The 72089-nt window shown below is 44.7% G+C and overlaps 1 long non-coding RNA gene across 1 annotated transcript; it reads right to left on the reverse strand.

The window, feature by feature from the left end:
• Positions 1-16842: 16842 nt before the first annotated feature.
• LOC140453844 (uncharacterized) lies at positions 16843-36929 on the reverse strand. The gene is made up of 3 exons (XR_011952502.1): positions 36866-36929; positions 33247-33351; positions 16843-16867 (listed from the first exon to the last, which is right to left on the reverse strand). It is a non-coding gene; the product is annotated as an uncharacterized lncRNA (long non-coding RNA).
• Positions 36930-72089: the final 35160 nt, after the last annotated feature.

The raw sequence follows: 72089 nt of genomic DNA on the forward strand, positions 1-72089 counted from the left end.
TGGTAAAAGAGGAAGTGGGGTTGCATTACTAATTGTGGAGTTAGTTACTGCAGTAAGAATGATCTAATGAGGCTTGGTGGTTAGAGCTCAGGATCAAAACCATGAAGACACACTGCTGGGGATATATTATAGACTCCCAAACAAAAGAAAGTACAGGAGCTGATATAAAACCAATTTATTGAGGTGTGCTAACACAACAATAGGATCATTATATTCGGGCATTTCGATTCCAAACATTCATTCGGGCAGTGATAACATTTTTAAGATGGGACAGATGCCTTGAAATTTATTCCTGGGAGTTTGTTATGTCAAAGTGTAGCAGATACAACAATGGGCGGGGCTGTGCTGGGCCTCACCGTGGGGAACGAAGCCAGTCAGATGTTGCAGGCAGGGTTGGGTTGAGCATGAAAGGACCAGTGACCGTGACTCCTTTGTCTTGAGTTTGCGAAGGAGAAGACCCAAAAATGTTTGGAAAATAAAAGCTTTTTGCAATTGGAGACCGATTTTATGAAAACATATGACAGGATCTGGCCAAAGTGCAGATGATTCTAGGTGCAACTGTAGCAGAACAGCGTGGGGCGCGAGTTAGGGGGTCACTTGAGCAAAATATAATTGATGACAGTGTTGGACCACGTTACACCGAAGATGAATTTTAGGAATACAAGCCCAGAGAACCTTGGGTGTCGACACATTTCCGAACAGAATTAAAAAGGAAAAAGAAGCTTAAAGCAGTAACAAAGTGAACAGGTCAACGGAGGTCCGAAAAGAATATAGAAAGTGTAGGGCTAAACTTAAAAAGTCAGTAGAAGAGCAGAAGTAGTGGCGGGGAGTTAAAACATTCGAGGGTAGAGCTTAGCAAGAATTCAAAGACATTCTTTCGAGTTATTAAGGGGAAAAGGATAACGCGGGAGAGAATGGGGAGTATTTAGGGACCAAGGGGGCAGCCTGTGCACGAAGCCAGAGAATATGTTAAACACTGACTTCCTTCCGATCTTCAGTTTGAAGAAGGAATTCCTGGATTCAAGGAGAGTGTCCGTGTGATCCTTGAGTGAATTGATACAGAAGCTGACGATGAATTGGTAGGTTTTGCGGGATAGAGAGTCGGCAAATGCACAGACCAGGATGAGCTGTATCTTCAGCTGATGTGAGGATATTACAGTCTCTTAACTTTTCATTTTGTTTTGCCTCTGACCACAGAGAAGGTGTGATAGGACAGGATAACATCTAATATTGATACAACTTTCAAACAGAGTGCTAGAAGTACCGCATGGGGTTAAAAACCACCAAGTCTCACATCAGTGAGAGGGAAATCATTTTCGAAAATTCTTCGGGCTGTTGAGGCTGTCTCATTAAATATCTTTAGGATTGAGGCAGACTGATTTTCATACAAGGTTTATGGGGAAAATATAGACAAGTGGAATGGGGGATTATCAAAATCGATCTCACCTAATTGAGTGGAAAAGCACTCAGTGAGCGGATAGACATATTTTTGTCCCGATGTGGAATTGTATCATTTTTACAATGTTTCACTGGAACATCAACCTCTCTCGCTGTGGAGTGAGACACAGTTTGGAATGCAGTCGATGGATTCAAAGAATTAAGAAATTCAGTACTCTTAGACAGAAAGGACCAAGGGACTGTGACAACGCAGATTGGCTGTCGGGGTGAAGATTAGCAGCAGCGCAGTTAGCACTACCAGAAGGAAAATCTCAGTAAGACATCTTCCAAGGCCAATCAGTGATCTTGGATGGAGAGCAGGTCGTTAGTGATCAGGTGTCAAGGAGTGCTTAATGCCCAAGTGCGACATCACTGCAATGTCTCCCTCCTTCTCGAACCAAAACTAAATGTGAAGGGGTAGAGAGACATGCGGTTGGTAGCAGAGTCAGCAGTAATGTTTGGCTCAAGAGGTTTTGGATAGCAGCAGCTCAGCGAAAACTACAGGCAAGCTCAAATAAAGTCCTTTCAACTTTAGTCTTGCAGCAATGGAGATGTCAGTTAGGACTGTTGAACGTTCCTCCTACGGGATGTGGGAGCTCAGGGAAATTCCCACAGTCCCTGGTAACTACACGTGTGGAAAATGCACCCAGCTGCAACTCCTGGGAGACGGTGTTCGGGAGCTGGAGCTGGATGCCCTCAGGATCGTCTGAGATATTGAAAACTTCATAGATAAGAGCTTTCGTGTTGTGGTCACACCCAAGACTCGCCCCAATCATGTTTCTGTAATGACTATAATATCCCAGTCCCGCGTTAAGATCCATGCTATGAGTACATCAGGCTTACTTATCTGTCCTGTTGCATTTAAATAAAAGCAATTTAATCCAATAGGAGTCCTTGCTCCCTGTTGTGTTCAAGACAGAGAGGAAGTTGGCGACCACCTGGAATGGCGAACGGAGTAGGCAGAGAATGCAGGAATCCCCTGTGGCAATTCCCCGCGAAAACAAGTACACCGTTTTGGATACTGTTCAGGGGAAATACATTCCAGGGGAAAGCAGCAGTAGCCAGGTTGGTGGCACTACCATTGACTCTGGGGCACAATGGGAAAGGGTAACAGTTAACAGGGCCTTAGAGATAGGAGAGTCGATTGTTAGATGGACAGATCGGAGATTCTGTGGCCTCAAATAGGAATCCAGAATGTTAAGTTACCGCCCAGGCACCAGGGTCCAGGATGTCTCCGAGCGGCTGCAGAACATTCTCAAGGGGGAAGGGGAGCAGTCAGAAATCATTATGCACGTTGGCAGAAATGACACGGGTAGATATAGGAATGAGGTCGTACAGAGTGATTAGTGAGAGCTGGGAGAAAAGTTAAAAACCAGGACCTTGACGGTGGTAATCTCCTGATTACTTCCATTGTAATGAGCTAATAAAAGTTAGAACAGGAGGATATGTCAGATAAATAAGTAATTAAAGAATTGGTGTGGGGGTGGGGGGCAGAGAGATTCGGATTTTTACATTGTTGTCTTTTCTGTGACAGAGTTGACCTGATCAGGAGGGACAGGTGGTGCATGCACTGGGAAGGGGACCAGTATCTTGTTGGCGAAATTTGTTCATGCTACAAGGGAGGATTTAAACTATATTGGCGAGGAGCAATACCGTCATGATCAGGGAGGCAAGAACGAGGCTGGTAGGAGATACAGTAATCAGAAACAATAAAGTGATGAGACAGGTCAGGCTGGAACATGATAAGGAGTAAGGAATGCCTGTTAGATTAAACTACATTTATTTCTGTGCAAGAGGGTTGGCAGGTAAGACCAATAAACTAATGGCGTGGTTAGGAACATTGGATTGGGATAATATAGCCTTTATGGAAGCATGGCTAAGCGAGGGTCAGGACTGGCAGCTTCACGCATCAGGTACAGGTGCTTTAGGCGGGACAGGAATGGTGGAAGGAGGGGAGGAGCAGTTGAATTTCTGATTAAGGCGATTATCACTGCAGTAATCAGAGATAAAATAACTGACCAATCATCCAGTAAGGCTTCGGGGGTGGAGTTAAGAGGTAGGAAGTGGATGATGATGTCACCGGGATTGTACTATCGGCCTCCAAATAGTCAACGTGAATTTGAGTAACAAATATGCAGGGAGAAGGGAGACATGCAGGAGCAATGTGGTTGTCATAAGAGTGGATTTTAATTTTTGTAACAGACTGAGACTGCCATAGCGTGAAGGGATTTGATGGAGTGGAATCCGATAAGTGAATTCAGGAAAGTTTCCTCTAGCAGTATGTCGAGGGTCCTACTTGGGAAGGGGTAAAACTCGAACAACTCTTGGGAAACAGAGCAGGACAGGTGACTGAGGTGACAGTGGGGGAGCACTTCGGGACCAGTGACCATCGTCCTATTAATTTTTAAATAGCTTTGGAGAGGGACAAAACTGGGTCCACAGTTTCAAGTTCTAAATTAGGACAAGGGGAATGTTGATGGGATTGGACAGGATCTTGCAGGGGTCGACTGGAGTAATTTGTTTGCAGGTAAATGGCCCTCTGGCTAATGGGAAGCCATTAAATGTGAGATAGCTAGAGTTCAAGCTCTATATGTTCCTGTGACGGTGAAGGGCAAGGTTGGCAGGAATGGGGAACCCAGGATGACAAGAGATATTTAGGCATTGACTGGAAAAAAGAGGGATGCGTGGCTCCGGTACAGGCAACGGGGATCAAGGGAGTCCGTGGCGCACAATAAGGGATATAGGAGTTTACCTTTGATGGAAATCAGGAGGGCGACAAAGTGGATATGAAAGAATCTTGGCTGAGAAGATTAGGATGAATCCAAAGAGGCATTTTAAGAATATGTGAGAAGTCTGGTTGAATTTATAACACAGATGGCAAGCTGGAAGATTAAGTCCAATCCCAAGATCCTGTGCTTAAACAAAGTAGACTACAACAGGATGAGGCAGTAATTTTTCAAAGTGCACAGCAAAATTATATATATTAGTGAAAAGGAAGGACTGTAGGAAAAGGAGTAATCTGCCATTTGTGTCTAAGGAAATAAGGGAGTCTATCAAATTGAAATAGAAGGCATACAAATTGGCAACGACCAAGGAGAAACTAGGAGATCAGAAAAACTTCAAAGATCAACAAAAAGCTTGATGGGATTTTGACTGGGTATACAATTGAGTAGCTATCCCCAGGGCAAGAATAGCAGATTACACAGCTCGAGGAAACCTATTGCATGGGGAACATATGGCCTATTTAATTGCTGAAGGACTTATCTGAAGAAAACTGTCAGCATAGAGATGAACCTGATAAAGTTAAAAATTACATCGTGCTTGGAAAGCTCGTGCTTCCTAATAAACCTGTTGGACTATAAGCTAGTGTCGTGTGATGTTTAACTTTGTCCACCCCATTCCAACACCGGCTCCTCCACATGAGAATCCTGACAGACAACCCCACCGAAACTGAAGCACCTCTCAAGTACTTGACTGAGCCACGGAGGTGTTGGGGAGGGGTGTGTTGTTTAAACACAAAGTGCTGAATTGAACTAGACTTTTTAAATTGCCGTTGCCACGGAGATAATCCTTACAACCAGCCTCCATTCAAAGCCACAAAGCACGTTAACATGGACTTGGCTGTGTGTCAGTACTTTTCCAGTCACACTGAGATTTGAAATATTCACCCACGGACAGAATGCACAACTTTCCTTCAAGATGAAAAGGCCAATGATATTCAGATCGGCTCGGATCAAGTAACTATCAGATCTGAACATGAAGTTCAATTTGAATTTCTCATCTGCAAATCCACCCTTTCCGTACCCTATAACAGAAAAAAACAAGTCAGCATTGTTAATACAGGATGGAACTTTATAAGACAATGATAGTATTAAATTGTAGTTCCCTTGTTCCCCCAAAGCTTTAAATCTCAGTCGCACAATTTCTCTCTCTTGATAACTGAAATCCAAACCAATCTCGTCCCTCCTTTCCCCAACACCCAGTTCTCACAATCTCTCTCCTCGCCTTGAATTCAGTTTCCGAGCTGCTGTCTGCAGACTAAGAACCAAATCAATGAGTTTGACTTGGAGCCTCCAGGGTGTTGGTGAATCCTCCCCCCATCTCCAAGAACCCCCATTCTCTGATGAGAACCATTCTGCACACAATGGCCAATCATATCTGGTTGAACTAAAATTAACCAAATTAGAACTCTAATTGTAGGCCCATCCTTGTCATTTTCCATAACAATTCTGACTATTCATAAGAGTTCTGACAACTTGCTGCAAAATGATCCCCCATAGATTCTTTGACCATTCGTCAGGACACCAGGCAAAGGGCTATACCCCTGGGTCGGGTTCTCAGAGGAAAGAAGGAAGGGAGTTGAAAATGACAGATTATTCCCACAGCCTCCCTCCCTGGCACTGACCTGCCCTGCACATACGCCAACAACTGGCCAGCACTGCACCCGTGCACCGATCTCCCTTCCTACGGAACATGCTGTCGATCACAAAGGATCCTGGAGGATTGATATCAGCTGCTGCCCAATAGAGTGGAGGGGGTGGGGCTGGAGGACGGGAAATAATGGGATTGTAAACAATGAATGAATGTGGAGGACACTGGGGGATGGACTGGTCAGTGAGGGACGGGATCAGTGCAGCAGAAGGAGGGGATACTGGACAAACTGAGTAATGGGAGAGTCTGACAGGAGAGAAACCACAGGAAGGTTCTGTTTGGAGACTCAGGCAGGGACTGTTGGGAGACAGTATGGCCTGGTGGCTTGGGCAGGTTTTCTAATCATCCTCTTCAAAGCCGCTGTTACCAAACCCTGAACCCTATCCTCTTGGTCCAGAGGAAAGGACACTACCACCATTTCATGGTGGGCTAGTGGAAAGAAGGGAAGATTTGCTCAACCTCAAAAACATGGAAATTCCATGAGCTCCTCATACTTCCTGTCTACGGTGGGGATGGAGGAGACAGAGCAGGTGGGAGGGGGTAGGGATATAGGGACTGCCTTTCAAAAGGAACTCACCTGTGTTGGTGTTATTAACAAGACTCAATACACAGTCACCAACACAAAGCTGGTGTACGTGAACGTTATCCAGAATATTAACTCCTATAACTGGGCGACACAGACCCCAATGTACAGAGTTAAGTCCTGGATATCAATAACAGCCTTGTGTGTGGGAAATCATGTCTCATCAACAGGACTGAGTTTACTGAAGAAGTAACAAAGCGGATTGATGAGGGCAGAGCGGTGAACATGATCTTCATGGACTTCAGTAAGGTGTTCGACAAGGTTCCTCATGGGAGATTGGTTCGCAAGGTTAGGTCTCATGGAATACTGGGAGACCTAACCAATTGAATATAGAACTGGTTCAAAGGTCGAAGACATAGAGTGGTGGTGGAGTGATGCTTTTTAGGCTGGAGGCCTGTGACCAATGGAATGTCACAAAGATCGGTGCTGAATCCACTACTGTTTGCCATTTATATCAATGTGAACATAAGATGTATTGTTAGCATGTTTGCAGATGACACCAAAATTGACAGTGTAGTGGACAGTGAAAAAGATTACCTCAGAGTACAACGGGATCTGGATCAGATGGGCGAATGGGCTGAGGCGTTCAGTTTACAAAAATGTGAGATGCTGCATTTTAGGAAAGCAAACGTTAGCAGGACTTTTGCAGTTAATAGTAAGTTCTTGGGGAGTGTTGTGAAACAAAGAGACCTTGGAGTGCAGGTTCATAGTTCCTCGAAAGTAGAGTCACAGGTGGATAGGATAGTGAAGAAGGCAGTTGGTATGCTTTCCTTTATTGGTCAGAGAATGTAGTATAGGTGTTGGGATGTCATATTGTGGCTGTACAGGGCATTGATTAGGCAAGTTTTGAAATATTCCAGCAATTCTGGTCTCCTTCTTATCGGAAGGATGTTCTCAAACTTGAAAGGGGTCAGAAATGAATTACAAGGATGTTGCCAGCGTTGGATAGGGTGTTTTCCCTGCAGCGTCGGAGGCTGAGGGGTGACCTGATAGAGATTTATAAAATCAGCTGGTCATGTGTAGGGCAAATAGACAAGGTCCTTTCCCTGTGGTTGGAGTATACAAAACTAAGTGAGAGGGAGGGGAGAGTAGGCAGAGAGGGTGAGCTGAGGGTGGGGGGAAAGAGAGGATGTGGGGATTGACAGTGGTCACACAGGTGAGGACAGAGATGGAGGCAGGGGAGGACAGGCAGAGGCAGGGGAGAATCAGAGAACGGGGAGTGGAACAGAGGGGGAGGGAAACAGAGAGGGGGGAACAGAGAGTTATTTTATGGATCTACAACTCAACCCTGTTCCTGTTTTCTCCTCCTCACTTTCAATCCCTCTGAAGAGCTGAGAACTGCATAGTTCCTGGAAAGTCGAGTTTCAGGGAGACTGGGTGCTGTAGGCTGCATTTGGGACGCTGACCTTTATTGGTCTGTGCACTCATCAATAAAGGGACCTGGGTTCGATTCCACTCTGTGTCGTGTTTGCACATTCTCCCTCTGTGTGTTTGCACGGGCATCCTCTGGGCGCTCTGGAATCCAAAGACGTGCAGGTTAGGTGGATTAACTGTGGGTAATGCTGGGTCACATGGTTCAGGTGGGATGCTATTCCGATGGTTGGTAAGGTCTCATGGGCTGAATGGGCTGCTTCCACACCGTATGGATTCTGTCACTGAGTATAAGAGTTAGGAGGTCACGTTGTGGCTGTACAGGGCATTGGTGAGGCCAGTTTTAGAATACTACATTCAATTCTAGTCTCCCTGATTTCAGGAAGATAAGACTCAGCGCCATAATAACAAGTTCCTGGGAAGTATTGACGAACAAATACACTGTGCAGAGTGGTTTGATAGTTCATTGAAAGTGGCGCTGAAGGTAGACAGGTCCGTGAAGGTGGTGTTTGCTATGCTAGCTGTTATTGGGCAGTGCATTGAGTATAGGAGTTGGGAGATCATGGTTCGGTTGTACAGTTTATGGGCTCAGCCACTTTTGGAATGCCCAGACTGCTTTACATTCTAGTATCCCTGCTATAGGAAAGATGTTGGGAACCCTGAAAAAGTCCAGAAAAGATTTATAAGGGTGCTGCCAGTATTGAAACATGTGAACCATAAGGAGGGGCTGAGGATATTTTGCCTGGAGTCGTGAACGTTGTGGGATGGCATTATACAAGGTCTTCAAAACCGCAATGTTTCCTGCAACTGTCACCATTTCAGATGCTGCCAGACCTGCTGAGGATCTCCAGCAATTATTTTTTTGTTTTTATTGCAGATTTCCACGATTTTGCTGAGGCACGTAGAGTAATAGACATTTGAAAGACTTCATATTTTGTTGACTCTCACCCCTGGGATGGCAGGACTGATGGATGAAGAGGACTCAATCCTCGTTTAATTCTCCTTTCCTTTGTCTTTCTGAGCTGTTGCCTGCATCACGAATACTCTATCTCCCATTCCCTGACCTGAATCTGGCCCATCTAAGCCACTCTTTAGCTCCCAACCCCCTGCCAGACTAGTGACAATCTCACCAATGGAACTAGCAATCACCCCACCAAGAGATTTCTCCCAGACCTGCCCAGGGGTAACCAGTCAGGCTGGTACAAGTCTCACCTCGCCCAGAAACGGTCGCAGTGCCTGGGAAATCTAAACCCTTCTCTAGTACACCATTTCTCCAGCCACACATCCAGCGGATCTCTCCTCTTATTCCTGCTCTCACTAGCACATGGCACTGGGTGTAAGTCTGACATTATTACTTTTCACTTTAATATATCTCTGATTTTCCTTTATACATATTTCAGGCCCTCATCCCTTTGTTTCGCGATGTCGTTGGTATCTGTGTGTTCCATAACCATTGGTTATTTACCCTCCAGCTGCAGAACTCACTGTAGCCACTCCATGCTATTACAGATCCTAGCACCAGGGAGGTAACATGCCATCCTTGATTCATGTCTGTGGCCACAGAAGTACCTGCCCTAACTCTCACCATTGATCCCATGTCACGATAGCCCTGCAACTATCTTACCTCCTGTTCTGTGCAGCAGAGCTATCTGTGGTGTCATGACCCTGGTTGTTGCTGATTTCCCCGAGAGGCCACCCCACCCATTCACCCCGAACAGAATTCGAACCAGTATACAATATCTGTTTGAGAAGGGGATGATCACTGGGGATTCCTGCACTGCCTTCCTGAGCCTTTTATTTAGTTTGATGGTCACCCATTCCCTTTGCGCCTGTGTAACCCTCACCTGCAGTGTGACGAACTCACTAAACGTGCTGTCCATAATATTCTCAGTATCATAGATGGTCCACAGTGAGTCCACTCACAGCTCCAGGTCAGAAAAGCAATTTCCCAGTAGCGCAGATGGACACACTCCCTACACAAATAGCTGTCAGGGACACTGGAAACGTCCCTTATTTCCCACATTGTACAAGAGGAGCCCGCCACGGGTCTGAGGGTTCCTGTCTCAATGTCTCTCTAGATTCAGCTGTTTTCTGCCATGAAGAATATTTAAAAGAGCTTTCAACCTTTCTTCACTTCAAACATGTCCATTATAATCAATAGCCCCAATCTTTACTTAAGCTGATATATTATACTTTAAAAACTGTTAACAAATAGGCTGTTCTCATTGGGACCATGCGAAATTCTGAATGGCCTGAACGAAAACTGAGTTCCAGCTTCACCTTCTCCCCGTCTCACCTCACTATTTACACCCAACTCCAAAACACTCTCATTGAGCCAAGCAGCCCTCACAGTGCAGCCCTTTCATTTTCATTGCCTTCTCACACCTACACTGCCCTCAGCCTCCTGTCCTGTTCCAATGCATCTCAATGGGAGCTCAGGGACAGCATCTCATCTCTCAATTCAGCCATTTGTAACTCCAGCGTCAACATGGCCTTCAGCAATTTCTGGATGAACAGATAATTGTCAGAATTTGGAACATTTCACCTAAAAAGGTATTGGAATTTGAGTCCATAAGAAATTTTAATGGGAAATTTACAGGGTTTTGAAAATAAGGAGTTCACAGGTTAAAGTCATGCAGTGGTTGACTGGGTCTAAACATGACAGTTCCTGCAAAGAGTCGAGGTGTAGTTGGATAAATCAATGTTCCCTCTCAGACCAATATCTCCTTCCCGGGCTGCACGGCCCAGAACAGAGCACATACCCCAAGGGTGATCCAACCATGAATTTGTACATATTTCTGCTATTCGCTTGACAAAAATATGGGAGTCTGGAATAGGGTGGTTCTGGAAAAGCACAGCAGTTCAGGCAGCATCCGAGGAGCAGTAAAATCGACGTTTTGGGCAAAAGCCTTTCATCAGGAATACAGACAGGGTGCCTGCAGGGTGGAGAGATAAATGAGAGGAGGGTGGGGGTGGGGAGAACGTAGGAAAGAGTACAATAGGTGAGTGGGGTGATGATGAAGTTGATGGGTCAGAGAGGAGGGTGGAGTGGATCGGTGGAAAGGAAGACAGGCAGGTAGGACAAGTCATGGGGACAGTGCTGAGCTGAAAGTTTGGAACTGGGGTGAGGTGGGGGAAGGGGAAATGAGGAAACTGGTGAAGTCTACATTGATGCCCTGGGGTTGAAGTGTTCAAAGGCGGAAGATGAGGCGTTCTTCCTCCAGGCGTCGCGTGGTGAGGGAGCGGCGGTGAAGGAGGCCCAGGACCTCCATGTCCTCGACAGAGTGGGAGGGGAGTTGAAATGTTGGGCCACAGGATAATGTTTTTACCTAAAAATATGAGCTACTTTTCGACAGACAGAACAGACAAACCTTTCTCGTTCCACAGTTAAATGCCAATGATATTCAGATCCTGATGACTCCGCTGACTGTAGAAACATGCTTTTGAGATCCTGGTCTCAATTATTCTCAATTAATATCGGATAAAAAATTTCACAAGACAAAGCTCACAGTCAGTGCAAGATGAATATTAAAGACAAATATTTCCTTGGTATGTGTTTGATGTGTAAATGCTCCTCTTCAAATCTCCCCGCCCCCACCCAGGAAGAGGACATGTCCATGTGCCTCGCTGTACCTTGCCCCCAATAAAGATGGTGGCCATAACCCAGGACCTATCATTGCCTGAGGGCCACAGACATTTTCCCATTTGCTGCAAACGTGGGAGCAGGAGTTTCTAATTCAGGACTAGCGACCTGTACAAAGTGTAATTAAACCCCTCCTAGTCTAAACTGATACATTTAATTTGGTTTCCGCTGCCACTCCCCCTTTCCCGTTTCCACCTCCTTCACACACCAAGGGTCATTCCGGTACCTGTGACCCTTCCTTAGATCCGATTGTAGGAATTCTAAATTTTCCCAGCCACCGTGTGGAAACAGGGCCATCGGCCCAACAAGCTCACACCCACCCTCCGATGATTATCCCACCCAAACCCATTCTCCGACCCTATTACTCTATATTTCCCCTGACTAATGCACCAAACTATGCATCCCAGAACACTACGGGAAATGTAGCTTGGCCAATTTAACGAACCTGCATATCTTTGGACTGCAGGAGATAGGGGATAAAGAGTAAATAATAGGTTGAGATGGAGTGCAAAGAGAAACAGAAACATTTGGAAAGACAAAGGAGTGGAGAATGACCTTGCTGGGAGGGTGCATCGCTGTTAACGCAGGGGACAGGAACCTGTGTCTGGCAGCATCTCACTGGCGGTGGTGGAAATGGTGGCTGATGATCTACGTTCTGCTGCAAAAAAGACCCTGAGCTTCCAGTTGCCTGCTCTTTAACACACAAGACTGTTCCCTGGCCACCATCTCTGTTTCAAGCTTACTGCAGTGTTCCAGTGAAACTTGATGCAAGCTGTCAGAACCCTCCAGAACATACCAAATTGCCTCCTCTTTCAAGGACTCACAATTTCCCCTCCCATGTGGTCAACAATGCCCTCGTGTATCTCCTCCACTTCCTGCACCTCTACTCTTGAACCCCACACCTCCAACCGCAAAGAGGATAGAACCCCCCAGTCCTCACCTTCCACCCAGATACAACACATCATCCTCTGCCAGTTCCACCACCTTCGATCAGACCGCACCATCAAAGATATATTTCCCTTCCCACCCCTTTCAGCATTCCACAGACCATTTCCTCTGCGACTCCTTCATTAGATCCATGCTCCCCACCAACCCACCCTCCACTCCAGCACCTTTGCTTGCCAATTCAAGAGGTGTAAAACCTGTGCCCACACCTTCCCCTCACGTCAATCACGGCACCAAATGATCCTCCCACATCCAGCAGAGATTTCCCTGCACGTCCAGATACATCACCTGTTTTATCCTTTGCTCTTGATGTGGTCTCCTCTACACTGGGGAGTCAGGACGCCAACTTGATTAGAGAACATTTCTGGAACACATGCACCAAACAACTCCACCACCCTGTGGCCGACCACTTCAACGTCCTCTCCCACTCCACCCAGGATATGCAGGTTCTGGGCTGCCTCCATCGCCAAATCCTAGCCACCCGACGCCTGGAGGAATAACACCTTATCTTCCACCTTGGGACCCTTCAACCACACGGCATCAAGGTTTGCTCATCTCTCCTCCCCCACCTTAACTCAGATCCAACCCTCCAACTCGACACTGCCCTCTTGAACTGTCCCACCTGTCCATCTTCCTTCCCAATTATCCACTCCAACCTTTCATCATTACCTCCCATCTACATCTACCTATTGCCTTCCGAGTTCCCATCCCACCAACCACACACACCCCTCTTATTTACCTCTCAGCCGTCTTACCTTTGGAGAGCTGATGAGTTAAGCAGCCTCCTTTCAGCATTAACAATTCTGTGAACATTTTATTCTGAGCCCACTAAGGAAATATCAGGGCAGGGTTTGTAAAGAGGTCAGATTGAATGAGGGTCTCGGTGAACAAAAGTGAGACACAGATACAGAGAGGTTTTGGGATGGATTGAATCAAATGTTATCAATTTGCACAGCTGCCAAGATTACAGCAGTTACAAATGGGAGTGATCAAGAGAGTGGAATTAGAGCAGCAAATAAATCTTAAACATTTATGCAGCTAAAGGGGATGCTGGGTAAAGATACCACAGTTAGTGCTTATTTCATTCCAGACACACCAGCCAGGGCACACATCCTTGCTGTGTCCACCATATTGATCTCTTTAAGATTTTTGTTCATTTGAAGTGTTTCATGTTTAGATAGTCCAGAGAAGACAGCTTAATTCTCCTCAATCTCTTCTGCCAAGGCAATGTTGCTGTTAGAATTAGGTCACGATGGCGTGTTACTGGCTGCTTCAAGGACATGGAACTGGCAATAGAGACTGAAAGGCAACTGTATAAAATATCTGCAATTGTATCGCCAGATTGCCAGACACATGAGAGGTTTAAGAAACAGAACTTAAATGTTGAGCACTGAGTGTCAGAGTGCCTAATGTTGTGGGGACATTCTGTTCAGATCCAATCTATTGGTAATTGTTAGAATTGACTTATCCTGGCTCCAGAGAAGTGGGCAGAGCGTTATAAAGGTCATCGAAGATGGCAACAAATTTCCCAGAGGTTACAAATCGTAAATGACAGAGTAGGCATGAGTTCTGCTGGTAAAGTGTATAAATTTATTCAAAATGGCTCCAATTTACTTTCAGAAACAATTGAGAGAAAAGCACATCACTGAGGTCTTTGTATTAGTCCAAATTTAGAAATTCTGGAGAACTGAAGGGAGAGCTGGTGTTGGGAGTTGTAGTAATGATAGGGAAAAACTTGTTTCACAGAGAGAGAGAGTTTACAGATGGAAAACTCAGCTTTAACATCACATCAACTGCAGAGTCGTCCAATTCTGCAGGTCCTGATCCTTATCAGTAATATAAAAGGGGAAAGCAGCATTCCTAGCTCAGAGAAATCATTCCCATGTTAGGCAGCTGGTCGAATATTTAACCAGTCATGTGATCTGGGAAGACACCAATGTAACGGGACTAGGGCGAAGCTGTGTAAATGTAAAGATATTTACTTACCCCTCCGAGTGGGACACTCACTGACACAGTCACAATGGGGAGAGGCTGTTCACCTGCCTCACGTATGGGAAGGGATTTACTCGATCTTACAATCTGCCGAGGCACCAGAGGGGGAACAATGGATTTAGATCCTTCACCTGCTCCATGTCTGGGAAAGGATTCACTCAATCCTCTGATCTGCTGAAACACCAGCGAGCTCACTCTGGAGAATGACCATTCACTCGCTCCCAATGTTGGGAGAGATTCACTCAAATGCACCACCTGCTGAGACCCCAGTGAGCCCACACAGGGGGAGAGCTCATTCAGATGGTTAGTGTGTGAGAGGGGATTCAATGATTCATCCTGACCCCCTGAGACCCCAGTGAGCCCACACAGGGGGAGAGGCCATTCAGATGGTCAGGGTGTGAGAGGGGATTCAGTGATTCATCCTGACCCACAAGACCCCAGCGTGTTCACACTGGGTAGGAGCTGTTTCCCTCTCTGTGGGACAAGGGATTTGCTGAGACTTCAACACGACTGAGAGCCCAGTGAGTGCACACAGGGAAGTGGTCATCCCCCTGCTCAGTGTGGTGTAGAGTTCACACATCACTGCAGGACTCTGATTCTGCAGTTACTGTCCATCAGAGTCAGGAGTGGACCGTGTTCATGATGACACTGCTGGAGTATTGATGTTGTTGTTGTTAACCACATTAACTGGGCTGGAGTTGGCTGAATTTATATTGCCACTTTCTGAACCTTAGGATGCCTCTCTGGGCAGTAGGTCACCACAAACAGCAATGTGACAAGGAGCAGGGTTCACCTGTATTGATTTAAATTGTGATCATAGCACTGCTTTCTCACAGCACCAGGTAAAATGTTAGAGTCCAGCCTTGGTCAACGGCCTATGTGGGGTATCCACATTCTCCCCATAATAGTGTGGTACCCTCCATGTGCGCTGGTTTTCTCCCACAAATCAAAGATATGCAGGTTAGGTGGATCGGTCGTCATAAATTGTCCACAGTGTTCAGAATTTGCAGACTAAGTGGATCAGCCATGGGAAATGCAGTGTTACAGGGATGGAGTGCTCTGGGCGGGATGTTCTTCAGATGGTTGGTGGGATTTGATGGACCAACGCTCTCCTTCCACACTGTAGGGATTATATTCTATGATTGAGGATAAAGAATATTCTCAGGGTCTCCTTGGAGGAGGAGCATGTGGTGTGTATCAATGCTCTCTATGGCATTAGATAGAGGTGGGCACCGCAGAGGATACAGTGCATTATCTCCACCGCCACCGCCACCCCCTCATCCCCAACTCTACTTTGATTTAGTCCCTTCCCACTCTTTCACTTGTAATGGTTTGCTTTGCCCATAATGGGCTTTGTTTGTAAATATTCAACTGATGACACTGGTGTGCTACTGCTGGCGATTATACGTTAGCAAAAAGCAAAATAATGGAATAATGATGTTGTTGCTGGGAAGGTTGCTCAGCTGTGAGAGATAACACTTCTGGGTAAGAGGAATTGGAGAAAAATGCTTCACAGCTCACAGAACGAGAACTGAAAGTAGTTAAATCAAACCAAAGGTTCAGAGAGGGAAGGAATATTTCCCTGGAGTTTGAGTAACTGAAAAGTGATGGGGTCCGGGAGTAGACAGGATTTTGTTTAAGGGGCATTGGAAATTTTAAAAACTGTTATATGCAGATAGTTTCGATTATTTAAGTTTTATTTATTGTGGAATAAACTTGTACTTTATATAAAAAAAATTCACAAACCTTGCATTAAAGACAAATGTTAAATAAAATCCATCAAACCATCCCTCACTGAAAACTGAGGTGGAAGTCCACTCTCCTGCAGAATCCCTGCCCTGACTACTTCTTCCTGCCCGGGCTCCATGGATATATATAATATTTATATATACCTGGGAGATAGCAGCAGGAGAAGGCTATTCGGCCTTTGAATCTAGCTCCACCATTCAATGAGAAACAGCTGACCATCCAGCTCAGTCTCCTGTTCCTGCTCTGTTCCAATCCGCTTTGATGACTTTACCTTGAAGAACTATATTTCAGTCCTCCTTGGGCTTCACTGCCTTTTGTACCAGTGATGTTGCTGTGTTATTGCGTGGGTGTAGGCAGGGGTAATGTGATGGTGCTCTTCCTGGATGGCACACTCAGCGTCCCTCATCATCCTGCAGGAACATCAACGGGGTTTCAGTAAATAAAGAAAGAAACCGTTTCCAGGATATAGGCATCACTGGTTCAGCCAGCATTTATACCCCATCACTAGGTACCATTGAGAAAATGGTCGTGAGCTGCTGTATTGAACCATTCACAGTCCATTTGGTGCAGATAGACCGACAATGCTGGGAGGGAGAGTGTTACAGGATTTTGGCCCAGTGATTCTCCATCTTTGGTTCTTCAAACGCTGGTTAATTTAATCACAATCTGCACATGATTTTGAGATTTCAGACTGCAAATCTTCACCATCTAGCACCCTGTATAAAGGAATATGCACAGATTAGAAATTCAGAACAGACTATTCTAGTTTCTCTGGAATATCTTTTTCCCCTTTCTTCCCCCAAAGCTGTAACCCTCCAGCCCACTTACTCTCTCCTACCATTCTGACTCTGCTGCCCCTAATGTACACCCTCCTCATTCTCATGGAGTTACTGATAAACAGATCCAAGCCACCACTTCCCATCCCTGGTTTGACTCTGCACCCTTTCTGGGTTTACTTCCTTTCCCTTCAGTTGCTGTAAGTCAATCCTGTAACAGCAGAATGAAACAAAAGGAAGCAGAATGGGAGGTGGCAGATCCTGGACAGAAGAGAAACCTTTAATCTGGGAGAATGGATCAAATTCTTCCTTGTTTCCCATTAGTTTATTCCCAGCATTACAATGAACTGGGGATGTAGAGTGGTCCCACGAGGGTGTAGTGACACTTTGACCCCCCAACTGATCAATACTACAAGCAGACACGTTCCTCCTCTAGCCAATCACAGTGTGAAATACTTTCCCCTAATTACCCCAAAACATGTGCTCCAAAACCCACCCACATTCTGCACATATGCAGCGCCGGGTTTCCCAATACACCTGTGGTCCCTGCCTTAGGAATTATGGAAGTTACAGTCCCCATGAAGTCACTGGAGCCCTGTCTCTGGAAAGAGAATGAAACGTGTGGGATGGCAGGGTGTTGTGTATAGGATCCCCATTCAGACAGACAGGACATTTGGCTTGTCACTGGGTTTTACTGAGACATCTGGTTAGACAACCCAATTTCTGAAGTAAGGAATATAGATTCAGTCAATTGCGGGGTGGAGGGGTCAATAAGTGGAAGCAGTTTTAGGCAGAGGTGGCTCAGTGGCTAGCACCTCTGCCTCACAGCTTCAGAGACCATGGTTTGATTCAAGCCTTCGGTGACCATGTGGAGTTTACACGTTCTCCCAGTGGCTGTACGGTTTTGATCGGTGTTCCAGTTTCTTCCCAAAGTCCAACGATGTTCAGGTTAGGTGGATTCGCCATGCTAAACCAAAGTGTCCATGCATGTGCAGGTTAAGCCACTAACCATGGGAAATACTGGGAATGGGTGAGTCTGAATTATAGGATTGGTGTGGACTCGATGGATGAATACCCTGCTTCTGCACTCTAGGGATTCTATTCTATTCTCATGAAGAAGAATGCACCTATCTCGATATGTTATGAATCTGTGGAATTCCCTATTCAAAACGCAGTGGATGCCAAGACAATGAGCAAATTTAATGAACAGATACAGATTTTCAATTTGCAATGAGCTGAAGGGTGAGAGAGAGAGAGAGAGAGCAGGCAGGAAAATCCAGCTGAGACCGAGGCGAGCTCAATCATCATAGTATTAAATGGTGGAGCTGGTTCGAAGGGCTGCATTGCCTCTCCTGTGCCCATTGCTTATCTTCTTACGGTAATAACTGGAAAGCTGAATCCAAAACTCACCACCTTCACCAAAGGAGATTTTCGGAAAATGTAGGATAGTCAAGTGGAATAGTATTCAAAACTGAGATAGTGAGGAAGTGTGTCGAAGATAATGATTTTGCAATTTTAAACTGAGGGGTAACAGTGATTTATGATTATAGATTGTGTCGTACATTCACACTGTCCAGAATACTCTGTTGTGAATATCTATTCTGTAATTTATTACAAAGCCAAGGTCAGTGATAATGAAAAGCAAAACACCCAAGAAACATCGCCTTACTTCCTAATCTAACAAAAGACGCGTGATAAATCTGGTTGAATTTAGAACACAGATGGAAAGCGGGGAGATTAAATCCAGTCCCAAGATCCTGTGCTTAAACAAAGGAGACTACAATAGGATGAGGCAGGAGTTGGTAATGTAGACTGGGAGCAAAGACTTTACGGTGGGATAGTTTACAGACAGTGGAGGAATATCAAAGCAATTTTTCGAAGTGCTCAGCAGAAGTATACATCAGTGAAAAGGAAGGACTGTCGGAAAAGGGGTAAGCTGCCATGGGTGTATAAGGAAATAAGGGAGTCTATCAAATTGAAATAGAAGGCATACAAATTAGTAAAGACCTAGGAGAAACTAGGAGATTAGAAAAACATCAAAGGTCAACTGAAAGCTTGATGGGATTGGGTATAAATAGTGATGAGTAGCTATGCCCAGGGACAGAATAGCAGTTTACACTGTTAGAGGGAAACCTATTGTTTGGGGAACATATGGCCTCTGTAATTGTTGAAGCATTTAACAGTTACCGGAGAGATAATCCTGATCAAGTTAAAAATCACAGCACACTCCAAAAGCTTGTACTTCCAAATAAACCTGTCGGACTATAACCTGGTGTTGTGTGGTTTTTAACTTTGTCCACCCCACCCCAACTCCGGCTCCTCCACATCAGAATCCTGATAGAGAGCCCCACTGAAACTGAAGAACCTATAAGGTACTTGAGGGAGCCACAGGGGTGTGGGGGAGGGGTTTGTGGTTTAACCACAGAGTTGAACTGAACCAGACTTTTTTAACTGTTGTTGCCATGGAGATAATCCTGAGAGACAGTCTCTATGCAAAGTCACAAATCACAAAGGTAGAAGAATGGGAGCCGTACATCGGACCTGATGCTGCCTAAAGGCGTTTTGCACGTAAAATACCCAGGTAACTACCATGTCTCATCAATAAAGACTCAAAGAAGACCTCTCAGAGTTCTGTGCCTTGTAATTCCCATCCAGCAGGGTTCAGGAAGATGAGTACACAGATTAGTCTTCACAATGGAGGATACGAAGAACATGCCAGTAATTGATAAGGAGACTGAGGAAGTTGAGGACCTAGATAATAACCATTATCGTGAAAGAGTTAGAGCTGGGCAAGCTAATGGAGTTAAAGGTACACAAGTCTCATTGCCCTGATGGAATACATCCCAGGATACCAACAGAGTTCGTGGGAGAAATAGCAAATACACTTAGTTATAGCATCCTACAGCGGAGACAGGCCCTTTGGCCCAAAATGGCCCATGCCGATCAGAATGTCCATCCATGCTAACCCTATTTCCCTGCACTTGGCCCATCTGCTTCTGAAACTTTGCTATCCATGTATTTGTCTAAATGCCTTTTACATGTTTTTAGTGTACCCGCCTCAACCACTTCCACTGGCAGCTCATTCCATATACATACCACCCTCTGTGTAAAACAGTTGCCCCTCAGCTTCCCTTTTATTCTTTCTGCTCTAAATCATCAACTGATGCCCTCCAGTCCTTGGTTCCCTGTGAAAAAGACGGAGTGCATTCACCTTACCCATGCATCTCATCGTCTTATACACTTCTATAAAATATTCCCCCGCAGTTTCCTCTGCTCTAAACAAAAAAGCCCTCGCTTGTCCAACCTCTCCCTATAACGCAGACCCCTGAGCCCTGGCATCATCCTTGTAAATTTCTTCAGCACCTTTCCCAGTTTAATAACTGAAACCTACACTGCATTCATCACATTTCCAGTGTTTCCCCACGGCACTGGAACTGATGGTACAACGCCAATGGATTACAATAAATGATCGATCATTTACTCCGTTACAACAATCCCATTTTCATAGCTTCGTCCATGATGCAGGAATCCTTTTGTCTTTCTGGTTTCATGGTTAATTGCCCTCAAACAAAACCAGTGGCTTAATTGTTCCTGGGAAACGTGCCATGATTATTTAGACTTTCAAAAACCAATGAAATCTCTCTCCACAGACCCCACGCTAACATGGACTTCACTGTCTCAGTACTTTTTTCCCAATCACACTGAGATTTGAAATATTCGTCCACGGGCAGAATGCACACCTTTCCATCCAGATGAAAAGGCCAATGGTATTCAGATCGGCACGGATCAAGTAACTATCACATCTGAACATGAAGTTCAATTTGAATTTCTCAACTGCAAATCCCCCCTTTAAGTACTCTACAGCAGAGAAAACAGAAAGTGCTGGAAATCCTCAGCAGGTCTGGCAGCATCTGAAACGCTGACAGATGCAGGAAACATTGCAGCCTTGAAGAAGTGTTCAGATGATCACACCAGGCACGTGCGCTTGATGGCCAGGATGTAGAAGATGGGGGCATTGTGTTCAACAGTTTTATGCCGGAGACTCTGACCTCATTTGATTCCATGTTTCTCTGCGATTCCCTCTTTTTCGGAAGCAGGCAGGAGTGGGAAGCAGTGGAGAATGTAAATGATGGGTGACCTTTCTAGTGAGGGGATTCGTGTACAGTAGCAGGGATCCCTTTCTGGAAGGGCCTTGGTGAGACCACACCTGAAGTACTGTGTATACCTTTGTTCCCCTTTCCCAAGGAAGGCTCTCCTGATTGTTGAGAGAGTAAAGGAGGGTCACCAGCCTGAGTCCTGGGATGTGGAGATAGTCATGGACTGCAGATGCTGGAAGTCAGAGTCCATCCAATGTGGATCTGGGGAAGTGCAGCAGGTCAGGCTGCATTACAGGAGCAGGAAGGTTGATGTTTTAGGTCGGAACCCTTTGTCAGCCCTGATGAATAGTCCTGACCCGAAATGTCACCTTTCCAGCCCCATCCTATTTTTGCTGGTCATCAAGCACCTGTTAATTCTCGTCCCACGTTCTGGCACTCAGCGTGTAACCGATATTGTAGTACCTGGTGTGACCATCAGAACACTTCTTCAAGGCTGCAATGTTTCCTGCATCTGTCAGCGTTTCAGATGCTGCCCGACCTGCTGAGGATCTCCAGCACTTTTTGTTTTTATTGTGGATTTCCCCCATTTTGCTCAAGCACTTAGAGTCAGAGAGCTGTACAGCTCCATATTTTGCTGACTATAATTCCTGGGATGGCAGGACTGATGGATGAAGAGAGATTCAATCGTCATTTCATCATCCTTTCCTTTAGCTTTCTGAGCGGCTGACTACATCATTAATATTCTACCTCCCATTCCCTGTCCTGAATCTGACCAATCTAAGCCTGCACTTTTGTTCCCATCCCCCTGTTAGACTAGTTAAAATGACACCAATGGGACTGGCAAAAGCCTCCACCAGGAGATTTCTCCCAGCTCTGCCCAGGGGTAACTGGTCAGGCTGGTACAAGACCCACCCAGAAACGGTCCCAGTGCCTGAAGAATCTAAACCCTTCTCTGGTAAACCATTTCGCCAGTAACACGTCCAGCTGATCTATCCTCTTATTCCTGCTCTCACTAGCACATGGCACTGCGAGTCAGTCTGACATTATTTTATTTCAGGAGCTACATTTTAATGTATCCCTGATCTCCCTATATACAGCTTTCAGGACCTCATCCCTTTGTTTAGTGATGTCATTGGTATCGGTGTGTTCCACAACCACTGGCTTTACCCTCCAGCTCCAGAATGTCCTGCAGCTGCTCCATGATAATCGCGGATCCTGGCACCAGGGAGGTAACATACCATCCTGGATTCATGTCTGTGGTCACAGAAGTGCCTGCCTGTACCCCTGACCATTGAATCCCCTGTCACTATAGCCCTGCCACTGTCTTTCCTCCGTTTCTGTACAGCAGAGCTATCTGTGGTATCATGAACCTGGCTGTTGCTGATTTCCCGAGAAGCCACTCCACCGCATTCACCCCCAACAGAATTCCAAGCAGGATTCAGTATCTTTTTGAAAAGTGGATGATCACTGGGGATTCCTGCACTGCCTTCCTGAGCCTTTTATTTGGTTTGATGGTCACCCATTCCCTTTCTGCCTTGCAGTGTGACGAACTCATTAAATGTGCTGTCCATAACATTCTCAGATGCTCCACAGTGAGTCCACTCATAACTCCAGGTCTGAAAAGCAGTTTCCCAGTAGCTGTTGGTGGGCCCACTTCCTGCAAACATAGCCGTCAGTGACACTGAAAGTATCCCTTATTTCCCACATTGTACAAGAGGAGCACACCACGGGTCTGAGGGCTCCTGTCACAACGTCTCTCTGGATTCAGCTAATTGCTCCCATTAAGAGAATTTAAAAGAACGTTCAACTTTCCTCCACTTCAAACATTTCCATTATATATCAAAAACCCCAATCTTTACTTAAGCTGATACGTTATATTTTAAAAACTTAACAAATACTCTGCAGGTATCACTTATAAATTGGCTGTTCCCATTGGTACCATGTGAACACTCAGTGCAGCCCTGTCATTTTCATTGTCTGGTCACACCTACACTGCCCTCAGCCTCCTGTCCTGTTCCAATGCATCACAATGGGAGCTCAGGGACAGCACCTCATCTTTCAGCTCAGCCCTTTGTAACCCCAGAGTCAACATGGACCTCAGCTGTTTCTGGATGAACAGACAGTTGTCAGAACCTGGAACATTCCACCTGAAAATGTGCTGGAATTTGAGTTCACAAAGAATTTTAATGAGAATTTTGCAGGGAGTTGAAAATTAGGAGTTTACAGGTTAACATCATGAAGTGAGTGATTGGGACTAAATCTGACAGTTCCTGCAAAGAGACTAGATATAATCTGGATAAATCTGTGCTCCCACCCAGGCCAAATCGCCCATGGGCGATTCAACCACAAATTTGAACATCTTTCTGCATGTTGCTTCACAAAAGTATTGGAGAAATTTTCCCAGAGACAGAACAGACAGCCCTTTCTCCTTCCACAGTAAAATGCTAATGATATCCAGATCCTGATGACTCAGTTGAGTGCAGAAATCTGCTTTTTTGAGATCCTGTCCTCAATTATTCTCATTTAATATCCCATAGAAAGAATTCACAAAACAAATCTCAGCCAGCGCAGGATGAATTGGAAAGAAAAATATTTCTCTGGCATGTGTCTAGTGTTTAAGCGCTCCTCTTTAAATCACCCCTCCCCCACCCAGGAAGAGGACATGTCCATGCACCTTGCTGTACCATGCCCCCAGTAAAAATGGCGGCCATAACCCAGGACTTATCACTGACTGAGGCCCACAGCCGTTTTCCCATTTGCTGTAAACATGGGACCAAGAGTTTCTAATTCAGGACTAACACCCTGTACAGATGGGTAAATAAAACCTCCCAGTCTAAACTGAATCATTTTCTCCCAGTTTCCGCTGCCTCTCCCCCTTCCCAGTTTCCGGCCCCTGCACAAACCAAGGGCCATTCCGGGTCCAGTGACCCTTCCTCAGAACCGATGGCAGCTGGGAAAATTAGACTCCCTACAGTGTGGAAACAGGCCATTCGGTCCAACAAGTCCACAGTGACCCTCCGAAGAGTATCCCATCCAGACCCATTCCGCTACTCTGTTACTCTAAATTTCTCCTGAACAACGCACCTCACCTGAACACATCCCTGAACACGACGGGAAATTTAGCTTGGCCAATTCACCTAACCTACACATCTTTGGACTGCAGGAGATAGGGGAAAAGAGTAAATAATAGGTGGGATGGAGCGACCCTTCAACAACATGGCAACATTTACTCATGTCCTCTCCCCGACCTTATCTCAGATCCAACCCTCCAACACAGCACCGCCCTCTAACTGTCCCATCTGTCCATCTTCCTTCCCAATTATCCACTCCACCCTCTCACCATTACCCCCACCTGCATTTTCCTATCGCCTTCCCAACTACCGTCCCACCAGCCCTACACACCCATCCTATTATCTGTCCTCTTCCCCACCCTCACATTCCTGAAGAAGTGCTTAGGCCCAATATGTCAATTCGCCTGCTCCCTGCATACTGCCTGACCTGCTGTGCACATCCAGCGCCACACTTTAACACAAGCTGGAAGAACATCACCTCATCTTCTACCTGGGGACCCTTCAGCCTTCTGGCCTCAATATTGGATTCCATAATTTTCGGTCCTAAGTCTCCTATGTACTAGTGTCCTAGCCACCATCCCATAGACCAGGCCCTGTTATTACATCGCCTGCAATTATACACTACCTATGGTTAGTTACTAACAGTCTCCATAAACAGCTATTCACCCTCCTCCAGCCAGATCGTTATACATTCCTTTGTCCAACTGCTCCCATCGTGTTCTTTGGAACCTATCACCACCTATCATTTACTCCTTAACCCCTACCTTCTGCATATAAACCAACATTGTTTCTCAGGAACAGCAGTTCTGACGAAGGGTCATTGGATCAGAAATGTTAACTTTGACTTCTCTTCACAGATGCTGCCAGACCTGCTGAGCATTTTCAGGATCTTCTGGTTATTATTTCTGATTTACAGCATCCGCAATTCCTTTTGTTTTCATTTACTGGGTGTTTGCAATTCAGGTCCAGCAGCCAACAGCGTGTGTTTATCAACCCACCCAGTACACAAACTCAATTTCTCTCCCACTCTCTTCACACTCACTGGGTCCCCCCTCACAGTGACATTGCACCTGCACAGCTCATCGTCACGTGTTGGCCTGTTGGTCACACCCCTCATTCACTCCCATTGGCGGGAGGATTACACCAACTCCCCTATTGGTCTGAAGCTGCCATTAATCAGCCAGGTCCCATTGTGACTTGAGTGGTAGGAGGCTGAGGGGTGACCTCAGAGGTTTATAAAATCATGAGGGGCGTGGATGGGATACAGAGGCAAGGTCTTTTCCCTGGGGTTAGGAAGTCCAGAACGAGGGGGCATAGGTTTAAGGTGAGAGGAGAATGATATAAAAGAGACCCAAGGGGCAACATTCTTCATGTGCGTGTATGGAATCTACTGTCAGGGAAGTAGTGTAACTATACAAGCTGTCACCATTTGAAAGGCAGCTGGATGGGTATATGAATAGGAAGGACGTAGAGTGATATGGGCCAACGTCTGTCATATAGGACTAGATTAGGTTGGGATATCTGGTCGGTGTGGACGAGTTTGACTAAAAGGTCTGTTTCCTTCCTGTACATGACTGTGGCTCTGCCCTGGGATGAGCTTCATCATTCAGTGAATGGGGCAGTATCACAGAGCACAGGGTCTGGGGGTTATTAAGCCCAATGGGGCTGTACTTTCTTCCTCTGGAGATGCTGCCAATCTGCCCTTACTCCACTCCCATTTACCAGTAGCCCTCCACATTTATCCTCAAATAGTTAAATTCCAAATCTGTTTTGACAATAACAAAAGCTGCATTCAGCTGTGATTGAAACTGTTCCAGATGCTCAGAACCTACTGAGTTTTTAACCTGCATTATTTGCCAATTACCTGAAGGTAGTTACCAAAAATTGTGACAATAATTTCTCTCAGTGTCTCTGTAAATTAAATATCCTGGAAACAAATCTGTTTCTGGTTGAAATCACTGCTTAAGCTTCTCAGCTCCAAGGAGACTTGTCAGGTCTTTTGCTAACTTTCCATAAAAGAGAAATGTATCTTAATTTGAATTTATTAGTGTCATAGAGATGCACAGCACAGAAACAGACACTTCGGTCCAACTCGTCAATGCCGCCCAGATATCCTAAATTAATCTCGTCCCATTTGCCAACACTTGGCCCATATCCTTCTAAAAGTTTCCTAAACACGTATCCAATCAGATGCCTCTTAAATGTAATCCTACCAGCCTCCACACTTCCTCTGGCAGCTCATTCCATACACGTACCATATTCAGCTTGAAAACATTGCTCTTTCGATCACATTTAAATCTTTTCCCTCACACCTCACGTCTGTGCTGTCTGGTTTTGGACTCCCCTAACCTGGGTATAAGACCCTGGCTGTTCACCCTAACCATGTCCTTCACGATTTATCAACCTCGAAGGTCACCTCTCAGCATCCGATGCTCCAGTGAAAACAGCCCGAGCCTATTCAGCCTCTCTGTATGGGTCAAACCCTCATCCCTGGAAACATCTTTGCACATCTTTTCTGAATCCTTTCAAGATTTATAATATCATTCCGATAGCAGGGAGACCAGGACTGAAAGCAGAATTCCAGAAATGGCTGAATCAATGTCCTGTACAGCTGCAAAATAATGTCGCAACTCCTATACATAATGCACAGACCAATAAAGGCAAGTGCACCAAACACCTTCTTCACCACCCTGTTTATTCCACTTACAAAGAACTATGAACCTGCACCTCAACGTCTCTTTGTTCAGCAACACTCCCCAGGCCCTTCCCATTAAATGTACAAGTCCTGCCCTGATTTGTTTTTCCAAAATGCAGCACCTCACATTTATTTGAATTCCACTCCATCTGCCACTCCTCAGCCCAGTTGATTGAAGTCTCATTGTATTCTGAGGTAACTTTCTTCCCTGTCCACTGCATCTCCAATTTTGGTGTCTATGTAAAATCACTAATCATAGCTCCTATATTCACATAGAAATGATTTATATAAATGATGAAAAGCAGTGGACCCAACACCAATCCTTACACCATATTGCTCATCACAGGCTTCCAGTCCGAAAAGCAACCCTTCACCACTATCCTCTGTCTCCAATTTTCCAGCCAATTTTGTATAATTTGTGAACCAGTCTGTTATGTTGAACCTGTTGAACATCTTTCTGAAGACCAAGTTAGTGATTTCCATGCACAAATCCATGCTGACTATCCCTAATTATTTCTTGCCTTTCCAATTACGTGCAAATCCTGTCCCTGAGAAGCCCTTCCAACAACTTGCCTGACTTCAGGCTCACCGGTGTATTGTTCCCTGGACTTTCCTCACCACTTTTCTCAAATAATGGCGCCCGTCTTACAGCACCTCACCTGTGGCTATTGGCGAAACAAATATCTCAGCGAGGGGCCCGGCAATCACTTCCCTAACTTCCCACAAAGTTCTGGGACACACCTGATCAGGTCCCAGGGATTTATTCAGCTTTATGTATTATAAGATATCCAGTACCTCATTCTCTGTAATATGGACACTTGTCAAGTTATCACTATTTATTTTTCCAAACTGTCTCACTTCCACATCCTCTTTACGTAAAAGCTGACATGTAATCCTCCCACCTCCGATGGTTCCACAGACAGCCTTGCTGATCTTTGAGGGACCCTATTCTCTGCCTGGTTACTCTTTTATCCTAGGTGTATTTGTCGAATCTCTTTGGGTTCTCCGTTAAACCTATTTCCCAAAGCTATCTCATGTCCACTTTTAGCCCTCGTGGTTTTCCCCGACTATACTCCTACTGCCCTTTTACACCTGGACGGATTCACGCAAACCCAGCTATGTGTACCTGCCATATCCCTCCTTCATTTTCTTGACCAGGCCCTCAATTTCTCTCGACAGGCAGCATTCCTTACACCTACCAGCCTTGGCCTTAACAGGAACATTCTGTCTGTGTACTCTCGTTGTTGCAGGCCTATGGACGCAATGGCAGATGAGGACAGAGAAGCAATCATTCTCAGTAAAGAGGTGGTGTTGGGAAAGATAACAGCCTAAAGGTAGATGGGTTGACTGGCTGTGATGGAGTGCATCCCAGGGGACTATAACAGATGGCAGAGGCTAAATAGCAAACGCACTCGTGATAATTCACTAAAATGTGCTGGACTCTGGGACGGTTCTGACAGATTAGATAGCTGCAAATGTGATGCCAATATTTTAAAATAGACCTGTTAGCATAACGTCTGTAGTGGGGGAAATGCTCGATCTCTCAAGGAAGAAATAGTGAGCTATCTTGATAGAAATTGTCTCAGAGCAGACACAGCATCGATTCATGAAAGGTAGACAACACTAAGCTGATTGGTAGAGCAATGTGTGCAGAGGCCAATGTGAGTCTGCAGAGGGATACGGAAAGGTTATGTGAGTGGGTAAGGGTCGAACAGATGGAGGACAATGTTGGAAAATGTGAGGTCATCCATTTTGGTCGGACTAACAGCTAACTGATGAAATGGTGAAAACTTGCAGGGAGCTGGGTTTCCTTGTACATGAATCAGAGGAAGTTGGTTTGCAGGTGCAGCAGGTAAATAAGACAGTGAAGGGAATATTGTCCTTCATTGCTGGAGGGATGGTTATGCTGCAGCTGTACAGGGTGCTGGAGAGGGTACACCTGGAGTACTGAGAACAGGTTTGGTCTCCTCACTTCAGGAAGGATGTACTGGCACTGGAGAGGGTGCAGTGGAGGATCACTAGTTTGAGTCAGGATTTCAGAGGGATGGCGTATGCGGAGAGATTGAGAAAACTAGTTCTATACTCATTGGAATTTCGAAGTATGGGGGGTTGGATAGGAAAAAAATTAAAATTATTAAGGGAGTAGATAAACTAGAAGCAGCGAGGTGATTTCCACTGGGGATGGAACAAACTAGGGAGCAGAGAGTCAAAATAAGGGGATATCAGATTTAGGACTGAGTTCAGGATGACTTCTTCAGATAAATCTGTGAATCTGTGGAATTTGCTGCTGAGTGCAGCAGTTGATGTTATCAACTTGACTATCGTTAGGTCAAAAGGTAGATTTATGAACAGGAAAGGAATTAAGGGTTATGGTGAGAGAACAGGAAAGTGGAGCTGAGGCCATGAAAAGACCAGCCCTGAGCTTATTGAATGGCAGAGCAGGCTTGAGGGGCCAGGTAGCCTACTCCTGCTCCTCTTCCTTATGTTCTTATGTTTCCACTTTCCAGCTGTCCCTTTACCTGGGAATAGCAAAGAAATATTGAAAGTTCTCGCCTTGTACCGTTAAAATTCACCTTTGTCCAATTTAGAACACCGTTTAGATCTGGTTTATTACTTTCAGTAACTATTTTAAAACTAGTAGAATTATCAGAGAATCCTGAGAGTGTGGAAGCAGGCCATTCGGCCCATCACATTTACACTGACCCTCAAAGCCTCCTACATTAAACCTGTAACGCTGCATTTCCTATGGCTAATCCACCTAGCTTGCACATCCCTGAACAATATGGGCAATTCAGCCTGGAATATCCACCCAACCTGCATATCTTTAGATAGTGGGAGGAATCCACAGCAAACAGACAAAACCCACGCAGATAATAACAATAAGGTGATCATCCCTTTCTTATTTCCCCGGTCAACCTAAATAACTTCGCTGAACGTAATCTCAGAATATCCTCCATCAGTACAACTGTAATGCTACTCCTAATCAAAAAGGCCACTCCGCCCCCTCTCATATCCCCCTTTCTATCCTTCCTGTTGCATCGATACCCTGGAACATTACGCTGCCAGTCCTACCCATCTCTGACCAACGTTTCTGTAAAACTCATGATATCCCAGTGCCACATTCAAAACCATACCCTGAGCCCATCTGCGTTCCCTGTCAGGCCTGTTGCATTGAAGTAAATGCAGTATAACTTGTCAGTTCTACCTGGTTCTGTGCCTTGCCCTTGCCTGCCTTTACTGTCTGACTTCTGAACTGTACCAGCCTCAGACTTACCTCTTTTCTCACCATCTCTTTGAGTTTACCCACACTGCCTCACTGGTTTAATGACCCCTGAGTATTACGAGCAAATCTACCTGCCTGGATATCAGAGACCTTCCAATTAATGTACAATCCATCCTTCTTATGCACATCAACTCTACTCAAGAGGAGATTACAATGATCAAAAGATGTGAATCCTTCTGCCCTACACCAGCTCCTTCGCCAATCTTTCATCTCCTCCATCCTGCTATTCCTACTCTCACGAGCATGTAGCACCTGGAGTAATCCACATATTATGACCGAGGACCTGGTTTATTATATTCCAGGCTAATTTGCTACATTCTCTCATCAGGACTTTATCTTTTCCCCTTCCTTTGTCATTGGTACCAATGTACAATGACCTCCCACTGGTCATTCTTTCCTTTGAGAATATTCTGCTACCTGTCCGAAACATCCTTGACCCTGGCACCAGGGAGGTACCACCCCATTCTGATGTCTCACTGTCAGCTGCAGAAAAGGCAGTCTGTGCCCGACTAGAAAGTCCCTTATCATCCTTGAGCATTTGAAATCTGATATACCTCTCATTATAGTGGAGTCAATCTCAGTACCAGTAACTTGGCTGTCAGTATAACATTCCCTGAAAGTCTATGACCACCGACATTATCCAAAACACTATACTTTTTTGAGATGGGGATAGGCACAGGAGACTCATGGCTGAAAAAATGTGTTGCTGGAAAAGCGTAGCAGGTCAGGAAGCATTAAAGGAGCAGGAGAATTGACGTTTCGGGCATAAGCCCTTCTTATGTCCGAAATGTCGATTCCCCTGCTCCTTGGATGCTGCCTGACCTGCTGCACTTTTCTAGCAACTCATTTTTCAGCTCTGATCTCCAGCATCTGCAGTCCTCACTTTCCCTCTCCTACCTTTCCGAGAGGTAACCCATCTACCTGACTGTATCTGCAGTTTCCAGCCTGAAACTGCCACCTATCACACATCCTGACTCTTGTAAATTCTTCATTACCATTAAGCACTGCTCCATCTGATCCATGTGATCCAAGAGGTTTTGCATCACTTCCTGCAGGCTATCATCAGGATCATTCAAACTCCCCCTACTCCCCTCCAGGAAGTCCACATCATTGTGCGAATGGTCATCTTTGCACCTTAATCTGTCGACCCAGAAAAAGGTAGAGTCTTACAGCTTTACAAAAGACTACTTTCGAATACATTAGAACCTGTATTTTATATTTAAAACATTCAACCAAAAGATCATAACAGAGGCACTTAAACTAGTAAACACTCACCCTACTGAATGTTGCGGATTTTAAAAAGTAAAACAGAGTAAGATTTACCTTTTAAGAGACTGAAACCCACTGAGCTGATCCCCGGCTGGGAGTCACAGGCATACAGCACGGAAACAGACCCTTCAGTCAGACTCGTCCATACCGACCAGATATCCGAACCTAATCTCGTCCCATTTGCCAGCACTTGGTCGATATCCCTCTAAACCCTTCCTATTCATATACCCATCCAGATGCCTAATAAATGTTGCAATTGTGCCAGCCTTCACAACTCCCTCTGGCAGCTCATTCCATAAACGCAACACCGTCGCATGAAAAAGTTGCCCATTAGGCCCCTTTTACATCTTCCCCCTCTCACGCTAAATCTATACCCTCTAGTTCTCGACTCCCTCACTCCAGTGAAAATACCTTATCTATCTATCCGATCCATGCTCATGATTTTATAAACCTCTGAGATCACTCCTTAGCCTCTGACACTCCAGGGAAACAGCCCCAGCCTGTACAGCCTCTCCCTTTATCTCAAACCCTCCAACCCTGGCAATATCCTTATAAATATTTTGTGAACCTTTCAAGTTACACAACATCCTTGTGATAGGTAGAGAACAGAATTGTGCACAATATTGCAAGAGTGGCCAAACCAATGTCCTCAACAGCTGCAACATGACCTCCCAACTCTCTTACTCAATACTCTGACCAATAAAGGAAATCATATCAAACACCTTCACTATCCTATCTACCTGCGCCTCTCCTTTCAAGGAGCTGTGAACCTGCACAGCAAGGTCTCTTTGTTCTGCAACACCCCCCAGGACCTGACCATGATGTGTATCAGTCCTGCTAAGCTTTGCTTTTCCAAAATGCAGCACCTCGCACTTATCTGAATTGAACTCCATCTGCCACTCCTCAGCCCATTTGCCCATCTGATCAAAATCCCATTGAAATCTGAGGTAACCTTCTTCACTGTCCACTACCCCTCCAATTCTGGTGCCATCTACAAACTTACTAACTATACCTCCTGTGTTCACATCCAATTCATTTATATAAATGATGAGAAGTCGTGGACCCAGCACCAATCCTTGTGGCATTCCACTAGTCACAGGCCTCCAGTCTGAAAAATAATCATCCATCACCACCACCCTCTGTCTTCTGCCTTTGAGCCAGTTCTATATCCAGATGGCTACTTCCATGAGATCTAACCTTGCTAACAAGTCTCCCATTGGGAACCTTGTCGAACACCTTACTGAAGTCCATATAGATCACATCTACTACTCTTCTCTCATCAATCCTCTTTGTTACTTCTTAAAAACCAGATCAAGTACGTGACATGATTTGCCACACAGAAAGTTATGCTGACTATCCCTAATCAGTCTGTGCTTTTCCAAATACACGCAAATCCTGCCGCTCAGGGCTCCCTCATGCACCTAGTCTAGCACATCATCTGTGGTTCCCGGGCTTGTCCAAACCACCTTCGTTAAATAGTAGTACCATATTGAACAACTGGCAGTCTTCTGGCACCTCAGCTATGACTATCAATAATACAAAAATCTCAGCAAGAGGCCCAGAAATCACTTCCTTCGCCTCCTGCAGAATTTGTGGATACACCTGATCAAAGCCTGGGGATTGATTCACCTTTATGCGTTTCCAATATCCAGTACTGTGTATTATGGACAATTTTCAAGATGTCACCATTTATTTCCCCACATTGTACATCTCCCATGTCCTTCTCCACAGTAAATACTGATGCAAAATATTGCATTTTGATAAAACAAACGAGTGCAGGACTTACACTAGTTAAACGTAATGCTTTGAGTAGTGATATGGAAAAAAGAGACCGAGGGGTTCAGGTCATCCTAGTCTGTGTCACATGTAGACAGGGTGGTTAAGAAGGTGGTTAGCACACTTACCTTCATTGCTCAGACCTCTGAGTACCGGAGTTGGGAATTTAGGTTGAGGCTGTACAGGATGTTGGGGAGGCCTCTTCTGGAATACTGTGTCCAGTTCTGGTTGTGCTGTGATAGGAAGGATATTATTAAATTGGAGCGGATTCGGAAGAGACTAACCGGGATGTTGCCATGAATGGAGGGATTGTGTCACAAGGAGAAACTGGATAGGCTGGGATGCTTTTTCACTAGAGCATAGGAGGTTGAGGGATGACCTTAGAGGTCTATAAAACCATGAATCGTGTAGACAAGGTGAATGGCCGGGGGTGGGGTGGGGGCGGGGGCGGTGGGGAATTCAAGACCTGGGTGCATACAATTTGAAAATAGATGAGAAAGGTTTAAAAAGTAAATTGGGGATTTGTTTTTACTTTTACATGTGTGAAATGAACTCCCAGAAAAAGAGGCAGCTGTGAATAAAATTACAATGTTTAAAAGACATTTAGACAAGTACATAAATAGGAAATGTTTGGATGAATGTGGACCAAGTGGAGGGAGGGGCTTATGTTGGGAATTATGGTCGACACGGACTGCTTTAACCACAGGGTCTGTCTCTGTTCTGTATCACTTTATGACTCTAACTCTCGCTATCTTTGTGAATTCCTCCATGCTCACAATTCCCCAGATCACTGTCACCTCATCCAGACTAAACTCTTCCTTATCTCTAGAAATCCTCTCTAGCCTCACAACCATCACTATCTCTGGTATCACAAACATCTCTATCTCTGTAACATCCTCCAGTCTCCTCCCATCTCATCACCCTCACGATCTCTAATCTTGACAACCCCCAAAAATCTGTCCTTCTCCACATTAAACACTGATGCCACACGTTTAGTATCCCCCCCGACAACCCCATCTCCTACGTCTTCACACATAGGCTGCCTTGCTGATCTTTGAGGTGGCCTATTCTCTCTCTAGTGACCCATTTGCTCTTAAATGTATTTCTAAAAACCCTTTCCCTATTCGCCAAAGCGGTCTCCTGTCCCCTTTTTGCCTTACTGATTTAACTCTTAACTATACTCCTCTTGCCTTTATACTTAAAGGATGTTTGTGATTTTTGGATTGGAATAAATGCGAAATATTACATCTTGATAAAACAAACGAAGGCTGGACTTACACTGATTAGATGTTGGGCCTCGGGTAGTGATATGGAACAAAGAGACCGAGGGGTTCAGGTCTTTGAACTATGTGTCACATGCAGACAGGGTGGTTCAGAAAGGCTTTAGTACATTTGCCTCATTGCTCAGATCTTTGAATATAGGAGTTAGGACGTTATGTTGAGGTTGTACTGGATGTTGGGGAGGCCTCTTCTTGAATACTGTGTCTAATTCTGGTTGTGCTGTTATAGGAAGGATATTCTTAAATTGGAGCAGGTTCAGAATAGATTTACCAGGATGGTGATGGGAATGGATGGTTTGAGTTATAAGCAGAGTCTTGATAGGCTGGGTCCTTTTTCACTGGAGCACAGGAGGCTGAGGGGTGACCTTATTCGAGGTTGATAAAATCCTGAAGAGTTTCGGTAATGGGAACAGCAGGTGCCCTTTCCAGGAGGGGGCGCGATTCAAGATTGGGGACATACGTTTCTCACGTTAAAAAGTCAGGCTTTAAAAAGAAGTTCCGGGTTTTATTTTTTGTTTTTGCACAAAGAGTGGTTCACATGTGGAATAAACTTTCAGAGGACGTGGTAGCTGTGAATACAATTACAATTTCAGGGTGGCACAGTGGCTCAACGGTTAGCACTGCTACCTCTGAGCGCCAGGGACACAGGCTCAATTCCTGTATTGGGTGACTGTCCATGTGGAGTTTGCATATTCTTCCCCATGACAGCGTGGGTTCCTCCAGGTGCTCCCGTTTCCTCCCACAATCCACAGATGTACAGGGTAGGTGAACTGGCTGTGCTCAATTGCCCATAATGTTCAGGGATGATTGGGTTGAGTGAATTAGTCAGGTGTAAATATAGAGCAAAAGGGTAGGGGAATGGGATTCTAATAGGAAAAAACCATTTGGACCGTATATCAATAGGGAATGCTAGGATGGACTTGGACCAAGTGGAGGCAGGTGCGATTAGTTCAGTTCGAATTTATGGTCGACACGGACTAGTTGGACCACAGGGTCTGTGTCGATGCTGTGTAACTTTATGGCTCGTTATCTCTATAAATTCCTCGATGCTTGGAACTCTCCCTATCAGTGCCACCTCATCCAGCCTTACAAAGCTTCCTCATTTCTATAATTCCTCTCCAGCCTCAAAATCCAAAAACCTCTATCACAAATATCTCTAGCTCTGTAACATCCTCCATCCTCACAATCCTTTCCAACTTGCATCTCCTCCAGCCTCATTATCCTCCCCATGTGGAATCCCCTCCAGTCTCTCAAAGCTCTGCTATATGTGCCTTTCTTTATTTCCAGCTTTCAGGATGCCCAATGTTTATTTTTCACTTGATGATTGCCCTTTACAATTCCTGCGCTGAGCTTCTGAATTTCCTCTTAAGCCTCTGCGTCTCACTTTCCTCCCAAAAACATTGACCAATCACGTGTCATCTATTCCAGTATCACCTTTTCTGACCTGATGTCCAATGGAGCCTGTCATATTCCTATAATAAACATCTCAGCGGTCTACAGAACAGAAAAACGCTCTGGTGGTCCATCGGGTCTGTGAGAAAGAAAACTACCACCGAACTATCCTCATCTATTTTCCAGTACTTGTGGAAAAGTGTCATCTATCATGGCATAGCAAGTGCACACTAAATACATCTCAAATGTTTTGGGGATTTGTGTCTCCCACCCTCACAGACAGTGAGGTTTAGTGCAACTGTTGCTCGATGATGACATCACCCACAGGAACACAGAGCAGCTGGGTCTGTGCAAACCAGAGATCGCCAAACATTGGGAAGGATGGCAGGGTCCCTGAGAGGGGGCACAGGAGAGTTACCAGGATGGTTCAAGGAATGGGGGATTTTATTTGCAGGGACATGGGTGTTGTTAATACATATCAAGAATATCCATCTTTAATAGATGGACTCTCGTTCTCAACCTCTCCCCTTGCCTGGGCTGTGGTAACCTTCAGGTTAAACCACCACCGGACATCTCTCCCTAATGCGAGAGCAGCCCTATGGTCTGGTAGGACAATGCTGACTTTACCTTTTACACAGTGATGCCATTGTGCATCGGGGGTGGAGAGAGGGAATGTTGAAGGTGGTGGATGGGACACCACTGAGGCACAGTGTTTTGTCCTGGAGGATGTTCACTTTCTTTAATACTGTTGAGGGCTGCACTGATGCAGGCAAGTGGAGAATATTCCAACACGATCCTGATGTGTGCCTTACAGAGAGCAAACAGACATTGGGGAATCAGGGGTTTGGGAAAAATGAGATTGTTCTCCTTGTAGCAAAGGAAATTGAGGGGAGCTGAGAGACAAGTGCTTACAAAACATATACAGTAGGATGTTAAACCTTGCACTCATCAACTCATCATAAATGGATTACTGGACACATATTGAAGATTTCGGGGAGATCTATTGACAGGACGGTTTGATTCAAAGGAGAATTTTTATGCAGAAAATGGAATTGAGCTGGAACAAAACACTCACACACAGTGCAGATATCCAGGTCCTGATGAATGGAGTAATTCAATCAGAGTTTGGCGTTACAATTACTGAGATTCCCATCTGAATATCAGATTAGATTAGATTATGATTATTAAGTCCACATCGCACCTGCCGAAGCGAAACCAACCCATACCCCTACATCTACCCCTTACCTAACACTACGGGCAATTTAGCATGGCCAATTCACCTCACCAGCACATCTTTGGAGTGTGGGAGGAAACCGGAGCACCCGGAGGAAACCCACGCAGACACGGGGAGAATGTGCACAGTCAGTCGCCTGAGGTGCTCTGGTGCTGTGAGGCAGCAGTGATAACCACTGTGACACCACGCCGGCCACAAAATGTCTTTTGGAAACCTCAGTACACCACAGCTACCGGGTCTCTGCAGTTGGAATGTCGTCTTAGAATTCCAGGAGATTACTTACACGTGGCCTGCCTTTCATGAACCAACACTGCGTCTGCTATTTCTATCAAGATGCATTGCCATTTATTCCTTGATTCCAGGTTGAAATATTTTCCCCACTACAGATGACAGGTTAACCGGTCTATAATTCCCCAACTTCTGTCTATCTCCATTTTTAAACAGTGGTGTCTGATATCCTGTTTTCCAACATGCAAACTCCACACAGAGAGTCGCCTGAGGCGGGAAATGAACCCGGATCTCTGGCGCTGTGAGGCAGCAGTGCTAACCACTGTGCCACCGTGCCGCCCACTAATATCCACCTGTAGTATCCTGTAATACAAGTTTATAAAATCTGTCACTGTCAGGTCAGGTGAGAAACTCACACCATCCCTTCCTCCTGGTCCAGGATGACTGTACACATTACCCCTTGTGGAGACCAGCAGTCAGTTCAGGGGGAAATCTATGTGGGTTTCTTTGAGTTTCCACCTTGGGACTTCATGTGACTGAACAGGGCAGATCTTTCATAGATGGGACAGAATGATCCAAGGGGCAGTGAGATGTGGAGAGCAGGATGTCCTTCATTTTCTTTCCTTCCGTGTTGCCGCTGTGCCTCATCAATAAGACATGGGGGGTGAAAGTCTCATGCAGCTCGATGGGCAAGTTGTCTCCATTCTGACCAATGGGCAGCAAGATCCTCCAAGTCACTCCAAACAATCTCTCTGAAAAGACAGCAACTCAGCATGCTTCCCACTGTCCGGTGCTCCCTGGAAAGATTTAGAAGAATGAGGGGGGAATATCCTAGAAAATGTAGAACAGTAAACTTCCAAAACGATTATAAACTGTTTACAGAGAGGGATTCGGAGAAGTGGACAACTTGGTAAATGGAGCATAACGTGGGATAATGTGAAGTTGTTCATTTTGGAGGTAATAAAAGAACAGAGGACTATTTAAATGGTGGAAACTGTCGAAACCTGCAACACAAAAGGGACCAGGGGGTAACTGTGCAGGAAACACAGAAAGCTAGCACACAGTTACAACAGGTCATCAGGAAGGGGAATGGAATATTATTCCTGATTTCAGGGGATTTGCAGTATAAGAGTTTGGAGTATATACCTGAGAGCCACTTTATACAGTGCGAGTGAACCACATTGGAGTAATGAGAGAAGTTTTGGACGCTTTATTTAAGGAAATACATCACTTCATCGGAAGCATTCAGAGAATCTTGACTGGGATGATCCCTGGTTTGCAGGGACTATCTTTTAAGAAAAGGCTGAAGAAGTTGGGACTTGACTCATTGGACTTGGGGGAGAATGAGAGGGAATCTTATGGAAACATATAGGCTTATTAAGGGGTATGACAGGGTAAACACTGAGAGGATGTGTCCCATCATGAGGGAACCTGGAACCAGATTCTGGGTCAGTTGCAGAATCAAGGGTTCTGTTTTAGATTTGTCAACTTTAATGCAACACAGACATGGGTAAAGGGTTTCAGTAGCAATGGAGCTGGGGTGAGGTGGAGAAAAGCAACATTTTAGAGATTGGAATTCCTGGTGTTTGCAATTGTGAAGATGTCTGATCAGGAGGTCATCTTGGGGTCAGAATATGAGAGCAATATTGTGAAGTTGTGCCTCAGGCATTTCCCAGTAAGAGGGAGGGGCTCAGCAGTAAGGGAAAGTAATTTGTAATAGCAACTGAAGGCAATGGGTTTAACCATTGCAGTGTTTCATTGGAGGAAATTGAAGCCAATCGTGTGGTAAGCAGTTTGATGAATGAGTAACAGTGGAGCAATGGAGAGGGATGATAGGGAGAGAGAGCTGTGCATTGTCAGTGTACATATGAAACCAATACGATGTCACCTCCTGGCAGTATGTAGGTGAGATACAGGAAGGAACAAAGATAGATCCTGGATGAACACCACATATGAGGAATTCAGAAAGGAAAGCGAGAGGGGAGATGGAGCAGGATTTTCCAACAACCGTGAGGTCAAATATTAGTTCTTAGCAGAATTGGAGAGAAGGACATAACCAGAAAAGACAGACAGAACAAGGAACAATATTTGTGAATTGGTGAGGGGGAGTGATGAGGAGGAGCCCGACTCCAAAACTGCTATTTCTACATCAGTGACATCACCCAACTCCACCATAGTCTCAGCTCATTTACTGAAATACTCGTCCATCCCTGTGTTATCTCCAGACTTCATTATCCAAACACAGTCCTGGCCAGCCTCCCACATTCAACTTCCATGCAATCTCAAGAGTATCTAAAACCCTACTGCCCAAGTGCTCACTTGTACCAAAACTTGTTGATCCATCAAAAGGCTCCTATTAACAAGCAATAATTTAAAATTCTCTCCATTGATGTAATTCCTGGCTGTGAACATCCCTGTCTCCCTGCACCACACAATCTGTGAGACCTCGACAACTCAGTTTCTTTCAGACTCCCAAAGATGCATTTATTCATTGCTTCACCAGTCTGGCTGTTTTGACACGGTCAAGGGAACACTGTCTGGAATTCGTACCCTGACCCTCTCAGACTTGCTTTCCTCCTTTAAGGTATTCCTGAAAACCTGCTTATTTGGCAATACTTTTGATCACCTGATCCAATATCCCCATCAGAATGGGGATATGTCAGAAATTCTTAATTTCTGTGAAATTATAATAATGATAAAAATACAAACCATTGTTGATTTGCACACACATTGTCAACTCTTCACTGTCGCTGAGTATATAATCTATAACATCTCTTACCCAAACACATTGTGGGAGCACCTTCACCACACGAACTGCAGCTGTACAAGGAAGTCAAACATCACCCTCTCCACAGGCAATGGGACTCTGGCATTAATCACTGGTGTCTGTGGAGAGAGAAACACATAGTTGATATTTCAGGGAGTGCTAAATGCATTACAGGAAGTGAGAATGTTGCAGAATTTGATGGTCAAAAATGGAAGGAAAATGCACTCTTTTGTTGAAAAAAAGAAGAATTATTCACTATCCAAGATACTGTGGAAAATTTACTCCGTTGAGAGAGCAGCACATTGTCAGGGGTTGGGCAGCAGAGGAAAATTAACTTACAAAAGGACTGTGAAAGTAACAGTAAAAAACACTAAACAAACCAAACAGCCTGTGACCAAAGACTTTAACTCCCCTTCCCGCTCCACCAAAGATATGTAGGTCCTGGGCCACCTCCACCGCCAAATCCCAGGCATCTGATGCCTGGACAAAGAACGCCTCATCATCTGTGTTCAGATCCTCCAATCACATGGGATCAATGTGGATTTCACAAGTTTCCTAATTTCCACTCCACCCACCTTATCCCAGATCCAGCCTTCCAACTCGGCACTACCCTTTTGACCTGTCCTACGTTTCCATCTTCCTTCCCACCAATCGGCTGCTGCCTGACCTGCTGTGCTTTTCTAGCATCACACTCTTTGACATTGAAAACATCCTGACTCTGACACTGTGTAAATCCTGCCCTATCACTCCCTGCCAAGGAAGGCTGCACATGCATATTGAAGAGGTTTTTAGATCAGACAAACATAAAAGAGCAACCCACCCAGACCCATTCCCCTCCATCTAACACGACGGGCAATTTAACGTGGCCAATTCACCTAACCTGCACTTTTTGGGGCTGTGGGAGGAAACCCACGCAGACACTGGCAGAATGTGCAAACTCGACACAGACAGTTGCCTGAAGTGGGAATAGAACCCGGGTCTCTGGCGCTGTGAGGCAGCAGTGCTAACCACTGTGCCACTGTGCTGCCCATCTGCAACTTTGTCCTCTGCAGCTCCAATCATGGAGTGATGTCTGTGGAGAACAGCTTACAACGGAGACAGTTAGTGGCTGCCCATAGTTTAGCAACCCCATGTCCTAGCCCCCCTACCCCACACACCAGTCCTTGTTCTCACAGCCTGTCATTACACAATACCTATGGTTAGCCACTAACAGTTTCCATTAACAACTAGTCGCCCTCCCCCAGCCAGATCGTTGTCCACTCCTTTATCCAACCCTTCTTCTCGCTCTATCCCCACCTATCCTTTACACCTTACATCCTCCCGTAAACCCTACCTTCTGCATATAAACAAACATTATTTCTCTCAGTGTCAGTTCTGAGGAAGGGACACTGGATCTGAAACTTTAACTCTGATTTTTCATCACAGATGCTGCCAGACCTGCTGAGCTTTTCCAGAACCTCCTGGTTGTTGTTTCTGATTTACATCTTCCGCAGTTCTTTTGGTTCTAATTTACCGGGAGTTTGTAATTCAGGTCCAACAGCCTCTGTCCCAGTCTCTGCTGTCTCTCCCAACCCCAAACAGTGACACTGCACCTTCACAGCTCATGGACATGTGTCATATTGCTGGCGACACACCTCATTCACTCCCATTGGCTGCAGGACCACACAGACTCTCCTCCCATTGGTCTGGAGCTGCCGTCAATCAGCCAGGCCCCATTGTGATGAGAGTGGACGGCTAATCCCTCTCTCTGCCCTGGCATGTGCTTCATCATTCACAGTGAATGGGGCAGTATCACAGAGCACAGGGCCTAGGGGCTATTCAGCCCATTGGGGCTGTACTCTCTCCCTCTGGAGATGCTGCAAATCTGTCCCAAACCCCCTCCTATTTGCCCACAGCCCTCCAAATCTTTCCTTAAAAATTAAAATTCCAAGTCTCTTTCAGAATACCTGCGGAATCTGTGTCGTTCAGACTGTTCCAGATGTTCAAAACTTACTGAGTACAATAATGTTCACATTTTCACTTTGTATTATCTGCCAATTACTTGAAAGTAGTTACTAAAAGATATGACAGTGTTAACAATTCCTGTCTCTCCGCAAATTCAAGACCTTGGAACCAAATCTACACCAGGTCAAAAACACTGCTGCACCTTCTCAGCTCCAAGGAAAATTATCTGTGCTGCAGCTTGCTCTCCACAAAAGAGGAATGCATCTTAGTTTATTAACATCATAGACATATACAGCACAGAAACAGAACTTCGGTCCAATTCATCCATGCCAACCAGGAATCCTAAACTACTGGAGTCCCATTTGCCAGCTATTGGCCTGTATCCATCAAAACCCTTACAGTTCACGTACCCAATCGGATGCCTTTTAAATGTTGTGATTTTATCAGCCTCCACTACTTCATCTGGCAGCTCATTCCATACACACAACACACTCAGACTACTTCATCTGGCAGCTCATTCCATACACACAACACACTCAGCTTGAAAACGTTGCCCTCAGATTCCTTTTAAATCGTTGCCCTCTCAACCATGTGCTCTAGTTTTGGACCCACCTAACATCAGGCGGCACGGTGGCACAGTGGTTAGCACTGCTGCCTCACAGCGCCAGAGATCCGGGTTCAATTCCAGCCTTAGATGACTTACTGTGTGGAGTTTGTACGTTCTCCCCGTGTCTGCGTGGGTTTCCTCCGGGTGCTCCGGTTTCCTCCCACAGTCCAAATATGTGCAGGTCACGTGAATTGGCCATGCTAAATTGCCCGTAGTGTTAGGTAAGGCCCGTAGTGTTAGGTTAGGGGTATGGGTGGGTTGCGCTCCGGCGGGGCGGTGTGGACTTGTTGGGCCGAAGGGCCTGTTTCCACACTGTAAGTAATCAAATCTAATCAGGAAAAAGAACCCCGGCTGCTCACCTTATCCATGCCCCTCGTGATTTTATAAATCTCCATGAAATCACCTCTCAGTCTTGGACTCTCCAGGGAAATTAACCCCAGCCTATTCAGCCTCTCCCTGTAGCCCAAACCCTCCAAACCTGGCAACGTTTTTGTAAATCTTTTCCGAACCTTTTCACGTTTCACAAAATCCTTCCCTGAACAGGGAAATTCAAACTGAAAACAGAATTCGAGAAGGTGCTTAATCAATGTCTTTTAATTGTTGTAATTTTACTAGCCTCCACCCCTTCCCTTGGCAGCTCACTCCAAACATGCACTGCCCTCAAACTGTCCAACTCTGGCAAAGTCCTTGCAAACATTTTCTGAAATGTTTCAAGTTTCACAATATCATTCCTGGAACAGGGAGATTGGAACTGAAAACAGAATTCCAGAAGAGCCTTAATCAATGTCCTGTACAGCCACAACATGACGGAGAGCATAACAAACGCTGCATTCACTCCCTTACCTACCTGTGACTGTACTTTCAAGGAACTATGAACATGCACTCCAAGGTCTCTTTGCTCAGCAACACTCCCCAGGATCTTGCCAGTAAGTGTATAAGTCCTGCCTGATTTGCCTTTCCAAGATCCAACAGCTAACATTTATCTAAATTGAACTCTATCTGCCATTCCTTGCTCCACTGGCCCATCTGATCAAGATCATGTTGTATTCTGAACTAACCTTCTTCACTGTCCACTACACCTCCAATTTTGGTGTCTTGAATAAAGCTACTAACCATACCTCATATTCACATCCAAGTCATTTATTAAAGGACGCAATAATCGATCCTTGTAGCACACTGCTGCTTACAGTCCTCCAGTCCACAAAGCAAATCTCCATCATCACCCTCTGTCTCCTACCATCAAGCCAGCTTTGTACCCAAATGGCTTGTTCTCCCTGCATTCCATGTTATATAACCTTGCTAACCAGTCTGCTTTGTGGAACCTTGTTGACTGTCCATATAAACAACGTTCACAGCCTGGTTTAATCAATTTTCTTTGTCACTTCAAAACATTCATTCAAGTTAGTGAGACACAATTGTGCACGAACAAAGCCACATTGACAACAGGAGAAAGTGAGGACTGCAGATGCTGGAGATCAGAGCTGAAAATGTGTTGTTGGAAAAGCGCAGGTCAGGCAGCATCCAAGGAAGAGGAGAATCGACGTTTTGAGAAGGGCTGATACCCGAAACGTCGATTCCCCTGTTCTTTGGATGCTGACGACCTGCTGCACTTTTCCAGCAACACATTTTAAGCTCCACATTGACAACAGTTAATGAATATTCCTTACGTTTCCAATTAGATGGATATCCTGTCCCTCAGAATCCCTTCCAACAACTTGCCTGCCACTGACTTCAGGCTCACTGTTCTCTTGTTCCACGGCCTCTCCTTACCACCTTTTTAAAATAATGGCACCTCACCTGTCACTATCAATGACACAAATACCTCAGGAGAGGCCCAACAATCACTTCCCTGGATTTCCACCCAGTTCCGGGATACATTTGATCAGGTCCCAGGGCTTTATCCACCTTGATGCGATTCAAAACATCCAGTAACAACTTCACTGTAACATGGATACTGTTCAAGTTCTCTCTGTTTATTTCCCCAACCTCTCGAGCTTCCATATCTTTCTCCAGTAAAAATGACGTGAAATATTTGCATATCTTTCCCACCCCCTGTGGTTCCATAGACAGCCTCGTTAATCTTTAAGGGGTCCTATTCTCTGGTCCAGTTCATCTTTTGTCTGTGATATGTTTGTTTAATCTCTTTGGATTCTACTTAAACCATTTCCTGAAGCTATTTCATGTCAAACAGCATCGGCAGCAAGCAACAGAGCAAAACGATCCCACAACCAATGGAACAGATCGGAGCTCTGCAGTTCTGCCACACCCAGTTGTGAATGGTGATGGATAATTAAACAACTCACTGGAGGAAACATCACAGATATCCCCACCCTTACCGATGGAGGGGTCTGGCACACCCACGCACCAGATAAGACAACAGTATTTGCTGCAATCTGCAGCCAGAAGTGCAAAATGGGATGATCCATCTTAGCCTTCTCCGGTGGTTTCCAACATCATAGATGCGAGTTTTAAGCCAGTTTGATTCAGTTTGATTAACATCAAGAAATGGTTAAGTAGTGCAAAGGCTACGGGCCCTGCCAATATTCTGGCAATAATACTGACGGTTTGTGCTCCAGAACTTGCCACCCACCAACCCAAGTACCGCTCCAACACTGGCATCTACCGATAATGTGGAACATTGCCCAGGAATGTTCAACACAAAAACACAGGGCAATCCAACCCAGCCAATTTCCCTCTCTCAGTCCACACTCGATCAGCAGTAAAGTGATGGAAGGTGTTATAAACAGGGCTATCAGGCAGCAGCTGCTCAGCAACAGCCAGCTGAGCGACACTCATTTTAGGCTCCACCAGGGCCACTCAGCTCCCGATTGTGTTATCGCCCTGATTCACAACCTGACAACCAGCTGAATCCCAGAGGTGAGGTGAGTGTAACAGCCCAGTCCCACTGCAAGACCACTATTTCTAGCTGTGTCTACCCTTGTATCAGCTCATATACTCTCATCCACCTTGTGTTATCTCCAGACTTCAGTATCCAAACGCACTCCTAGCCAGCTTCCCACATTCAATCTCCCTGTAATCTTAAGAAAAACTAAATTTCTGCTGCCCAAGTCCTCCCTTGTACCAAAACTTGTTGATCCATCAAAAGGCTCCTATTCATAATCAACAACATAGAGCCACAGAGACGTACAGCATGGAAACAGACCCTTCAATCCAACCCATCCATGCTGACCACATATTCCAACCCAATCTAGTCTCACCTGCCAGCATCCGGCCCACATCGCTCAATTTAAAATTCTCACTCTTGATTTAATTCCTGGCTGTGATCATCCCTAGCTCGCCACATCCTTGAATACCTCGACAACCCATTCTGTTCGAGATTCCCAATGATCTGTTAATTCATTACTTCACCTGTGTGGCTGCTTTTACAGTTGCCAAAGCAACATTTTAAATTTGCAGCCAAAACCTCACAGGTCTGCTTTTCCCCTTTACGACATTCCTCAAAGCCTGCTTATTTGGCAATGGTTTTGGTCACCTATGTCTAAAGTTCCCAATACTATTTTTGTGAAATTATAAGCATGATGATAAAACTACAAACTGTTCTTGATTTGGACATAACCTTCAAATCATCACTGTTGCTGTAAAGAATACTCTGTAATGTCTCTTACCCAATCACATTGTGGGAGTACCTTCACCACATAAACTGCAGCTGTACAAGAAAGTCAAACATCACCCTCTCCACAGGCAACAGGGCTTTAGTATTAATCACTGGTGTCTGTGGAAGGAGAAACACAGTTGATGTTTCAGGGAGTGCAAAACAGATTACAGGGAATGAAAATGGTGCAGAATTTGATAGTCAGAAATGGAAGGAAAATACACTTGCTTATTGGAAAAAAGAATTCTTGACTGTCAAAGATTTTGCAGAAAAAAATTTATAAGCAGCACATGGTCAGGGGCTGGGCAGCAGAGAAAAATTAACTTACAAAAATGTCTGTAAAAGTAATCGTAAAATACTAAACAGACCAAAAATACACCCATTGTTCGATTCTGAGCAAGCTAGATATTGACAAAGTGCTCATAAGGGAGCCCAGAGATGAAGCACAGCTGTATAAGCTGTTATGATCCTACAGTCATAGAGACGTCTAGCACCGACACAGACGCTTCGGTTTAACTCATCCATGCCAACCCCGTATCCGAACCTCATCTATTCCCATTTGCCAGCACTTGGCCCATATCCTTGTAAACACTTCCAAATCGTATAATGTGTCTAGCTAGATGCCTTCAAGAAGTTTTTATTGTTCTAGCCTCCACCAATTCCTCTGGCAGCTCATTCCACCCACTGCATGAAAGAGTTGCCCTTTAGGCCCCTTTGAATTTTTGCCCCGTTCACCCTAAAGCAATGTCCTCTACTTTTGGACACCACTGCTCGAGGGAAAACACCTTGTTCATTTACCCTGTTCATGCTCCTCATGATTGTATAAACCTCCATAACATCACCACTCAGCCTATGGCACTCCAGGGAAAACAGCCCCAGCCTTTTATGCCTCATCCTGTAGCTCAAATCCTCCAACCCTAACAACATCCTTGTAAGTCTTTTTTGAAACCTTTCAAATTTCACAGCACCCTTCTGAAAGAAGGCAGGCCAGAATTATACACAATATTCCAAAAGTGGCCTAACGAATGTCCTGTACAGCAACATGACCTCCCACATCCTATACTCAATGCTCTAACCAATAAAGGAAAATACACTGAACACCTTCTTCATCATCCTATCTACCTGCAACTTGACTCGCAAGGACTATGAATCTGCAGTCCAAGGTCTCCTTGTTCCGCAAGCATCTCCAGGGCCTTGCCATTCAGTGTATAACTCCTGGGCTGAAAAGCGTGCTGCTGGAAAAGCATAGCAGGTCAGGCAGCATACAAAGATCAGGAGAATCGACGTTTCGGACATGAGCCCTTGATGCTGCTTGACCTGCTGTGATTTTCCAGCAACACATTTTTCAGCTCTGATCTCCAGCATCTGCAGTCTTCACTTTCCCCTAGTGTAGAAGTCCTGCCCTGACTTGCTTTTCCAAAATGCAGCACCTCACATTTATCTAAATTAATCTGTGTCTGATCAATATCTCACTGGAACCTGAGGTAACCTTCTTCACTATGCACAATTCCTCCAATTTTGAATGACCTGCAAACTCAGTTACGATAGCAAGTCATTTAAATGAATGACGAAACACATCCAGAAATAAACATCCATTTCTCTGAGTTTGAATGTGCTCTGTGTCAATTCTGCCCAATGACTCTGTACCAGAGAAAGGCTGCACATGCGCCTGGCTGCACCTTACTCCCTACAAAGATGGCGGCCGCCCACGTGACTAGTGAATCGTTGCCCCGAATAAAGATGGCGGCGCTCACTCAGGCCTGCAGCCGCGCTGAGGCAATTCCCCGTTTACTCCAAACACGGGATGGGGACGTTCAAATTTGTGTTTTCCGACGTGCACAACATGTTTGTAAAACCTCTCCGCTCATAGCAACACAGTTTTTCTCCGGGTTCCCTCTGTTTATTTATTTATTTCCTTACCGTATCCTTTCGCTCCATAACTTCCTGACCATTCATTACAGCGACACTCCTCCACGCGCGAGGGTGATCACGTGGTTTAGTCGAGTTCTGCGCCTAGTTCACTTTGATTGGTTGGAGGACCAAGCTTCCGCCAGGTCCTCCATATCCGCCCACTGTCCTTTCATTGGTCCGGAGCTGACATCAATCACCCGGGGACCCTTTGTTGGAGAGAGCATGCGTAGTGCGTCCTGCGTTTGCTGATCTGTTGGGTAATGTGATGGGAGAGTTGACTGAGGGAAAGGATCCCTTTGTGTGAGCTCTGCAGTAGATTTCCTTTATTCATGGAGGGAATTCCCTTCCTACTCAGACTGCATAACTGTGATTGATGAACCAATGCCATCTGAACCAGTACATAAACACACCATTTTCACAACATCTGAGATCTTCAGCACATTGTATCACACTCTTCTTTGGAGATAAAAAAAAGCATGAAATGGAGCCTCAAGGAATCAGAACAGGAGTAGGGCATTCTTTCCCTTCGGCTTGTTCCCCCATTCTATCAGATAATGGCTGGGCCAACCCAGATCTCAACACCTCTTTTATGCTTGATCTGCAGAGCCCTCAACTGCTCAATATTTCAAAAATCTATCTGCCCTCTTTTAGAATAATTTGAGACAGAATCATAAATTCCCTACTGTGTGGAAACAGGGCCTTCAGCCCAACAAGCCACACTGACCCTCTGATAACTAACCCAACCAGATCAATTCCCCTTCCACATTTAACTTTCACAATTTTTTGGGCTAGAAAATTCCAGCCATTCATGAGAGAAAAAAATTCTTTACATTTTTTACAAAATGAATGTTCCCTTATGTAATGCTTAGTTTGAGACTTCATTGGTGCTAGAAGATCGAGTCAACATCTACCCTGTCAAGCTCCTCAGAATCTTGTTTCCATAAGATCACCCCTTATATTATGTGGGTGGCACAGTGGTTAGCACTGATATCTCACAGTGCCAAAGACCTGGTTTTAATTCCTGCCTCAGGTGACTCTCTGTGTGGAGTTTGCACGTTGTCTGCGTGGGTTTCCTCCGGGTGCTCCGGTATCCTCCCACAATCCAAAAAAAAAGTGCAGGTTAGGTGAATTGGCAATGGTAAATTGCCTGTAGTGTTAGTTGAAGGGGTAAATGTAGGGGAATGGATCTGGGTGGGTTGTGCTTCGTCAGATCAGTGTGGACTTGTTGGGCCAAAGTGCCTGTTTCCACACTGTAAGTAATCTGTTTGTCGAGATTCTATTGAATAATGACCAAACCTGTTTAGCTATTCTTGATAGGTCAACCTTTCCATCCTTGAAGCAGCTAGCTGAATCTTTTTTTGAATGGTCTCCAATACTGGTTTATCTCTTATTAAATAAGATAGCTAACATTGTATACAGTACTCCAAGTGAGGTCTCAGCAACAGCCAGTGTGGTTAACCAATCCTCACTCCATGCAAATACATTACCCCTGACACAGTGAGGTCCTGTATTATGCAATTAACTTTTCTATAGCACCTTATCATATGCATCTTTTAAAATCCAAATACAGGACATCATTGGATTGCCGTTTATCAGCCCTGCTTGTTATCTCCTCAATGAACTGTTGCAAATTTGTTATAGTGTCTCTTTCACAAAACCCAGTCTACAATGTTAAATGATAAGCTTTTCTAAATGTCCTGCTATTTATTACTTTAATATTCGACTCTGCCATTTTACAAACACAGATATTAATCTAACTAGTCTATAGTTTCCTGATTTCTGTCTCCCTTCCCTTCTTGAACAGGTGCATCAATCCACTGGATTTTTCCTGTATCCCCTGATTCTGGAATATTCCAATTGATGCCTTGAATATCTCTGCAGTCAGTTGCCCTAAACGTGTTTGATCCAGGCCATAAGGTCCTGACTGCCTTTAGTCCTATTAGTTGGTCAATACTTTGTCCCCTGTGACAAAACTGTTATAACATTTTTCTACTCATGATAAACTTGCTTATTTGCTACCTTTAGGATGATAACGGTATCCTCCTTCATGAAGATCAATGTAAAATATAGGTTTAAATTATCTGCTGTTTCCTTGTACCCATTATCAATTCCACAGTCAGAACCTTCAAGGGTTCGATGCTGACTTTCGATACTCAATTTTTATATATGTACAACTCTTGTTTATATATGTACATTCATTTTTGTTCCTTGTCAATTTAATTACATGATCAGTTTTCTCCCTTTTTAGTCATCCGCGGCTATGTCATTCTTTTCCTTGTGGGTACTGCTCTTGACTGCCTTTGTTACCCACGGGCGGTTCACCTTTCTCTTCGCGTTCTCCTTTTTGCTTCAAATTAACTTTTGCTAAGAATTATGTAAAACAAAACTCATCATATTACAGTGACTGAGCATGTGATTTTTTTTAAACATTGGATGCCTTAATGTTCTCATTGGGTTTTGCTGTTTCAAAGAAGATCTGAGATCAGCTGCAAAGGAGGTGACAGCTGATTCACTGTTAATTTCCAAAATTAATTTAAATACTTGCAAAAAGAAATTGTTTGTATTACTGTGAGAGCAGGGATCTAGCCAAATACCTATTTTAAAAAGGTAGCACAGTTGTGATGGGTTAAAGAGGGGCCTCTGATTTCAAAAGCACAGTGTGATCCAAGTTGTCTTCTAATCTGTGCTGTACTAATTCTTTCTGATCGAGATGACTGGGTTGCCATGTGCGCAGGTTGTAGCAGGATCTCTGACTGCCACAAACCGATCTGGGGGAACAGCTCCTGTGTCAGTGACAGTGCTGTTGGACTAATAAAGGCAACAACATTCAGACTTCACGAAGCAACTGCGAACCAGGGCTGCAAACACACAATCCGAAGAACTGCAGGTTAGTTGAATTGGTCATGCTAAATTGCCATAGTGTCCAGCGATGCACAGTTTCAGTGCATTAATCAGCAGTGGTTAGCACTGCTGCCTCACAGCGCCAGAGACCCGGGTTCAATTCCCGCCTCAGGCGACTGACTGTGTGGAGTTTGCACATTCTCCCCGTGTCTGCGTGGGTTTCCTCCGGGTGCTCCGGTTTCCTCCCACAGTCCAAAGATGTGCAGGTCAGGTGAATTGGCCATGCAAAATTGCCCGTAGTGTTAGGTAAGGGGTAGATGTAGGGGTATGGGTGGCTTGCGCTTCGACGGGGCAGTGTGGACTTGTTGGGCCGAAGGGCCTGTTTCCACACTGTAAGTAATCTAATCTAAAAAAAAATCTAAAAAAAATAGGTTTGGTTGGGATACTCTTTGCAGGGTTGGTGTGGATTTGTTGGGCTGAAGGGCCTGTTTCCACAACGCAGGGATTCCTTGCTATGAGTAATTCTGGGATCTAACAGAATCCTGGTATTCAGAGGGTTCTCTGTTAGTTAAAATAGTATTGCACACTCAGCTAATGTTACCTTCTGAAGCAATTTGAGGTAGACTGCTCTGTGCAATTCCACAGAACAGATGCTCTGGAACCAATCATGGAACAGCTATTTTAGACCTGATAATATGATTGATTAATGAGCTCAATGTAAAAGACCGTTTTGGTAAGATGCAATGCAGCATGATAGAATCTAGCTTTAGGGTGAGGAATTTGGTTCTTCAACTCGTATCTAAACTTAAAGGCAGTCACAAGGGGATAAGGTAGTAGTTCGCTAAACTGGAATGGGACTATAGATAGAATGTTAAAGCAGAAGAATATATTCAGTTATTTTATAATTCTCAACAATATATTAACTTGTAAAAGAAATGCACGATGAACAGTGGTGCATAGCTGAGGGAATTATGAGTGACATCAAATTGAAAGAAAAGATATACAAAACTGCAAAGATGATGGTAGACAAGAAAGTTTAAAAATTTCAAACTATCGAAGGATGAACAAAACAACAGTTGGAAGATATTTTGTCCCTTGTCAGAGAGACTGTTCTAACATCTTTGCTCCCATTAATACCTTGCTTATTTCCCAGCATTAGGATGGTAACAGTAACTTCCGGATTAGTAAGATAATTGGGCAAATTAACCCACCAGTTACTCAGCCTAAAACACAGTGCTCTTGTGATGCTGTGGTAGTGTCTCCAACTTTGAGCCAGAAGGCCTGGAACTGTCACACCTGCTCCAGAGATGTCATAATGCATTGAAATAGGTTGATTGGGAAAGCAATACTGAGACAAACTTCAGAAATTGAATGGACAATCTTGATGGTCTCTGGAAATTCCAAACTTGACTGATTTGTATCCTCACCTGAGGCCTGATCTCACATAATCTGCCTCATTTAAATGGGATTGCCTTTTCTTGTGTGGAAATGTCAAAGATAATGATTGGAGATGAAATGAAATTGGTGGAGATGAGGTTAACGAACAAGAATGTCCAAGGTTGCAGATCAGTTGGAAAGATGTTCAGAGAAATGGCAAATTGAGTTTAATCTGGGCAAGTGTGAGGTCATGTCAGATTCAAGCGGAAATTTAGGATACTGAGGGAAGTTGATAAACAGAAAGATCTTGGTGCAAGACATTAACTCCCTGAAAATGGCAATAGAAGTGTATCAGACAGGAAATAAAACAAAAAGAACACTGGCCTTCATCGGTCACAACGTTGGGTATAGTGGTTTGCATCTGATGTTGTAATTGTATGAAACTTCTGCTTGGCCACATTTGCAGTCCTGTGTGCAGTTCTCATCTCCACACAATAGGAAGGATGTGAAGACTTTGGAGAGGGTACAAAAGAGGTTTATCTGCACGTTGCCTGCGTTAGGTTTTTCATAATGTGTTAGGTGTAAGAGGAAATTAAACAAAGTTGGATTGTTTTGCGAGAGTATCAGAGGCTGACAGGAGACCAGGTACAAGAATATATCATACGGAGAGGGATAGATAATGTGGATAGTCGGAATCTCTTTTCCAATGTGGAAGTTTCAAATACATAGGTTAAAGGTGAGAAAGAGGACATTTAAACGAGATGTGTGTGACAAGACTTTTTTTTAATATACAGAGTGGAGGTTTCCGAGGGAGGTCGTAGCAATAGAATGTGAATAAAGTTTCAAAGTGGTATTTAGACAGAAGCATGAACAGGGATACGGGATATGGACCATGTGCAGGCAGATGATATGAGGTAGAACAGCATCTTGCACAGCACAGCCATGGTGGGCCGAAGGGCCGTTGCTGTGCTCCACTGTTCTATTTTCTAACTTCACAGCATTTGCCCGATCAGAGCCCCTCAGAATCTTGGATGGTTCATTCCATTTCTCTCTCATTATCTAAACTTCAATGGGTTCAACCTCAATCTATTCCACCTCTTCTCACTAGAATATCCCTCCATTCCCAGGATCAGCTGAGTGACCCTTCTCTGACCTGCCTCCAATGCGACAGTATCTTTCCTTCGGGCACTTAAACTGTTCATAATATTCTAGGTGTGGTCTGACTTGAACCTTGCCTAATTTTAGCTAGATCTGCATACTTTTAGACTCCATTCCCTTTGTAATAATTGCAAGCATTTGATTTGACTACTCCATTACCTGCTGAACTTGGAAGCTAACCTTTTTAGATTGATGAACAAGAACTCCCATAACCCTTTCTCCTGCCAGTCAGAAACCAAATAGTGTTAGCCTGACATTAAGTGGGGAGCATACTAAAATTGTTAGAAAATTTGTTTTTCAGCCTGTTGGATTTAATTTGTTTGTGTAAATATCAATGGCTGATTTGAGTGGGTATAGAAGGTGTGTAGTGGTACGGGGGATATTGTGTCTTTAAATTATCAGATGCCTTTACACAAATTTCAATAAGGGCTAATGAGTAACTTGGTAGAGAATAGGGCCTCTGAAATATGAATAAGTTCGCCTATGTGTGGAACCAGAGGAGGTAGGTGAGATATTAGACAAAATAGTGTTGTCAGTATTTACTGTGGAGAAAGACATGGAAGCTCGGGAAAATGGGGAAGTAAATAGTGATGTCTTAGAAAGAATCCTCAACAGAGAAGAGAAAGTCCTGGAATCTTAAAACACATAAAGTTAGATACATCCTCAGTAGCTCATTAGGTGTATCCTAGAATATTGTGGAAATCTAGTGAAGAGATTGCACTGCCCCTAGCAGAAATATTTATATTATCAACAGATGCAGTGTGGTGCCGGAAGACTGGAGGGAGGATAATGCTGTTCCATCACTTAAGGGCTGCAGGGAAAAGCCAGGAAATTACAGCCCAGTGAGCCCAGTGGTGGGGAAGTTGTTGGAAGAGATTATGAGAAAAAGGTACCACATATATTAACAAAGGCAAGGGCTGATTAGAGACAGTCAGCATGGCTTTGTGAGTGGGAAACAGTATTTCACAAACAGGATTGACTCTTCGAGGAGTTGGCGAAGAGAGAGATGAAGGCAGACCAGTGAACATTGTCCACATGGACAGCAAAGCATTTTACAATGTTTGAAGGGATTTCGAACATCTAGTCAAGAGGAAGAAGGAAGCTTATTTAAGGTTGAGGAAGCAAGGGTCAGAAAGCTTTTTCGAGGGTAACATAGAGCAGAACGGTGGCTCAGTGGTTAGCACTGCTTCCTCATAGCACCACGGACTCCATTTTGATTCCAGCCTCAGGCGACTGACTGTGTGGAGTTTGCACATTCTTCACGTGTCTGCGTGGGTTTCCTCCAGGTGCTCCTGTTTCCCCCCACATCCCAAGGATGTGCATGTCAGGTGACACAGCCAAGATAAATTACCCATAGTGTTCACGGATGTGTAGGTGTGGCGCATTAGTCAGGGCAATTGGGGAGTAATAGGGTGGGGGAATGAGTCTAGGTGGGATACTGTTTGCAGGGTTGATATGGAGGTGTTGGGCCAAATGGCCTGTTTCTATACTGTAGGGATTCTCGAACGTACCAGGAAGGCACTTAGGAGTGGACTTAGGACAGCTAGAAGGAGACAAGAAAAATCATTGTTGGGAAAGATTAAGGAAAACCGGAAGGCAGTCTCCACTTAAGTGAGGAACAAGAGGATGGTCAGAGTGAGGGTAGGGCCTGTCAGGGATAATGGAGGGAACTAGTGCCTGAAGTCGGAGGAGGTAGGGAAGGACCTCAATGAATCCTATGCCTCAGTATTCACTGCTGAGAGGGACATTTGTGAGGACAGCCTGAAACAGGCTGATATACGTGAACAGATTGATGTTAAGAATGAGGATATGCTGAGAATTTTGTAAAAGATAAGGATAGATAAGTCCGCTGAACCAGATTGGATGTGCCCAAAGTTACTGCACGAAGCGAGGGAAGTGATTGTTGCACTTTGGCGATGACCTTTGCACCCTCACTGTTCACTGGCGTCGGACCAGATGATTGGAGAGTTGCAAATTTTATTCCCTTGTTGAGGAAATGGAATCCTGGGAATTCCAGACCTGTCAGTCTTATGTCTGTGGTGTGCAGATTATTGGAGAGGACTCTGAGACAGGATTTATGATTCCTTGGCAAACTATAGTTTGATTACAGATAGTCAGCATGGCTTTGTAAGGGGCTGATCATGCCTTATAAATCTTATTGAAACTTTTGGGAATGTGACAAAATACCTTTTAGGCTCAATTCAGAAAGTACAGAGACATGGGTTGCCGGGAAACCTCTCTGTCTGGACATGGAATTAATGGCCCCCAGAAGACAGAGGGTGATTACAGATGAAAAGCATTCATCCTCGAGCTCAGTGACCAGTGTTTTTCTGCAGGGAGAGGTGCGAGGACCTCTGCTCTTTGTGAGTTTATGAATGACTTGGATGTGTGAGTGGAAGAGTGGGTTAGTAAGTTTGCCAATGACACAAGCGTTGGTGGAGTGGTGAATTGTGTGGAGGACTGTTGTTGTTTGCAACGGGGCAATGACAGGATGCAGAGCTGGGCTGACAAGTGGCAGATGGAAGTCAATCTGGAAAAGTGTGAAGTCTTTCATTTTGAAAGATTGAATTTGAATACAGAATGCAATGTAAATGGCAGGATCTTTGGCACTGTGGAGGAACAGAAGGATCTTGGGTAACAGGTCCAGAGATCCCTCAAAGTTTGCCACCCAAGATGATAGTCTTTTTAAGAAGGAACATATTGTGTTGGATTTCATTTGCTGGGAGATCGAGTTTTAAAGCCGCGAGGTTATGCTGTCGCTCTATAGAGTCCTGTCTGGACCCCACTGGTAATATTGTGTTCAGTTCTGGTCTCTTCATTACAGGATGGATGTGGAAGCTTTAGAGAGGGTAAAGAGGAGATTTACCAGGATGCTGCCTGTACTGGAGGGCATGTCTTATGAAGAAAGGTTGAGGGAGCTAAGGCTTTTCTCATTGGAGTGAAGACGTGTGAGGATGACTTGGCAGAGGTGAACCAGATGATGAGAGGCACAGAAAGAGTGAATAGTGAGAGACATTTTTTTTACCCTGACATAAATAGCTATTACAAGGGGGTGTAATTTTAAGGTGATTAGCGAGTGGTTAAGGGGAGATTTCAGAGGAAGGTTAATTACATACAGAGTAGTGGGCGAGTGGAATGCACTGCCAGAGGTGGCAGTAAAGTTAGATGCATTAGGGACATTAAATATATTTCTGGATAGGCACATGGATAATAAAATGAAGGGTGTGTAGGTTAGTTTGATCTTACGTTTGGATAAAATATTGGCATGGCATCATGACCGAAGGGTCTGGTGCTGCACTGTCCTGTGTTCTTTGTTCCGTATGGTAAAGTGGGTAATGAGCTCAGATCAATGTAAAAGGATATGGCATTCAGGAGGAGTGAGGGAACTGGAACAAAACTGGGCTTGATGGTAGGAGACAGAGGGTGATGAGAGACATATTGTTTTTCTGACTGGATGCATGTGACCAGCGGTGCAGTGGGTCCCCTGTTGTTTGTCCTTTGGACTAATGGTTTGGATGGGAATATTGGTATCCTGGAAAGTCAGATTTTGTTTTTGAGTTAAACTGAAATTGGTGGTAAAGTGGACAGTGAAGAAGGTTATCTGTGATTCTACAGGATGAACAGTACTGCTGGGATAGTGGGCTGAAGAATAGCACATGGAGTTTAATTAGATAAATGTGAAGTGTGCAATTTTGGTAAAACAAGTCAGGGTGGGACTTGTACAGTTCATGCTTGGGCCCTGGGTGGTGTGGTCAATCTGAGACCCAGGGATGTAGGTACACAGTTCTTTGAAAGTAGTGTCACAGGTAGACAGGCTGGTGAAGCAGGCGTTTGGGATGGTTACTCTCATTGGTTAGAGCATTGAGAGTCGGAGTTGGGATGTCATGTTGAATCTGTACAAAACATCGGTGAGGCCTCCATAAAACCATTGTTGATCAGTAGGAAGAACTCACCTGGTTCACTAACCTGCTTTAGGGAAGGCCACCTGACATTCTAACCTGGTCTGGCCTACATGTGACTCCAGACCCACAGCAATATGGCTGACTCTGAACTGCCCTCTGGGTAATTACCAGTGGGGGCAAAGAATGTAGTCCAGGCAGTGACACGCACATCCCATGAATAAATAACTAAAAATACACATGGCGCTCCCTACCTCTGCAAACCCCTCCAGCTGCAGCAATCCGTACTGACTTTGTAACAACGTTCAGGCCCTGACCACTCTCTGTAACACTCTCACCACCTCCATCCCCTTCATCTCTCCCTGTTCCTTTTGTGACAATAAACCCTGACAATTGTACCCCTTCCATCTGACCTCCTCCTGCTAGCATACACTTTGTAATTCCTTTAAAACGTACTCCTAAACACTCCCTTACTGCAGAATTTTAAGTAATATTTGGTGATCTTCTCAGCCTGATAATCTAATATGATCCATTCTGTCCTGAGTGAGGGACCAGTGGTAATTTCTTGCTGAGGTTTTGTCTGTTTCAATGGAATGTCCTTTTGTTGAGTGTTTTACACTGTTCTTCAAATGTTTTCCACTGTTCATTTACAGACACATATTTCAGTCTGTTTAGCCTGTTTACCTTGGTCACTTGTCTGCTCAAACTCAAGTAATTGGCTATTTTCATTTCTAGTTGTAACTTGTCCTTTCTGTGAGTCTCTTTACAACATTATAATGCTTAAAACTGCACTTAGCACAATTTCCGAGAGGATCTCTTAAGGTGATATGACTCATACACTCAGTTTCAACACACAACGGTCAATCTGAGATAGTTACGTTCCTAGCCAGTTGCGCAATGTGTTGTTCAAAGCAACACTGAAAAAATATTCTTGGAACTCCTCTTCCAATATAACAGTTGTCCATCTGACTGTCCCAGGTTATGCGAAAATTGAAGTTCCCCAAAATTATCACAATGCCTTAGTTAAATATTTCATTGAGTTCCTGTTCAATGCAGTGATGAGGAATGAAATACTGTTCGGTGGCTAAAAACTGTTCTGCTGCTTGTGTCCTTGACAAGTAGTAGCCAGAATTTACATTCGGACTGACTCTACTTCATGATCTGCGGCCAAATGCTTTCTCTGTAATGCCTTTGTTATCCATTATTGTTAGCGTTACTGATTTTGCCTGAGTTTCCACAAGATTGTGAACCATTGAATATTTATGTTTCACCTTTTGTTCGCCCTGTAACCACGTCTCCCTGGTGACTAAATCTCTTCTTATCACTGCATCACAAATCCATCCACCTTATTGATGAGAATACGTCCATTCCAAAAAAAAGTCATATTTTACTCTTTCCCACAATTTCCTGTCACAAACCGATTCCCTGATGTACAGTTTTAGTTAAACTCTGTCCCTTCCTGTTCCTTTCTGATTGCCTTCAGACACATTCCCATGCTGTTCCGATGCTTCACCTTTTCTTTTTGGATTTGGAAAGCTCCTTTCACCTGAACCCTGTCCCTGCATCTTCTCTGTCAGTTTAAAGTCCTGTCCATAACCCTACTGACATGATTGGCCAGGATACTGCTCCCAGTGCAGTTCCAGTGGGACCATCCTAATGGACTATTTATTAAATCAGTTATGGGATGTGGGTGTCTCTGGCTGACCAGCCTTTCTTGCCCAGCCCGAGCTGCCCTTGAGCTGAGTAACTTGCTCGGCCATTTCAAAGTGTAATTGAGAGGCAAACACTTTGCTGTGGATATGTCGTGCCGACCACGTGAGGATGGGCAGATGTCCTTATCTAAAGGACAAGTGTTTGGGTTTTTTGTACATCAGCAATGGTTTCATACTTACTTAGGGATTCTTACTTACTATTTTTGAAATTATTCATTTGAAATTCCACTATTTCTGTGGTGGGATTCAAGTCTGTCACCCCTGAACATTAGCTGTGGTTTGGGATACATGCTCTAGCAATAATACCACTAGGGCATCGCTTCACCTGCTCACTGGTTGCTCATCCCTGAAACCAGTGCATCATGAAGCTAAACCCATGATTCTGTGATCCCAACACCTTCCAGCACTTCAGTGATATCACTCAGTATCTCTCCATGTGGTATCCCTCACTGTGTGGGTATAATTGCAGTCTCTGTCAGTGCTTCCCGCTCTTGCAGTTAGTCTAGATCCTGGGTCAACAGATTTCTACCTCCAGAAAGACACAGCAACACAGAGCAGGATGGATTTTCCAGATCTCTGTGGGACTTAGTACCATTCTTCTTGTGTAACCCTCACTGCATTAGTCTAATGTCCCATTCTGTGTAATGTCCCATTCTGTCTATTTCCCTGTCTCCTGTAGGTACTTGGGAAGTTCCTGGCTCAATAGACTTCCCAACTGCTTGGTGTCTCGTCTGAACACCACATTGAAGATGTTTGGTCAGCCAAAGAGACAAAGGGAAGAGAGATCTGAAGCCTTCAATAAATCCTGCAGTGAGGTGAGATCACTCACAGTGCACAGAGCAGGGAGCAATGAGTGGGCTCCAAACACCGGCAAACAAGACATGACACAGATGCAGTGCTGGAGGGGGAGCATTGTACAGACACACCCCAGGCTCAATCACCACATCTACTTTAACGTACGTTGTGAGACAGCATCGGGAGTTCAGAGATATCTTTCCAGGCCTCTGCTGTCTTAGTGAGCATCAGTACAAAAGAGGTTAAAGCAGGCCTCCCACAAGACGTTTGGAATGCTGCATGGGATCTTTCTCTTCTGTGTTCTCCCTCCAACACTGCACTAAGACTCAGTACCTGTAACACTGTGTCTACTGCATGGCTTGTGCACCAGTGTCTTCAATAATGTGTAACTCCCATAACAGTTCCTGTCCCTGTAACCACCTCCCTTCCCTGTACTCGCTCCACATATTTGAAAGGTACTGCATTCTAGATTACCATCCCTATTGCTGTAAATTGCTTCAGTGTCTATAACATGCTTTATTTCGGTACTCTAATCCTCATTAACTGGATACTGAGTCACACAGCACGGAAACAGAACCTGTGGTCCAACTCCTCAATGCTGCCCGGCTTTCCGATACCGAACGAGTCTCATTTGCCTGCATTTGGCTCTTTTCTATTCTAACCTTCTCCTCTCCATGTACCTCTCCATGTTCCTGCCCAAATGTCTTTTCCATGTTGTAATTATTCTTGTTTCTCCCATGTGCCTCTGGCAGTCCATTCCGTCTATGCACCATCCTCTGTGGATAATGTTGCCCCTCAGCTCCCTCTTTAAATCTTTGCTCTCTCACCTCCCGTTTATAGCGTCTAGTTTTCGACTCACTTCCCCTTGGCTATTCACCATTCTTAGGAACTGTATGGTTTTGTAAAACTTTATAAAGTCACTCCGTAGCCTCCTCTGCCCAAGAGAACTATTTAGGACAATGTTACAAATATCTCCAACGTATCTAACAAAGCGCTGGACAATGACGGCAAGTGTCCTAAATGCCACTTTCGCCACCCTGCCCATCTGTAACTGTACCCCTTGGTCTCTCACTGTTCGACAACACTGGCCAGGGCCCTCCCATTAACTGTGTCATTCATCCCTCGTTTGTCTTAACAAAATCCAAAACCTGAATTAAACTCCATCTTTCATTCCGTGGTCCACTGGCCCATTGGTCAGTGGATTCACTGTATACGATAACTGTACTCACTGCCCACGACACCATTAATTTGATCATCTACAAACTTACTAACAATGACTCCTATATTCTCAACGAAATTGTTTGTGTAGGTGCTTTATATCAGTGGACCCAGCCCTGAACCTTCTGGCACACCGCTGGTCACAGGACTCCAGTCTGAACAACAACCCTTTGCCACCGCCCTCTGTCTCCTATTGTCAAGCCAATTTTGTATCCAGTTGGCTAGTTCCCCCTGATCCCATGTGAACTAATCTTACGAAACAGTATATCTTGATAAATCCTGTCAAAGACCCTGCTGACTTTAGTGTAGACAATGTATGTTCACCACTTCAACAAAAGTATCAAGTTAATGAGACCTGACCTTGTATGCACAAAGCCGTGCTGACTATCTTTCATCAATCCTTGCCTTTTCCAAATGAATGTGACTCCTGTCTGGCAGAATCCCTTCTACAACTTACCCACCATTAGGCTAATTGGTCTTTAGTTCCCTGGTTTTCTTTTGCAGCCTTTCTTAAATAATGGAATTAACCCACATTCTTTTCATAGAGTCATAAAGAAGGGAAACTGACCCTTCACTTGATACCCATCATAATCTCAAACTAAACTCATCCCAGCTGCCTGTTGCTGGCCCAAATCCCTCCGAAACATTCCTGTTCATATACTCATGCAAATGTCTTTTAAACGTTGTAATTGTACCCACATGCACCCCTTCCTCAGGACGTTCATTCCACACTCAAACCACCCTCTGTGTAACAATTTTCCCCCATGTCTTTTTTTTTAAAATCTCTCTCTTCCATCATTAAAAATGTGGTCTCTCCTCTTGAGAATCCCCCATCCTGAGGAAAAGGCACCTACCATTAAATTGGTCTATATGTCTCATTTCTATCGTAAAAAGGACTCAGCCTATCCAGCCATTTTTCAATCTCAAGCCTTCCATACCCAGCAACATCCTGGTTAATCTCGTCTGAACCCGTGCAGCTTAATAATATCCTCCCTATAACTGGGCGGTCACAACTGGATGGAGTATTGCAGAAGAGACCTCACCAGTGTCCATACAATCTCAACATGTTGTCCCAAATCCTACACTCAATGGACTGAGCAATAGTCAAACATGCCAACACTGTCTTATCCATCCTGTGATACAAACTTCAAGAAATATGTAACTGAACCTGGAGGTCTCTCTGCATTAAAACACTAACTGAGGCTCGAACATTGATTGTATAAGTTCTACCCTTGTTTGTTGTACGAAATGTATTCGTTGCATTTATTCAGATTGAATACCATCTACGGTGTTTCAGCCCATTCACCCATATTATCAAGGTCCATTTGTAATCTGAGTAAACCTCCTTCACTGTCCACTATGCCACCCTCCAGCCTTCCAGCAACTCACACTTGGCTGTCAATGGTACAAAAACCTTTGCTCGGGGCTCCACCATTTTTTCCCTAGCATCCCAAAATGTCCTGTGATACACTTAATGAGGTCCTAGGGCTTTCCATTCCTTTGTGTTTTAAAACCTCCAGCACTACCTCTTCCATAAATGCACTCTTTTCAAGTCACAGAGATGGATACCATGGAAACAGAGCCTTCGGTTCAACGTATCTATGCTGACCAGGAGATCTAACACATCCCTGCCATTTATCAGCATTTGGCCCATGTACCTCAAAACCCATGTTATTCATGTTCCCATCCAGATACCTTATAAATGTTGTCATAATATCAGTCTCTGTTACTTTCTCTCTCAGCTCATCCCATACACACACATCACCATGTGCATGAAAAAGCTGTCACTGCAGTCCCTTTTAAACCTTTCCCCTCTAACCTTAAACCTGTGCCCTCTCGTTTTGGACTCCCCAACCCCTGGGAAAAGACCTTGAATGTTTACCCAATCCATGTCCGTCATGTTTATATAAACCTCTGTCAGGTCACCCCTCAGTCTCCGATGCTCCACTGAAAATAACCACAACTTATTCAGCAGCAACCCGGGCAACATCTTGTAAATCTTTTATGAGCTCTTTTTAGTTTCACAACATCATTCCTATAGCAGGGAGACTGGAATTGCAGAGAACTCCAATTGTGGTCTAACCTATTACTCTTGTTCCCTGAGTTCCCCAGTCTTTGTCCACAATTATTTCTGGAGTGAAAAATGTGTTTAGGGTCTTGGGAAATATCCTGCAGTTCCACACATGAATTGCCTCATTGATATTTAAGGGCCCCAATTTTGGCCTGAGGTACTCGTTTACTTTTAATATTTTATACAATCAGTTTTGGATTCTCCTTATCCTTCTCTGCCGAGGCATTTTCATGTATCTTTTCTGCATTCCTGATTTCTACCCAAAGTGTATTCCTACAGTCCCTATGATTCTCAAGGATTCCCTTGATCCAGCTGGCTACACCTGACATTCGCCCCCTTTTCTGTGACCAGACCCTCAATAGACAGCCAGCATTTCCAAATGCTGTCAGCATTGACCTACACAAAAAACAGGAACATGTTGGCGCTGAACGCTCAAATTATCTCACTTTTAAAATATTCTCACTTGCCAATCTTCCCTTTCCCTGCAAATACACTCCCCTGTCACCTTTTGAAAGTTCCTGGCGAATGCTATCAAGATTGGGCTGGCCCCGTTTTATAAACTGAACTTGTGGATCAGGCCTGTCCTTTTCCAGAGCTATTTGTAAACTCGTAGAACTGTGGTCACTTTCGCAAAATGCCTTCCCACTAACACCTCAGTCCCTTTCCTGATCTTGTTTCCCAAGGAGTTGGTCAGGTTTTGTCCCTTTCTCTTTTTAGGCCGTTTACATATTGATTGGGAGTTTTCTGGAACGCAATTGCCAAATTCCTCCCTTGCAAACGCTGAACACTGGCAGTCCCAGTCTAAGTTTGGAAAGTTTAAAAAAATCCCTAAAATTACAGACCTATTATTTTGATTGATATTTGAGATCTCCCGACATACTTGTTCCTCAATCTGCCACTGGTTATTCGGGGTTAGTAGGACAATTGTATCAAAGTGATGACACGTTCTTATTTCTGAGTTCCACATAGCTTCACTGGGCGATCCCACAGGAATATCCTCTCTGTGTACTGCTTTGCTGATTCATGCAATCAAAACCCACCACCACACGTCCTCTCTTGCCTCCCCTTCCTGTAGCATCTCCACCTTGAAACAATGAACTGCCAGTCCTGCCCCTCCCTCAGCTTTGTTTCTGTAATAACTATAATCTCCCAGTCCCATGTTCCAATCCATGCCCTGAGTTCATCTTCCTTAGCTGTCAGGCCCCTTGCATTGAAATAAATGCAGTTTAATCATCAGTTTCCCCCATTCCCTGTTATGTTCTTGCCTTCCTTGTCTTTTGAAATCACTCTCTTTAACTTGTGTACCAGCCTCAATCTTCGTTGTGACCTTACAACTGTTTAAGGTCCAATACCCTGCCAGACTAGTTTATATCCTCTCAAGCAGCTCTAGTAATTTACCCCATCAAGATATGGGTCTCGCTCCCGCTACCAGTTCAGGTGTCTTCCCCACCCTGTCTACCTGTGCTGACCCCTTCAGGGATCAATGGATTTATCCACCAAGGTCCCCGTGTTCCTCAGTACGCCGCAAGGACTGACCATTCATTGTGTCTGTCCGTTGCTTATCATACCTCCCACAAGTTATTACCTCACATTGATCAGAAATAAGCTCTGCTCAGATTATCATCTGATTGACATCGGACTGCAGCCTGAGACCATCCCCCTCAATGTGGACAACACCCTCACCTTTCATGGCATCTGCAAACCGACTAATGACACCATCCACTTTCACATCCAAGTCATTAATGTACATCATAAACAACAGAGGTTCCTGCACAGATCCCTGTGGTACACCCGCTGGTGAAAGAATTTCAAACACAAAGACGTCTATCCGCTAATTTTACATCTAATTTGCCAACCTGCCTTGGATCCCAATGGCTCTTTACCTTTGGATCAGCCTTCCATGACGGACCTTGTCAAAGGCCTTATTCAAGTCCATGTACCCACATCATCTGCACTGCCCTCATCAATATTCTTAGACACCACTTCAAAATCTGAATTCCTCACACAATATCTTCCTCTACTCAATCCGTGATGACTAAGCTGAGTTGATCACTGCCTTTTCAAGTGTTGATTCATCCTCAGAATTGTTTCCAATTATGTCCCTCCCCCTGCTGTCAGACTCCCTGTTCTGTAATTATATGGCCTACCCCTGTTGCCCTTCCTGAATAAAGGTGAAAATGCGTTGCTGTAAAAGCGCAGCAGGTCAGGCAGCATCAAAGGAGCAGGAGAATCGACGTTTCGGGCATCAGCCCTTCTTCCAGCATCTGCAGTCCTCACTTTCTCCTCCTTCCTGAATAAAGGAACCACATTAGCGATCCTCCAGTCATTCGGCACTTCACCTGCGGCCAGCAAAGTATTAAATATATCCACTAGGGCCCCAGCAACCTCCTCCCTTACCTCCCATAGCAGCCTTGGATACATTTCATTGGGCACTGGGAATTATCTCCAACTTTACGCCAAATAAAACATTTAATATCTCCTCGTTATTGATCGTACCATGTTATAGAACCTCACCATCCAAAGTAAAGTCCGCAGCTACAATGTCTTTCTCCTGTGTGAATACAGATGGGAAGTATTCATTGAAGACCTCAACTACTTCCTCTGGCTCCATGCACAGATTGTCACTTTGGTTTCTAACAGGCCCCACTCTTTAGCTGGGAATCCTCTTCCTCGAACTACACTCATAAAATACCTTGTGACCTTTCCTTAACAGTATATTAATGAGGATATTTCATGGCCATTCTTTGCTACTCATTTTAAGGACCCCCTTGCACACTTGATACTTCTGAAGAGCTTCGCCTGTTTCCATCGTTCCATACCTCCTTTATCCAGCTGACAGTATTGCTTGACCAGTATTTGCTATTCAGGGACCACACAGGCCCTGAATTCTCACTGTATCACTTCAACATACTTCCTCTTTCCGAATGTGAACGTAACTGCAAATAGTTCCTCCGTGTCTGTGTTTGCCAGACCCTATCTCCTGATAGTGAGAATGCCCAGCGACAGTGAGATTAGAACAATTACGGGGCTTCCCCAAATTTGGCCTCTTCACTTCGGCACTATTCTTTTTTCCAAAATGACTTTGAAACCTAGTCTTATGACCACCATCGCCAAAACATTACAAAAATCCTTATGTTTGCCATCTTGTCCAGCACCTACAGCCCACTCTGTCTGGAACATCCAGCCCTTACTGACCTCCCCATCTGTGTACCTTCCACCACCCTCTCCAGCACATGATGTCACTCTAACCTTCTCCAGTCCTCACAGCACTCCTCCATCCTGTCCTATAGCATCCCATTACCTCTAACCTTCCACCATCCATTTCACCTCCCTGTCTGTACAGAGTCCTTCAGTTCTGTAGCGTTTCCTGCCAACCCTCCCTTTGTCTAACGTTCTGAAGCCACTTGAATCGTCCCAATATCTGTAACCTTGCCCTCTCTTTCCATGCCTCTCTGTCTCTGTAACAAACTCCCTTCTCTACAATGTTCCTTACCTCTGACCACCTCCAGTCAGTACTAGCCTTTCCAGCTCTCGAACATCCTGCAGCCACTAAAACCATTCATGTGTCTGATACCTCCTCTCAATTGTTGTAACAACTTTCATTCACACAACTGCCTCTGTCTATAACCTCAGCCAGTCCATAGAATCATTGCTAAGTCTGGAACCTCACCCAGTGTGTACATCTCTGAGTAGAACTAACTTCATTGAGTCTCCCCAACCGTCCCTACGTCTTATTGCCTGGAGATTCCACAGCCCTCCCTATTGCGTTAACCTCCTCCAGTCCCTCTCATGGACACCATCTGTGAAACCTTGTCTTATTCCTGACTATATATTCCTCCTTTTCCAATAAACCCTTGTGAACTTTGGAACCTGGTCTAATGTCTGCAGTGCTCTGTATAATCAGACACAGGGATGGCTCAGTAGTTAACACTGCAGCCTCACTGCGCCTGGGACCTGGCTTCGATTCCAGCCTTGGGCGACTGTCTGTGTGGACTTTGCATGTTCTCCCTCCGACTGTGTGGGTTTTCCCGGGCGCTCTGGTTTCATCCCACAATCCAAACGTTGCACGATCGGTGGATTGACGATCACAAAGTGTGGTTTAGATGAGTTAACCATTAGAAATCCATGGTTTAATGGATAGGTAGCGGGGTGAGTCTGGGTCAGATGCTCTTCAGACGTTTGGAATGGACTGGTTGGGCCGAATGGCCTGGTTCCAGGTTGTGGAGATTCTATTCAGATTTTTGTCCAGTCCTGCCAACCATCCCTGTCTCTTGAACCTTGCCTCATCCCCAGTATTCTTCTTAACACTGTAATCTCCTCCAGTCTCTAAGACACTCCTTTCCAATGTAAGCTTCTCCAGTCCTTACAAAGGTCGATATATCTGTCACCTCTTCCTGTTCTTCGAACCCTACCTATAACTATTGCCATTTGTTACACCACTCCCAATCACTGTTCCCTCCTGAAACTCCCATGAACATTCAGATCTCTGAAACTCATTTGGACTGTCTCAACTTCCCTTTGACAGTTATGTGCTGAGACTTGCTCTATATCAGTGAAGTAATTAAGTCTTGGTCTCTCTCATTCCTGTAACCTCCCTCCAGCCTTACAACACTGAGGGTCTGTAGAAGCTCTTTTCAACTGGACAGTCATCTCTGTGTCTGCAATCTCCTCCACTCCCCATAATACATTCTCTCTGAGCTCCTCTGTAGTCCATGAAACACTCACTAACACTTTCTTTATCAGTGTAAACTTCACCAAAACACAACCTTCCCTATCTGTGTAAATCCCTACACCAGCCCCTATCCCTCTAAGCTCCGTCTAACAATATAACCCTCCATGTCTGTGTATTTACCTTCAGTCCCTACTCACCTCCCTATCTGTGTAACCTTCTCCATGCATTTTTGCATCACTCTCTTCAACGGTTCCTTTCAGTGTAATCTCTTCCAGACCTGAAAACTCTCCCTCTCTTTCACTTTCTCAGGCCACACAACCCTCACTATCTGTGACCTACTCCTATCTGAGAAACCTCCCTCTGCAAATTGCTCCAACTCTTCAACTCTCCATAAGCTCCTGCAGCTCTTACATCCCTCCCTATCGACCAAATCTCTTCCAGTCCCTAAACACCAACAGTCTGGGGAGACCCGACCACCATCCCTATCAGTGTAATCCTCTCAGGTCTCTGCAGTAATCCTGATCTGTCGAACTCACTCCATGCCTGTGACTCTCCCAATCAGGTTTCTACAAAACTCACTATCTATTTAACACCTCCCTGTCACTATCACCCCCCCGTCAATATTAACTCCTCCACTGTCTCCACCATTTACCCATCTCCATAACCTTGTCCAACTCTTCCACCCCCATCTGTGTAAACATCACCCTCCTCTGCAACCTCCTCCTGTTCGTGCTGTGCTCCCTTATCTGTGAAACTGTCTCCAACCAAACTTCCTGCACCAATCTCTGAAAAATATTCCAGATTCCACATCCTCCATGTCTAATCAACCTGCAGACCCTAAGCATTCCTATATCTATAACCATCTTCAGTCATGACTACCCTGCACATCTCTGTTTGTTCGTCCAGTCGATACAAATATCTTTATCTCTGTAATCTGCTCAGCTCCCTAAAACACTCCCTGTCTGTGATCCAGCCCTGTCCTACAAACATCCTTATCCCTGTAAACGTCTCCACCCTCCCAAATTTCCAAACTTCATGAACCACTGTCATCCCTGTAGCCCTCCACATTTCTGTAACCTCCTGTGGCTCAAAGGTCCTCCCACCCTGTGAAACCACCTCCCCTACCCACATCCCTCCCAGTCTGGGTCCTCTGCTCCAGATCAGACCATTGATATCTCTGTAAACACCTCCACTCCTGACAACTCTTCCCATTTGTGTAACCTCGTTCAGACCCCATACTCTCCAGCTTCCTGCATCCTCTTCCTGCCATTGCAACCAAAACCACATGTTTATGTAATATCTACCAGTGCTTACACCTTCCCCCACTCAGTAACCACTTGCAGCCCTAACAAAACACCTAAACTGTGAAACCTCCTAATTCACTACAATCCTCCCTCCCTCCATCCTCAAATGCCTTCATCACCATGAAACCTCACAATTACTGAAGCCTCCTTTTGAAACTGCAAACCTCCTAATGTCTGCAAAATCCTCCTGTTCTGATATTCGTCCCTATCTCTGGGGAACATGGCAGAGGAGGGAAGATTTCTGGAGTCCTGGCCATGTTAAGGAGGTAGAATCCTGGGAATTGCAGATTTGGTCTAGTGTTTGTGATGTGCAGATTATTGGAGAGGACTCTAAAGACAGGATTTATGACTACTTGGAAAACCATAGTTAAATTAAAGACAATCAGCATGTATTTATGAGGGGAAGGTCATGCCTCAAAATGAATCCTTTGAGGATATGGCAGAATATGTTGATGGCTCATTCAGAAAATGAGGTGGCATGGGAAACTGGGAAATCTACTGTCTGGATAGAGGCTTGGATGGCCCAGAGAAGGCAGAGTATGGCAGCAGATGGACAGTATTGATCCTGAAGCTCAGTGACCAGTGATGTTCTGTAACAATCGGCTCTGGGACCCTGCTCTTTGTGATTCTTTATAAATGACGTGCATGTGGATGTTTGAGAGTGGGTTAGTAAGTTTGTCAATGAAGGTTGGTGAAGTGGTGGGTAATGTAGAGGGCTGTTGTAGGTTGCAATGGAATATTGACAGAAGGAAGAGCTGGGCTGGAAGTGGCACATGGCGTTCAATCTGGAAAAGTGTGAAGTGATTCATTCTGGAAGGTTGCATTTGAATGCAGAATACAAGGTGAAAGGCAGAATACATGGTAGTGTGGAAGAACAGAGAGATAATGGGGTCCATGTGCATAGATCCTTCAAAGTTGCCATGCACATTGATAGAGTTGTTAAAAAGGCATATGTTGTGTTGGCTTTCCTGAGCAAGGGGATTGATTTTAAGAGCCATGAGGTTTTACTGTTTCTTTATAGCAGCCTGGTGAGACCACACTTGGACTATTGTGTTCAGTTCTGGTCCCCTCTTTACAGGAAGGATGTGCAAGTTTTAGAGAGCGTACACAGGAGATTTACCAGGATGCTGCCTGGAATGGAGGGCATTTCTTATGAAGAAAGGTTGAGGGAAGGTTTGTGAGGCATTGCTCTTTTGAGTGAAGAAGGGTGCGGGGGCGACTTAGTAGAGGTGAACAAGATGATGAGAGGCACAGAAAGTGAAGAGTGCGAGACATGTTCTCCTGTTGCATAAATGGCTGTTACAAGAGGGTATAATTTTAAGGCCAATGGAGGATGGATAAAAGGATAGAGAATGGTAGATTAGAGAAAGGATAGAATGGTATGTCGTTGGAATGCATTGACAACGGTGGTAGTAAAATTAGATACTTTCGGGACATTTAATAGACTCTTGGGTAGGCACATGAATGATAGTAAAATGACTGGTATGTCGATTAGTTTGATCTTACAGTTGGAAAAAAGGTTGGCATGGCCTCATGGCCGAAGGGTCCAGTGCTGTACTGTTTTGTGTTCTACGTTCTGTATGGTAAAGTGGGTAATAAGCTCAGATCAATGTAAAAGAATATGGCATTCGGGAGGAGCTAGTCACCTGGATACAAAATTGGGCTTGATGGTAGGAGACAGAGGATGATGGGAGAAATGTTGTTTTTCTGACGGGACGCACGTGAACAGTGGTGTAGTGGGTCCACTGTTGTTGGTCATTTGGATAAATGGTTTGGATGGGAATATTGGTTTCCTGGTAAGTAAGCTTCTTGGGTGACACTGAAATTGGTGGCAAAGTGGACAGTGATGAAGGTTATCTGTGATACAACAAGATGAACAGTACTGCTTGGATAGTGACTGAAGAATAGCAGATGGAGTTTAATTAGATAAATGTGAAGTGTTCCATTTTGGTGAAACAAACCAGGGTGGGTTTGTACAGTTAATGTTCGGGCCCTGGGTAGTGTTGTCAATCAGTGACGTAGGGACGCAGGTACACAGTTCTTTGAAAGTTGCATCACAAGCAAACAGGCTGGTGTTTGGGATGCTGACCTTCATTGGGAAGAGCATTGAGAGTAAGAGTTGGGATGTCGTGTTATATGTGTACAAGACATTGGTGAGGCCACCATAAAAGTATTGCTGATCAGTAGGAAGAACTCATATGGTTAACTTACCTGTTTTAGGCAAGGACATCAAATATTCTAACATGGTCTGGCCAACACTTGACTCCAGACCCACAGCAATATGGCTGACTCTGAGCTACCCTCTGGGTAATTAGCAGTGGGGTAAAAGAATGTTAGTCCAGGCAGTGACAACCACATCTCATGAATAAATAAATAAAAATACATATGTCCCTCCCGACCTCTGCAAACCCCTCCAACTGCAGCAATCCGTACTGGCTTTGTAACACCGTTCAGGCCCTGACCACTCTCTGTAACACTCTCACCACCTCCAGCACCTTCCCCTTCCCTGTTCCTGACGTGTCATTAAACCCTGACAATGTTGGCCTTCCCACTGCCCTCCCCCACTCCTGTTAGCAAAGCCTTTGCAATCCCTTTAACTCTTACTCCTAAAACCCTCTCTCAGTTCCGGATTTTAAATACTTTTTGGTGATTTTCTCAACGTCATACTCGATTTTGTCCTGAGTGAGGGACAGGTGTGGGTTTCTCGTTGAGGTTTTGTCTGTTTCAATGGAGTGTCCTTTTCTTGAGTGTTTTACACTGTTCCTTCCAATGTTTTCCACTGTTCATTTACACACACGTTTCAGTCCTTTTAGCCTATTTACCTTGGTCAGTTCTCCTCTTAATCTCATGTAATTGGCTATTTTTGTTTATAATTGTAGCTTGTCCTTTCTGTGATTCACTTTAACATTTTATATTGCTTTAAACTGCACTTTATCACAATTTCCCGG

The sequence above is a fragment of the Chiloscyllium punctatum genome, chromosome 28 (genome assembly GCF_047496795.1).
Source record: "Chiloscyllium punctatum isolate Juve2018m chromosome 28, sChiPun1.3, whole genome shotgun sequence".
In the NCBI taxonomy this organism is placed as follows: Eukaryota; Metazoa; Chordata; class Chondrichthyes; order Orectolobiformes; family Hemiscylliidae; genus Chiloscyllium; species Chiloscyllium punctatum.